The sequence below is a fragment of the Chenopodium album genome, chromosome 10, assembly GCF_948465745.1.
Source record: "Chenopodium album chromosome 10, dcCheAlbu1.1, whole genome shotgun sequence".
Classification (NCBI taxonomy): domain Eukaryota; kingdom Viridiplantae; phylum Streptophyta; class Magnoliopsida; order Caryophyllales; family Amaranthaceae; genus Chenopodium; species Chenopodium album.
The window spans coordinates 15676828-15727570 of NC_137843.1; the positions used below are offsets into that span (position 1 = coordinate 15676828).

At 36.1% G+C, this 50743-nt stretch overlaps 3 protein-coding genes and 1 pseudogene across 3 annotated transcripts; 2 read left to right on the forward strand and 2 right to left on the reverse strand.

Moving 5' to 3' along the window:
- Positions 1–1187: 1187 nt before the first annotated feature.
- Positions 1188–13938, reverse strand: LOC145563686 (aluminum-activated malate transporter 4-like). The gene is made up of 6 exons (XM_081624119.1): positions 13341–13938; positions 9678–9815; positions 9218–9487; positions 8949–9085; positions 8690–8836; positions 1188–2252 (listed from the first exon to the last, which is right to left on the reverse strand). Exons 1-6 carry the CDS (start codon positions 13744–13746, stop codon positions 1557–1559), a joined length of 1794 nt encoding a protein of 597 aa, XP_081480245.1. The 5' UTR covers positions 13747–13938; the 3' UTR covers positions 1188–1556.
- A 7780-nt stretch (positions 13939–21718) lies between these two features.
- On the forward strand, positions 21719–29490 carry LOC145563687 (mannose-P-dolichol utilization defect 1 protein homolog 2-like). The gene is made up of 8 exons (XM_081624121.1): positions 21719–21993; positions 23165–23318; positions 23944–24016; positions 24094–24160; positions 24308–24367; positions 26647–26707; positions 26801–26842; positions 29074–29490. The coding sequence occupies exons 1-8, from the start codon at positions 21847–21849 to the stop codon at positions 29175–29177; spliced, it is 708 nt and encodes a 235-aa protein (XP_081480247.1). The 5' UTR covers positions 21719–21846; the 3' UTR covers positions 29178–29490.
- Positions 29491–29653: 163 nt separating this feature from the next.
- On the reverse strand, positions 29654–48609 carry LOC145563688 (uncharacterized). Its single transcript, XM_081624122.1, has 5 exons — positions 48206–48609; positions 43031–43124; positions 31232–31269; positions 31012–31147; positions 29654–30388 (listed from the first exon to the last, which is right to left on the reverse strand). The coding sequence occupies exons 1-5, from the start codon at positions 48551–48553 to the stop codon at positions 30132–30134; spliced, it is 873 nt and encodes a 290-aa protein (XP_081480248.1). The 5' UTR covers positions 48554–48609; the 3' UTR covers positions 29654–30131.
- On the forward strand, positions 33352–35883 carry LOC145562901 (uncharacterized; annotated as a pseudogene).
- Positions 48610–50743: the final 2134 nt, after the last annotated feature.

Below are 50743 nucleotides of genomic sequence, written 5' to 3' on the forward strand. Positions count from 1 at the left end.
CTCATCACCATTGCTTTCGAAACAATTTTATAAAGCACATTACACAAAAAAATGGGATGAAATTCAGAGAGAGAAGTTGGAGTTTTTACTTTTGGGATGAGAGCGATATTCATCCTGTTGATCAATTTTGGCGAGCAAGATCCACGAAGGATACTACTGACTTGATTAAAAACTGCATCTCCAACTATATGCCAGTGTTTTCCATCCGGCCCGGGGGCCTTACACGGATGCATCTCACAGAGTGCCGCAAATATTTCTGCTTTATCAAATGGCCGTAACAGCATCTCATAGTCATGCTCCGAGATGGTAGGCTGGACAGCAGCTAAAACCTTCTCACATTCTTCAAGTGTCGGGTTAGCAGACTTGAAAAGGGTACCATAAAAATCCTGCGCAATTGAGGGCGGGCTGTTTGTATATGTACTGAGAAGTATAAAACGGATTGTCAGTGTTGTTGCTTGCGCGTGAGACCATAAGGTCCACAATAATTTTATTACGGACCAGGTCCATGCAAGATCTATTCTAAGAATTGTATGTATTTATGGATGTCAAATATAATTCCAGAAATCTGTATTTTTTTATAATTATTATAAGAAGACATTTCAAACGAGTCGGTTGAGTCAAGTATAGATTGATTAATACAAATTTTACAATTTGATTTCATTTGAAGTATTTTCAAATAACAACTCCTACTTGGCTTTGAAGATATACGCACAATTAAATGACAAATGAGGTCAAGTTAGGTTTGCACTTGTACGTCTCACTTTTCAAAATCAAATTGCTTTTCAAAAATATTAAGGCTAACTGGCTTAAGACAAATCTATACAGAATTGTGTTTGATCAGGCTAATTTAAACTCTTTTTAGGCTATTAGTATATAAAATGTTACACAGTTATTGAATTTATTGTAGAAATATGAAATCAACTAATAATCGGTCAATTGAAATAAACAGAATTAGAACAAGAATGACCCAACATAGATTGCAAAAATAGCTACTTATCAACTTATTATTTATACATAGGTATTGAGTCAATGATACAGCATCATGACCATATGTACATTTTACAAATGTCCGAAAGAATCAAGTTGATGTAAATTCCAAAAATAAAGACCCCAAGGCCCAAATTATCTAGCATAATTGTTCTGTTCTAGCTGTTGAATCCATTCTTCTTCAACAAATATAGAGGAGATAACTCGAAGTAAAGCATAAAATATCACTTGTACTATAAAATGCGATTTTTCTTTATTTTTGTACTGCTTACCATTTATATATGCATCTGTAATTCACATGAAGGCCAAACTGAAATACTTACAAAAAATGGCTTGTCATCAGTATGTAAATGAATATTCATTCTGTTGTCATTTTGGTTATTAGCAAAATCTCAACAGCTGCTTCAATAAATCACTAGTAAGTTGACCACTGTTAACTCCATTAACTCAAGCAGACGAGTACCAGAGACCCAGAGTCCTTGAATAATGATAGTGTTGATTTCAACTAGCCAAGCTGCATCAAAAACTCAGTTGACTGGCAGCGAATACTTCACAATCAAACCCAGACCTCAATTTTTGAGCTGAAAGCACATAACCAACTTCTTCCACAAACCAGTGCTCTCGTTATTAGCTGGAAACTCAGTTGGTTCCTTGAAATGCGCACTCTCACTAAGCTCCTCAAATGCATCCACCAAGTATCCAAGCCTTGCAACAAATTCTACCAAAAGAGAAGCAAAAGTTGCTAATGACAAGGAACTAGCACTTTCATAAGTTTGTGCTTCCTTTTCATTGATGGTGAAGTCAGGAAGAATTGAAATACGTGAAGGCCAATGAGTCCTGCCAGCCATGCTGTCAGTGGAGCACATCCCTTGCATTGAAGATCCACCACCAAACATAGAAATCTTTGAATTTGTGATATCAATGTTTGATTGCGTATGCTCAGGTTCCATGCTAAGCACACTGAGGGAATTTATCACAAGCTGACTGCCACCACAATCCTTCATTTGGGCAACATGATCAGGATCTTCAAATTCCTTGGGCCGTTTTCCTTCCTCCCAAGACTCAAAACTAACCAGAAGATAGGACTTTTCATCTATCTTTGTTTGCAGCTGCTCTGCTGCTGCATGAACTTCAGCCAGTATATCATCTTCATTTAGTTTCTCCATTTTCTCAACTTTGCTCCCAAGGTCACGTAATAGTTTAGCCCCAGCAGTACCAACCCTACGAAGTTCATTAACGAAAACCTGTCTTTTTTCTGCTGGTGCCTATGCATATTAACAGACAGATTCAGTCAAATAATTTACTCAACATAAAAAAGAAGGTAGTAGAAGCTAAGCCCAAGAGTGCAAAGAAATAATTTTCTTCAAATTTTTTTTTTTCTTATTGTAACCATAAAACCCCCAAAATTAGGATATTCACATGTCCCTACACTAGATATCTATAGGAAAAGAACCGCATAAACCTTTGCCGGACTAGAAGGCCTCAGCCTTGAGCCCTTGAACAAATAAATCAAACCATAACCATAACTAATCATGACAAACTAATGAATCCACATAACCTTTAATAATTAATAGGGGTTTTGCAATAATCCCTTTTTGGAAAAAAAAAATCTCATTCATGAATCTTTTTTGGGAGTATTTCAAATTTTTCAATAGAATCAAGGACTTTCTAAGATGCCATAGGTGAGATATGGGAGATTTGTGAGGTAGTTTAGCATGACATAAATGAGCAAACTAGATAGTGGTTGAGCATATATTTGATGCTATATTTAGAGACTAATCTTTGGTTGATGTTTAAAATTTTTATACGTGGCTAGCTAAAGTTATTGCTCCAGGAGTCCGGGCACACATTTTTCGGGAGAGCTTTTCCCCATCAGGGCTTCACTCATCTCAAAACCAGATTAGTCAAAGTCTGGTATAAAAAGCTATGGGCAAACAATGAGTAATATTATAGACTTGGCAAAAACTAACCAACTCAAAAACCAACTTGAACCCTACCCGCTAATGGACAAGAGTAAATTGTAATTTTGATAACACTAGGGTGGCTATAAGTAGCCTTATTCAAGATTCTCTTTCAATTTGGTGTCATATTACAACCTTAATTTTAAAAGGTATGATTGTCCAAACACTATTTATAAGAGTTCTCTCTAAATTTTTAAATGGTAGGGAAGAAAAGGCCAAAAAATAAAAAACCAAAAATAGCTACGCAGGTAACAACAAAAGGGAAACAAATGTCACACATGTGATTTGCATGCATAAATGGGGGTATTTATGTAAATAGACATTTTAAGGGATATAGTTGGCATAACATTTCATAAGGTAGGGATGTGAAAGTGGTTATTCATATAATGAACTTCAGACTTGAAAATTGAGACTGAATGAAAATTGAGACTCTGGCCGACACATTGAGGCTTGCTCTTTACTTATTGTGCTGTTTGTTCCATTGTCAATCACGGTCATAAGTGATAGCTTAATTAGACAGAACACCCTACAGGCTACAACTCTATGATAAGGAATATGATGGAATATGATTTACAAATCAAAAAATTATACTCGTATAAGTTAATATATGTAACTTTGATAATTACATAATTAAATTTGTCTTGTTTTCATATATATCTAGTATACAAATTAATAATTAGTGAAATTTATTGTAAAAGCTTTACTGGATTCTGTCTACAAATTGCAAGTATTTTATTAACACACAAACTCTAAAATAAAGAGAAGGTCTCTTAAATTTGTATAAATATCACCTCCTCTATTTTTTAATAAATGCAACTTGTTCTCATCGCCTTTGCACAGATTTTGAGGAAGAGAATAGTTAAGGTAAATGGATAAATTATTTAAAATAACCTAAACACCGGTAAGATGAAAGGGTTGGCTTACCTATATTTAACACTATAACTTATATTACCATAATTGTCAATTTATCTTCTCTAATCTCTTCCCTAAAATGTGTGTCAAAGAAACATGTTACAATTATTAAAAAAACAAAGGAAGTATATTAAAATAGATAAGGAGTATGAAGTTAACTACTTCCTCCGTTCCCCTAATATTGCAACAATTACCATTTAAAAAAGTTTCACAAATATTGCAACATTACCATATATGCACATGCTTTCTCTTCATCACATGAGTCTCTATCTTTATTTCTTTCTATCTCTCTCTCCATCTATCTTCCCCCTTGTTGCAATATTAAGGGAACGGAAGAAGTATAATATTATTACATGATAATCCATGTATAGTTACTGTATATGATATGATGGAGGGATCTAGTTTTGAAATACTTCTCAAAATGTTTCTAGCGATATGATAATTACAAATAAGTGATTAAAAGCTATCATTCAAACATGATTTTTATGCAAAGTGCTACTATATTAGTAATCCAAAACTCTAATAAATACTAAGAAAATATAAGGCGACATCATGAGGAAGTAATGCAGCATTGTTATGTATTTGTTGTTAGATAACACGTAAATTCGTAAATATTTTGAAAGTTAACAATTGTACCACTGGGTTTTAGAATGCACCATTGATAGTGGAATAGTACTATAAGTGGTTATAATGATACTCCTTCATCATAGGTTGTGAAACTACCAGGTAACAACATTTGGTATTTAGTAAGGTTTTCGATCGTAGTAGTCTCATGTTGCTTAATACATTTTTGTATATATATAATTTTCACCCTACATCACTGTGATTCACTGGCATGACCATCATTACTTTTTAGAGAAGGTTGAGCATGTATAAGCTTGTAGGGCCTATGATAACTTCTATGACATCGATAGAGCTATGGATATTCTAATAGACTAAGACATCAAATGCTATTGCTCCCTCTAGTTTTTTTTAACAGTTAGACTTTTGCACTATTCATGTACTGACTTTTGACTTGATTTTTTCACTAATATATAAAAAGCACATGTTATTATATAATATGTTGTTAGGAGTAGTCACATTGTGTACAGTATAAAGTTTTTATAACTTTTACTAATTACTAATATACTTCTTCCGTTTCATATTATGTGCAACAAAATGGGTTGCACATTTCCTAAGAAGAAACTTTTAAGGGAGATTAATTAAAAAAAGAGCAAATAATTAAGCTCATAATAGGACACCAACACCACCACCAGAAACCACCAAAACCCACCTCCATCCACCTTGCTGCCACCATAAACCCCGAAATGCAGCCACCACCAGATCTGCAACCACCCAAAACCGATCAGACCTGCAACCACCCAAAATCGACCAGACCCACAACCACCCAAAATCGACCAGACCCACAACCGCCCAAAGTCGACTAGATCTACAACCGCCCAAAGCCAACCACACAACCACCTAAAACCTGCCGGACCCACAACCACCCAAAACCGACCAGACCCACAACCACCAAACCTAAAACCCACAACCACCAAACCCAAAAACCGCAACCTCGGAAACCCACAACCACCGACCTCCCTCCCCTCTCCCCGAAATCACCACCAACCACCCTAAAAATATGAAGAAAAATAACTTAAATTTGGAAAGTATTACCTCCTCATCGCTAATTTGGGGTTTATTTGGTCAAATTTGACCATAAAAACCTCAACTTTAAGCTTTAATGGAAGGGAAAGTGGCGGCGACGATTTTAATCAAGGAGGAAGTGGCAGCGACGACTTTAATGGAGGAGGAAGTGGCGGCGACCCGATCTTATGGTGGTGTGGTTGTTGTGAGAGAAGAGAGAGAAAATTGGTGGTGAGGGTGGCTTGTTAGAGTTGAGAGAGAAAATAAGGTGGTGGTTGAGTGGTGGTTGTTAGAGAAAAGAGAGTGTAGGTGAGGGTGGCTTAAGAGAGAAGAGAGAGAAAATATGGTGGTATGGGTGGTGGATATGGTTGTGAGGGAGGAGAGAGAATGTGTCTTAGTGTTATTATTGAGGGTTAATTAAGTTGGGTTAATAACTTAATAACATGCAGTTAATGTTTTAATTGGATTGAAGTAAGGGTCTTTTAGTAAATTTACTCAATAAATTTTACTACATAAGGAAACTTTTTTTTGTTGCACATAACTTGTAACCATGGTTCAAAAATGCGGTTTCGGGAACGGTTTCGATCGCGATCGCAATAACGGTAACGTATCGTGGAACGGAATTGATGCGGTTATCGCGGATGTGGTCACTAAATATTAGCTTTATAATTTTATATATTTATTAATATTATTACTCATAAATTTTAAAAATTAAATTTTTATATTATTTTCTTCTATTATTATAATAAGGAAATTTTGTTTTTTACCACCTCACAAAAACACGAAAATCTGTTTTACCACCTCCCAAAAAAAAAGTATTACTTTACCACCTCATAAAAATCACGAATATAGGTTTTACCACCACTTAACTGATTCCGTTTACAAATCCGTTAAGTGGGCCCATAAAGCCACGTGTCATGTTATTATTGGCCAAAAAAAGAAAAAAAAAGAAAAAAAATAAAAAACCCTAAAACTACCCAGCCACCACCACAGCGCCACCACCACGCCACCACCCAACCCACGACTGCCCCCCCCGAACCTACCACCGGCGGCGCGGCTCCTCCCCCTCCCTCTCCCAACCCACCTGAATGCCCCCTTCCCTCTCCCGCAACCGCAATCGACCCAAAAACCACCAACTCACAACCCTCAATGACCACGAATCCCCCCAAAACAGCCACGATTCCGGCCATTAATGGCCGAAATCGGCCGGTTAAGGCCACTCAGCCTTAAAGCCAGCTGATTTCGGCCATTAATGGCCGAAATCGTGACCGTAGTAGGGAAGGAGGGTTTTGGGTTTGGTGTTTTTTGGGGGTGTTACGGTTGCGGGAAAGGGAGGGGGAGGGTTTAGGTGGGTTGGGGCTGGTGGTGCGACGTGGGTGGTGGTTTCGGGGAGTGCCGTGGTGAGTTGGGGGGAAGGCAGCGGTGGCGCGGGGTGGCGCTGTGGTGGTGGCTGGAGTAGTTTTAGGTTTTTTTTTTTTTAAATTTCTCTTTTTTTTTGAACAAATAAAATGCTGACACGTGTTACCGTGGGCCACACTTAACGGAATTTTTGGATGGAAACTGTTAAGTGGTGGTAAAACCTATATTCGTGATTTTTATGAGGTGGTAAAGTAATACTTTTTTTTTGGGAGGTGGTAAAACAGATTTTCGTGTTTTTGTAAGGTGGTAAAAAACAAAATTTCCTTATAATAATTATAGTATTATTGGTACAATTCTTCTAAAATAAATTGTTTACTAAGGTAAATATTGGGTAACAACTTTAACACATAAAAGGGTAAAGACAATTTTGGTTAAAGTTAGTAGTCAAAAGGTCAAAAGGCAAAACAAGTGGTATTGAAAATGACACCTGTCCTATACCCATTTCCCTACTCCCCACCTTTTAGACAGCCCCACTCAAATAATAACACCCATTTCCTCTTCCTGCTCCTCTCTCTCTCCTCCCCCTCTTTCCTTCTTCACTCTCTGGTTTACAATGAAGACATGAAGTTCAAGAAAATTTCAAGTGATCTTTCGGGCGATTCATGAATAAATTGTCGTACGGGCCGATTTGGTCTGAAAATGCGGTGTATTTTAAAAACCCGCATCAAAACGCTAAATCTCGGTTCGGTAAAACAGAAAACCGATACAACTCGCCCGATACGTGATGGTGCGGCCACATTTTTGAACCCTGCTTGTAACATCCCAAAATGGCAAATGTTGCACATAATACGTAACGGAGGAAGTATAATTATAGATATTAAGTTGTGATTTGGTAAATGCGCTGTTGCAATTTTAAGAAAATAAAATAAAATAGGGAGTATATTCAATGATAGGCACAAAGTGCAGGCTTAATTGGTAATGTAAACCTCTATCACCAAATAGGTGGGCTTCTGGCTTCTAGGGTTCATTAAGAACAAACTGTAATTAAAAATTTTTTTTTTTAAAAAAAAAGGGTTAATATTTTGCATTAGAGTAGCTAGTGCAAAATTTTTAAAAGAGTGGGCAGCACGGTTCTCGTTCGCAATGATGATGTGCGGAAAGATTCCGACATACCCAAGGTTATAAAATTTATGAATGACATGTACATAAGCTTTATCAGTCGCTGTAATTACTACTTAGTAACTACTATGATTAATCTAGCAATGTTCACATAAATTGTTTTCTTCTTATGCTCCAGAGGTCCTAATCTCTCAAAATGTTTCTTGATTTTGTAGATAAATCATTGCATGGTATTGTGAGGGCATTCGATGCTTAATATACTTAGTTGCTTATCGATGGTTCTTTGTAGGTTCTTTCTAATATGCTTCATATGTATACATGTCAGACTTATCCCAAAACAATTGCATGTTCCACTTTGTTTCTATATTCTCTCTTAGTCTCTTTACCTTGCAATCTACTGTCAGCTCCCTTAGGAGAGGGAAAAACCGGTTTAACAAAACTTGGTAGTTGAGCATCCTACATGAAGACATAAGACTATTTGATAGCACAAATCAGTTTATAACTGATGAAATTAATAGGACTGTCATTAAATGATCTAATACCACAAGTATTAAATATTTAGCACCCTACCAAAAGCAACAAGGTTTTGTGAAGCTTCATAATCATTATATACTTATAAAAGAGAATTACAAAACGCAGCTGACAGCATAAGCAACTAAAAGCAGTAAAGCACCTAGCTTGGTTATAGAAAGAACAGTTAAAAGGAGAAGCAGTGACACACACACCTGTATTTCTGAAAGAATGCATCCATGCATTGCCATGACCATGAAAGCACAATGTCTCAGAGCACCACTGACTTTAACATAGTTTTCCCATGGATAATTAAATGACTTGTAAGGGCCATGTGGAGGCTCCCATGTCGCAAAACCTAGCTGAAACAGAATGTATTTTTGTGGTTAAAGCAAACCATTCTGACAAATTATAAAATAAAAATAAAAATAAAAATAAAAAAGTAAATAGTGAAAGCACTAAAAATCAAAATACCAAAGATTCCTCTTGGCTTGTAGACTGGAGAGCTGCTCTGTAACCACCATACATAGGATCATCATAAACTTGGTATGTAAGAATTTTTGAAGGGATTTTATCATATGCAACACAGCGCAAGTACCCGTCAACACAGCCTACAAAAGAGTATGATCTTGTTTCAGGAGCAGGTCAAATCACAGGAACTAATCAGGCACTTGTTTTTACTCCACCTGCCCCGCCCCCCCGGGACCCAAAAAAAAAGGAAAGGTAGTGAATTGTGGTCAAACCTTCCAATGAAGTAGCAACACCTTTGAAATTTTTAACAACCAGCTTGTGAAGATCCTCACCCGCCCAGATAGGATAAATACAGATGTTGACGAGAGAAGCCATGCCAGCCCCAATTGCAATAAGTAATAACCGAAAATATGCTGTCCGGAGAAAGTTTGATGTTTTATTTCCAGTCACCAGTACTAAACAAAAAGTCAATAGAAATACCCTGAACCCATACTCGTAAGGTTTCAACTTGGGGTATAATTTAACATAAGTCACACAAAATCCTGAACATCAAAAGATCATAACAGCCAGGTTAGTATGATATTAATCATGAAAAAGACAGGCATTAAATTAGTCATATTACAATCACGAGTGGACGGACACAGATAATAGCAATAAGAAGTAAACAGAATTTCATCTTTCGTAAGCTCTAATTAAATTTACAATAATATGAAGTTAAACTAAAATGCTGACCTCCAACAAATAGAGTAGCTATAATGAATGCTTCTTTGAATTCTCCAACATGAATGGCTACTTCTGCTATCCCTAAAGCAATTGCACCAGCAGACAGAGTTCCAATAGCACGGTTACAACCTTTACTGAGAGATGCTCCTACAGAAGAATAAACAAACTGTCATATAGAGTGAAAGATGAGTACAGCAAAAAAAAAAAAAAAAAAAAAAAAAAAAAAAAAAAAAAAAAAAACATGTAAAGAACCCTGCTTCACACATCAAAGAAACTTAAACCCTAAACTAGAAATCTAAAATCATCGCAAACAACAATCATAGGTCCATAAATTTGATCAATAATAAACCTGAGCTCATTTCACAAAAATATACAAAGAAAGTACAGGCTAAGATCTCTTTGTTGAAAAAGAAATATAACAGTTCATTCCATCACTTTCGTTGTTTTTGTTCAGTTTTACCTATATACAGCCTGAGAATTGAAATGGGCCAAAAAATAATACTAATTTCGACTGAAAAACCAATACTCTCTAGTCTCTCCATTCCACAATAAGCATTTTTTGCGATAGTATGTACAAAACTACAAACCAAGATGGTTAGTATTGCATAGATTTGCATTCTATTTCCGAATTCACCAGTAACATTGCATTAAATTTTAAAACTAACTTTTGATAAGCATTAACATTCAAAATAGACTAGCACAGTTACAGTAAAAATCACCAAATTAAACAGCGCAGTACAACACTAAAATCAAAACATCAACCACAAATGCACACAGCTACACTACATTCAAAACAAACTAGCACAATTAAATAGCCCCAATCAAACAGAACAACATGCCACTGATACGGCTATTGGTAATGACTATTCGTCTGAAAGAGAAGGCGAAGAAAAAAGTTAGACAAGAAGAACCAAGGATAAGATGGTGGACCCTAAGGGATGCAAAAGCTAAGGTTTTTACAGAAAAGGTAATTGAAGAAGCGGATTGGGATGGAGAGGTGGATCCGGACATGACCTGGTTACGAATGAAGAACTGTTTCCTAAGAGTGGCCAAAGAGGTCTTAGGGGAAGTAAGGGGAAGAACTTCGGTACAGAGAGATACTTCGTGGTGGAATGAAGAGGTGAAAGCAGTAATTAAGCAAAAAAGGGAATGCTATCAAGCCTTAGGAAAATGTAGGAGTGATGAAACCTTTGCAGCGTATAAGGAGGCTAAGAGTAAGGCAAAGGCAGCTGTTCGCCAAGCAAAAGAAAAGGCATATCAGGAGGTTTATGAAAAGCTTGATTCCAAGGAGGGAGAAAGGATCATTTATAAGATGGCAAAGAGAAGACAAGAGGCAAGGAAGGATATTGGCATGGTGAAGTGTGTCAAAGATAAGAACCAAATGGTCCTAGTGCAAGAGGAGGGCATCAAGGACAGGTGGAAGGGGTACTTCGATGAATTATTTAATGGAAGTAATGGAGTTGTGATAGGAGATACCTCTATGAGTGATGAAGAAATCAACATGGAGTATGTGCGAAGGATTAGGAGAGTAGAGGTGGAGATTGCACTGAGGAAGATGAAACCTAAGAAGGCGGTTGGCCCTGATGGGGTACCGATAGAGGTGTGGAGGTGTTTGGGTAAGATTGGTATTGATTGGTTAACAAACCTTTTCAACAAGATATGGACGGCTACAAGGATCCCACAAGATTGGAGGAAGAGCACCTTGGTCCCGGTTTATAAAAACAAAGGAGACGCTCAAGATTGTTCTAACTATCGAGGAATTAAGCTTATGAGCCATACTATGAAGTTGTGGGAAAGGGTGATTGAACAAAGGTTGAGGGCATGCACAAGCATTTCAGATAACCAATTTGGTTTTATGCCTGGGAGATCTACTATGGAGGCAATCCATTTGATAAGACAAATGATGGAGTTTTATAGGGTAAAGAAGAAAGATCTTCATATGGTCTTTATTGATTTAGAGAAGGCATATGACAAGGTGCCAAGAGAGATACTTTGGTGGGCAATGTTGAAGAAAGGTATCCCACGAAGGTATGTAGACCTAGTTAAGGATATGTATCGGGATGTGTCAACAAATGTGAGGACATGCGGAGGGTTGACAAAAGATTTCCCTATTACAATCGGATTGCATCAAGGGTCTGCATTAAGCCCTTTTCTTTTTGCAACGGTTCTAGACGAATTAACTAGACCAATTCAAGATGAGGTTCCATGGTGTATGCTGTTCGCAGATGATATCGTTTTGGTGGATGAGACTAAGGATGGGGTTAATGTCAAGTTGGAGCAATGGAGGCAAAGGTTGGAATCTAGAGGGTTTAAGCTAAGTCGGAGTAAGACTGAATATTTGGTATGTCGTTTTGGCACTCAGAGGGGGACAAGCAATGAAGTGGTGAGTTTGGATGGAAAGGATTTGACCATGAGTGAATGTTTTAAGTACCTAGGGTCGATCATCCAGAAGAATGGTGACATTGATCAAGACGTGACCCACAGGATTAAGTCAGGGTGGCTTAAATGGAGAGCGGCCACGGGAGTGCTATGCGACCGCAGCATTCCCTTAAAGTTGAAGGGAAAATTCTACAGGACTGCCATAAGACCAGTGTTGCTCTATGGTACAGAATGTTGGGCTTCTAAGAAAGAGCATATTAAAAAGATGGAGGTTACGGAAATGCGCATGTTAAGGTGGATGTGTGGAAACACTTTAAGAGATAGAATCAGAAATGAGGTTATTCGCAAGAAAGTAGGTGTGGCGGGCATTGTAGATAAATTAAGGGAAAATCGTCTGCGTTGGTTTGGACATGTAAGACGGAGACCCGAGGGTGCACCGGTGCGAAGAGTGGAAGAGTGGGACCATGGAGGGATTAAACGAGGAAGAGGGAGACCAAAGATGACTTGGTTGGAAGGAGTGAGGAAGGATATGAAGTGCATGGATTTACGTGAGGATGAAGTTTGGGATCGTAAGGGATGGAGGAGAAAGATTTATGTTGATGACTACACGGAATAATCAAATTTGGTTCATGTTAGCCGACCCCACTTTTGGGATTAAGGCTTTGATTGATTGATTGATTGATTGATGTCTACATTACATTAGAAACAGACTAGCACAGTTAAAATCGCCAAATCATACAGAACAACATGCCACAAAAATAAACAAATTACTGCATACCTACACTAAGCAGACTCACACAATTAAAATCGCTCACATTAAACAGAACAGCATACCACTGAAATACGACATACCTGCACTATAATCAAAACAGACTAGCACAGTTAAAATCACTCAAATTTAACAAAACAACATACCAGTGAAAGCCGAAAGTAAACAAAAGCCGACATGCCTATACTATATTCGAAACAGACTAGCACAGTTGAAATCGCCCACATACAAAGTATTAAACAAAACAACATACCACTAACAAAACGTAAAAACAACGGCATACTTACTCTACATTTAAAACACAGTTAAAATCATCCTAATCAAACAGAACAACATACAACTGAATTACATAACTAAACAACATACCTACACTATATTCGAAACAGACTAGCTCAGTTAAAATCGCCCATATACGAAGTATTAAACAAAACGTAAAACTTACACTACATTTGAAACACAGTTAAAATCATACTTATCAAACAGAACAAAATACAGCTGAATTACATAAATAAACGCCAACATACCTACACTATATTCGAAACAAACGACAACGGTTAAAATCGCCCAAATTGCATATTGACTAACATCTTTTAGAGGTCCCGTCAAAAAAATGAGCAAAGAAACCAAAACCAAACACAACCCCATTTTCGCCGAGAAGAAGACTTTTCGAGGGTCTGATCTTCCCATTTCATATAAATTAACCCAGAAATCTTTGAACCCATTAACAAAACCCGAAAACCCATCACAAATACACCGATAAAACCCGACTTTGGCCCGATTACAAATTGATCGGAAACACCCAGAATCGTTTAGGTCAGTTTCTGCATCCGAAGTCGAAAACCCGAATTCATTATACCCTTTTCGAGAGAGCAATCTCTCTTTACTTCTCTCCATGAAACTCTGCCTCAATGATCCGAATTTTGCCGCCATTTTAAAGGGTAATTTGTGAAACCTAAATTGTCCTTTGAATAGTCGTGATAATGAAATTGAACAAAAGGAAGATGATTGAGATGATAAATTGGAGATTAAGCATTACCAAGAGACAAATTAATTTGAGTTTAATACAATTTTAATGGGATTAAATTCAAAAAATCGGACTTTGTAAAAAAAAATGAAGGGGTCGTGAAGAAGACGTGCTGAATTTAGGGAGGAGAGAGATGATGAATTGATGATGAAAGAGTTGAGGAAGGAGGGAGTTTCAAAGTTAATTATGCCAGAAATTTATAATTATTGATTGATTATTTGATGTGAGAGAGAAATTTCAATCAGAGATCTCATCAGATTTTACAGCACTTTGATGACTGATTTGTTTGTTTTTGTCTTTTATGTTGATTATTTTTATTTTTATTTTTTTTTAAATAATGGAGAAAAGAGTACGAGTACTAAAAAAGGTTGGAAGTTGGAAGAAGAAGTTAGAATAGGAGGTAAATTAGTTTTGGACTTTTGGCCTATTTGGGGTCGGATTGAAATTTTCAATTTGGATTTGATATGGACAAGGAGTTTTTCCTTTGGACTTGTTACGAAATTACAATGTCGGCTGAATTAAGTTTCGATAAGGTACTTTTGAATTCGGTTTAAGTTTGTTTCAATTGATGCTTTTACTATTTAATTTTGGCAAATTTATAAAGTTTGTTCTAGTGTAATTTAATTAACACAAAGTTTTATATGTGGCTGGCCGCACCGTACGACCAGCCACAATATAATTGTTATTTTTTTTTTTTAATTCTTCTTCTCTTTCTTCTCTTTCTTCTCTATCTCCTCTTTCTCTCTCCTCTTTTAATTTCTTCCTCTCCAATTAGCCACCCATATCACCCCCTTCACCAAGCTATCTCCTCTTTCTCTCTCCTCCTTTCTCCAAAAAAGGGCAGCATACTTGCAAAACAAACCACCTGCAATTACAAAGGAAGAACGCAATTACAAAGGAAGAACGCGACGTACTCCGTGAGCTCCTCGTACTCCGTCGTCGAAAACAACTTAAAGGTTTTTAAGGCCAAATTCGACCATCTAGATCTAGAGTTTTCATGGTCGAATTTGGCCTTTTTAGCCACATTTGAAGTAAAATTCGAAGCCATTGTTAATTTTAAAGGTATTTGTTCGATTTAATTTCTTTTTAACGATTTGGTTGTGGGTTCGGTTGGATCTATGTTTGTTTATGGGTTTGGTGTATGGTGGTGGTGGTGGCATGGCGTATTGGGGATGGGACTAGTGGCGTTTTGGGGGTGGTGGTGGGTCAAGGGTTACTAGGTCGGGAGTTACTTAAGGGGTTACTAGATGGGTAGGTCGGGGGTTACTTAAGGGGTTACTAGATAGGTTACTTAAGTGGGGTTACTTGGGGGGTTACTTAGGAGGTTATTTAAGTGAGGTTACTTGAGGGGTTAATGGAGGGGTTACTTGAGGGGTTAATGGAGGGGTTACTTAAGGGGTTACTAAGTCGGAGGGGTTACTTGGTCCGGTCAGGGGTTACTAAGTCGGAGGGGTTACTTAAGGGGTTACTAGATGGGTTACTTGAAGGGTTACTTGGTCCGATCAGCGGTTACTAAGTCCGGTCAGGGGTTTCTTAGTTGGAGGGGTTACTAGGTTGGTGGGATTACTTTGTCATTTGCTGATTTGGCACCCTGTCGCATGGTGCGGCCAGCCGCATCGAAAACGCACTGTTTAATTAAAAAGATTTGCATGATCTAGTAAAAGTATCAACATAAATAAGGATTCTTATCATCTAAACAAACATTGTTGAACAAATTACATTAATTATACATTGGTTAGAATTATATGACCGTGTATATCTGATATGTCCATTTTATATAGTGATTTACCCCCGTCCCTTGGTCATAATTAGTAGTGTTTTTGGCTCTTTCGAGTCACTTTTATTACTAATTGGTGTTTTCTAGTGTTTTCGTAGTTTTGGTTGAGTTTTGTAGGAAATTGCGTTTTGGAGCATTTTCCCGAATTTTCGAGTAGCGACTACGAGCATTGGAGGTGCACGGCCATTGATTGAAGCCCAAGGCCGGTTAGAAGAAGCGAATCGGTGATTAAGGGCTCGGTGTTGGGAATCCCGAGGCGTTTGGACCGAGTTCAAAGACCCAAGGAGGAAATCCGATTGGGCTTAGGAGTAAAGGCCCAATCAAAGTCCATTATTGGTGCTTAAGAGCTCCGCCCGGGGCCATAAGGCCTCGCCTGAAGGCGCGCCCGGCCGGGCGGGGCGAGCAAAGAAGAGAAGAACATCTCGCCCGGAGCACGCGCCCGACCGGGCGCGAGAGGTGATTTTAGCAACAAAAAGGCGGGCCCGGCCGGGCGGTATGGCGCCCGACCGGGCGCGAGTTTTAGGGGGTTTGTTTAAGCTCCGATTAGTTTCGTTTGGCGTAGAATTTCCTTGCTTAGTATTTGGATGTAATTGATTTAGGTAAGTTTAGGACTTCTTTTACACACACTTACTACTTTTCTCTCTCTACTTAGATTTTCTCTCTCAAAACCTTTACTCTTTCTCTTGTTCTTAAACTCCGTTTGTAATTCCGTCGATTCGGTACGATTTCTGTTTTATTAATTTCAGTATTTTTATTCTTTCAATTCCTTATGACTTGTTTAATTGCTTTGTTTAGTTTATTTCTAATCATGTCTGAGTAGTTTACTTTCTAGGGTTTATGGGGATCTAATAAATAATATGAAGGGGTAAATTATGATTGATGATTGTTAATGCTTAATTAATTTCCTATTGATTGATTTAATGCTATGCAATTAGATTAGGCCTGATTTAATTGTATGAGTTTGGCAATATTGATTCGAGATTCGAGAGATGAGAATTAATGTTTAGGCCTAGTTTCAATAGGCAGACTAATTTATAAATGGTTAAGTTGAGATTCGAGAGATGAGATTTAATACCGGTAAATTAACTCTATGATTGTAATACGTAGCGAAGGCCCTTTATGATCTGATTAATTGATGCGTTAATGGTTGCTTATTATGTTTTACCCTGGAATGTTGTCTATTAGTGAACCTGTGCCCTAGGTCTTTTAATATTTGATTTTCCCTATTTTATTCTCCCTACTCATATTCTTCGTAGTATAGATCTTTAATAACAACAAATTATTACTTAATAATTTAGATTACTTTTAATTAATTAGGAATAAATTGACTTTTTTCCCTGTGGTTCGACCCTTCTTCCCTATCTACTTTTGTTAGAGGATTTAGGTAATATTTTTGATTAGGGGATACGACTTTACCCTGTCAATATCTTATTTGGGTGGGTTACTTATTAATTTCACAATCTACTGACTAATGGTAACTTATATTATTGAAATTTCACACACCTCCGCTAAGTATTACTTGCAACTTAGGAGTATTATTTGTGGTATATAGGATACTCCTCCATCATTTAGTTAAATTCCTATTTCTTTAGGAATCTAATTAAAGGATAGAGGGAGTATTCAAAAATTACAACTAATAATTAATGGAGATAGTATAAAAAAAAAGTCATGTATAGTATATCCCACTTGCTTTTTCCAAACTTTACCTAGGTTTTCGTTCTAATTCATTTGATTGCAAGTAATCAAACTGATGGTAAATAAATAAGCAAGTATATTGTCCCTTTATTCCTATTTAATGTTAGATGATGATTTAATTGTACTATGATTTAATTAATCCGATTATGGGAACAAGCTCAAAAAATACTATATTTCATTCCTAAGTTGGCCCAATTTACTAGACTCTTGATCCACAAACTTTAGTTCGCCTAATTTTCTTGTCCCTTATCCAAAATGTAGCTCGATAAATTCACAAACCTTCCATGAACAACACGATATTTGGGTAGCCCTTTGGAAAAGCTTTCATACGATATATTATAAAATAATTCCAATTTATATTAAAAAAAGATATGGGTTAAAATCGACCTTAAACTGGACACATATGCACTCTTTGGAACATGTCTCAAAATCTACCAATGATATTGACCTAGTTTCAATTGTTTTGAAAAGTATAGTTTTGTAGCTTCCCAACAATATGTTATAAACTCTTATAATCCCAATTTCAAGTTCATAAAATAGGTTGCGCTGACACTAAATAATATAAGAGTTTAAGCATTTGAGGTGAGAGGTTCATTAGAATTGATTAATTGAATTACCCCCTTCCTTATTCCATTATCTTCTTCCATTTTTGCTATAGATACTCCTTTTCACCTTGATTTCTTCATTAGAAAACCCTTCTAATTACAATATTGGCCAAAAATCCTAATTTTATCTCTTTCTTTAACATTCTAAGCTAAACTCCTTCAAAAATACCTCCAAGTTACTACAAGTATTATTTTAAGCAAATTCATGGGTCGTTTAGTGATCACTTTGACCTTAGCAATCTAGTAACTATTTTTGGGGACCTTATTTTTAAAACACATTAATTCTATTATAAAATCTTCCCTCTTCAATAAATCTTTTTAAAAATACTTAACTAATGTTAATAGTTAAATAATTACACACTTAAAAAAAAATTACACACTTAATTATTTATCTTAGTCATTATAATTAACTAATCTAATATGTATATTCATGTCTGATTGATAATCCTCATGTATGATTTGTATTTTATTCTGTATTATGCATATTTGCCTTTTTATTCTTTTTTTCCATGATTAAATTTATAATGGAAAATGGATTCAAGACCTATTATGTGAAACACATCAAATCCCAAGTTAGTTTTGAACTACTAGTTTAGGTAAATAATACTGCCTCCGTTAATTATTATGTGCAACTTTGGAATATTTTATATCTCATAAATAATACCCCAAAGTTGCACATAATAATTAACGAAAGTGGTAATAATAGTAGTAATAGTAACAATAATAATTAGTAGTAGTAGTAATAATAATAATAATAATAATAATAATAATAATAATAATAATAATAAGAAGAAGAATAATAATAATAATAATAATAAACAAAGTGATCAACTTTAGTTACAAATTTTATACTCCAACCAGAAATGATAAGTGTTTGAAATTATACTCAAACCTATAATGATAAGTAAATTAACAATCAATCACGAGGTAACTATTAGTTAAACCAACCTAAAATGATTCTTTTTTTTTTTTTTTTTTTTTTTTTTGACGGGTTTTCTTATTTGCGTTCTTTAGGGTTTATTTTAATCAATTTTATGTATTGTTATGAAATTGCAGTTAATTGATAGACTAGCCTCTCGTGAATTATCCCTCTAGCCTTTCTCAATTTTTATCACGATTGTCTAACGGAAGCCTATGCATGGATTGCATTTCTTCCCAATACCTTTTTTTGTTGCCTCAACATTAGATCTAAATATTTTTACAAATATCCCTTTTATTTTTTTTTTTTTTTTTTTTGTTGCACTATTTCCTACTTGTGCCTTTATAGATAGTTACTTTATGCACCAAACTAGAGCTGTCAATTTGGGTAAACGGGTTGGGTTTGGGTCTAGTAAGTGTGAGTCAGGTCAATTCAAGTCGGGTCAATTCGGGTTAATGTCATAACCTATGCGGGTCGGGTTCGGGTTGGGTCATGCTTAAGTCGGGTCACGTCGGGTCATATATCTTATCGGGTTTAGGTTGGGTTACATTCGGGTTGGGTGAATAATAGGTCGGGTTTAATTCGGGTTTTCACGGGTTAACACAAGTTAGGGTCATTCTCGGTTCGGTTCAAGTCAATAATTTGCGAGTTATAATCAGGTCGAGTCATTCTCGGGTTTAAGTCGGGTTTGGTTCAAGTTTATAATTTGCAGGTTAAATTCAGGTCGGGTCATTTTCAAGTCGGGTCATTCTTGGGTTCAAGTCGGGTTCGGTTCAAGTCAATAATTTGCGAGTTCAGTTCAAGTAAAGACAAAATACTTTTCAATATTAACATAGAGTAGTTTTACCCTTACGAAATTATGACTTTACAAGTAGATTACAATATAAATAACATATATCTTTATTTAGCTAGTCAATATCTACAGTAATAAAATGTATAAAATAATAAGTCGAATTGATTTCGGGTCGGGTCAATAACAAGTCGTGTTGATTTCGGGTCAGGTTTGTAACATATCGAGTTGATAAATTTCAAGTCGGTCAGTAACAAGTCGGGTAAAATTTTGGTCGAGTTGAATCCAGGTCGGGTTAGTAAAAGATCGGGTTAAATTTGGGTTTTGACGGGTTAAAACGGGTTTGGGTCCATTTCGATTCAGGTCGGGTTCGATTCAAGTAAATAATTTACGAGTTACATTCGAGTCGGGTCATCTCTAGTCGGTTCATGTTCGGGTTCGGGTCTCAAATATCCGAGTTAACTCGGGTTTAGGGTTGGTTTCAGGTCGGGTCAGATCGGGTTCAGGTCACCATTTTTTCGAATTTAAACGAGTTGGTTAATAATCGGGTTCGGGTTGATATTTCGGATCGGATCAGCTTTTGACAGCTCTAACTACAATGTAATATCTCAATCATTCTTCAAAAATAATGTAATATCTCAATCATAATAAATGGTCTTGAAGGTTGGCTGTTAAATATCAATTAGCTCATATTGTTGATTGGATTTATACTAGTACTACTTGTACTAGTATTGGCAGATGGGCTGACCCAATTAGGCCCTTATTCCCATTTTCTCACCTCATCCATTGTAAAAAAAAAAAAAAAATCCATATTTTTGTAAGTGCCTCAATTAGCACATATGTCAAATTGCGAACGCAAAATTTGATCAATGATATCTTTTATTATCAATAAAAATATTTGTAGTCTAAAAATTATGTTTGGAAATTAAATAGTGATATACTAGATTAATCCTCTGCGATGCACGATTTTAAAATAAGAATTGAATTATAGACTTTTAACACGTAATGAAAGAAAATAACTTCCTCATTTTTCCTAACTAATTTCTAATTAAATATGTATATACAATTCCCGAAAGTGTATAATTTTCATATTTAATTAAGAAATTTCTATTAATTCTATTGTTAACAACTCGTAAATAACTAAATAGCATAATATGTGTACAAAACTCAAAATTTAAAATTTAAAAATTCAAATGGAATATATTTTCAAAGCTATGTTAAATAGGGTAGTTTAAAAGGAAAAAAAAAAATGACATCATCCTTGCATTTTGGAGGGAAAAAATTAAATAAAAAAGTGACACGTAAACAATGATGACATCAGCGGTAGTTATTTTAGTATATATATAGATAGAAGTATAATAAGTACGTACATGACTATTTTTTTTTAAAATCTTATATACGCAGTATAAATCACAAATAGTTGTTAAAAGTATTTGTGAATATGTAAAATCTGATATCATTTTTGTTTCACAGGTTTGAGAATGAAGTTTGGGAATAGACCTAAAATTAAATGCCCTCTATTTCCAATAAAATAATGCCATTAATGAATAATTAGGCGAAGAAATTTTATTGAGGATATTTATGAGAATTTATACTTCATCGGCCATCTTCTAATCGCAATGATGAATTTCTTCAACTAAGGCCTTGTTCTTTAGAGCTGTTCTACTCTGCTCTGATCTATTAAAATTTGCTCTGCTCTACTCTACTCTGCAGTGTGTGGAAGCCCTACTCTGCTCTGTCTATGTTTGAAATTTGCTCTACTCTGCCCAGAAGCTCAAAAGAACTGGACATAATTCGTCTTAACTTTTAATATATAGTTTCAAAATATTAGGACGTACAATTTTATAAAAATATAATTGAAAATATTAATGGTGTAATGTAAGCGTAAATTGTTCAATAACTAATTTTGACTTCTCATTCCAAATTAACCCCATTTGATAACCCCGACATATCCAAAAGTGACTTGATTCAATTGTTGACTTGCATTGATGCAATACTACCATGTACTCCGTATTATTTAAATTTTTATAATAGCTCAAACTTGAAATAGACCCGACCTAACCCAACCTGTCTTACCGTCCCGAATTGACATCAATCCCAAGGCACGTACCAAGCAAACACCTTGCTAAAGAAAAAACCAGACTGTAAAGGGTAATTGAAGCTGAAGAAGCCTGAAAGTTAAAGCAAAACTTAGTTTGATCTCCAAAGTAATAAAAAAAAATGGAGATATTTGGTATGGACTTTGGGTGTGTAATTGGATCGCTCCGCCATGGTCAAATTCCAGCAAAAGATTGCTTGCTTCCTCTTATTTCTAAGCTACTTGGTTATTGTATCGTTGCCGCTTCCACCACTGTCAAGATCCCTCAGGTTTTCTATTTCATCTTAATTTTAGTTTTTTTTTTTTTTTTTTTGGCAAATTATGACATTAAAAGCCCTAATTTGTTGTCAATTGATATAATTCGTCCAATTCTTTTGTAATTATTATCGAATTATTCAATGAATTCCCTTTTTAAGCGGAATTCTGCATGAATGGTCTTCTTCTCCATGATTATGCGGTTGTTTGTTGGTTGTTTAACCTACAAAAAGTATCAATTGTTGTTGTTGTTGTTTTTTTTTTTCTTTCTAAATTTAAACAATTTAACCAGTAAGAAGCATTATTTTGTGATGAATGTTGGTATAATTGATTTTTTGCACCCCAAGTATTCATTTTTTAAATGTCGTAATCTGTTTTTGGAGTGTTGAAATGAAATTATCTCTCTTTGTGATCGCAATTGCCGGTTTTGGTGTTTATTGGTGGATTCAAATTGAAGAATTTTCCGTTTAAGTTGAGTTTCGGTTTGGAATTTAATTATGGGCATTGTACATTGATGATAGTTTTTGGTACACTTGATAAATAAATAATAGAAATGGTAAGTAATGAACTTGCATATTACCAAGTTAAAGTTTTTTCCTTGTCTATTTTCGTTACTCCGTACCATTTATAACCAGTGGTACTGGTATCATCCAGAGATGTAAATATGAGTGATAGTAAAGTCAAAAAGAAAATTCGTATTTGATGCTTCCTCTATCCGTTAAAGTTTTTCCCTCGTCAATTTTCACTGCATTAAGAATTGTTTGAGTGGCTAGGTAGATTTGTTGTTTAGTACGTGCCGTAGTAAATAAGGTAGAGAAGAATTGTGAAGACCAAGCTAATTAAAATGGGAATGGGGCTATCTATTAGGGATGACCCAATAAGGGAAATGGAGCAATTTTTAAGGATGGAGAGAGTAGTAAAGACAAACTCCCATACACATTCACAGGTTCACAAGTTCCATGTAAATTGAAGAAAAAGTTATTAATCTTGTTATACTTTACTTAGCTTACTTTCTGCTCATAGTTTGTCATTGACTTGCCAATAATTTTTCTTTAAAAATTTTCAAGGCATTTCGAAGTTCTCTGGCAGACATGAACACTCTTATTTTACGACGTAATTCTTTCACACTAATTGTTTCCAAAGCTTTAGATTGCTATAAAATTAATTCTATCTAATATATGGCAGATATTGAAGATCTTGGAACACAAAAGTGTAAGAGGGCTTAGTGTGGCAGCTTTTGAGCTTGAAGTTATTGGTTACACAATTTCTCTAGCATATTGCCTCCATAAAGGCCTCCCCTTTTCAGCCTTTGGGGAATATGCATTTCTATTGGTGCAAGGTACATAATATAACTTCACATAGAATTTTAAAACTCTCCCTTGATCGACTTATCTCCACTTTCTAACCTAAATATAATCATTATTCAGTGAAAGTTGTTTATCCAACTCATGTTCTTACATGTTAAACCCAACCAAAAGATATAATAGTACTAAGATGGGCAATCAACTAGGTAAAATATAATAGTATCAATATATAAATTGTTGATCTTGTTTTTGCCTCCTCGTAATTCGGGGCTTTTATATTTTGGCAGTTGGGGGGGGGGGGGCGTGGGTGGGTGGGAGGCTTTTCATATCAATATATGCATGTTTCATGTTTGTGCCCACTTGTTTTTTCCTTGCATCCATTGTAATTTCAGGAAGAACATTAGTTTTAGAGACTAAAGATGCTTACCCTTTGCTGCTTCGGATGACCTTTTATAAGTTATCATTTGACCCACTCTGTTTATGCTGCATCTATAGAGCTTGGGAGAATGTTGGTGCAATTTTATATTTTTTTTTAATGGTCGTTAGCCAAGTCTGTTTTTTCAGCTTTCATCTATTTCATAACTAGCATGTTACTAGTCTTACTGCATACAGCTCAAAGTCCCCATTAAACTTCTGATTAATATATATATCTTCTTGCAGCTATAATTCTCGTTGGGGTAATATATTACTTTTCACAGCCTGTGGGGACTTCAAGATGGATGAGGGCACTATTGTATCCTTTGCTTTGTGATCTGTAGAACATCTTTATCATCTAAAAAAAATCCCTCTTTCTTAACATTATTAATATAGATATTGTGGCTTGGCACCAACAATTCTGGCTGGTAAAATTGATCCCATGCTTTTTGAAGCTTTATATGTGAGTGAAATATTCTTTAATGATTCCACAATTTGTTTAAGAACTGCTGAATTGGATGTATATTGACAACTATATGGTATTGTTTTGAGCAATATGCCACCTTTTTGATTGTTACATACATACTCATTCTGGATCCATGTATCACAGGCATCACAACATGCAATATTTCTCTGTGCAAGGATTCCTCAAATATGGAAAAATTTCAGTGTAAGTTGAACTCTTGAACGTTGATGACTGTTGGATAATGAGGATGACAATTGACAAGTGTTTCTGTATTATGCATCTTTTATATATAAGAAAATTTGTCAAGAATAAACCAACCTTTGCGTGGTTAACTTAAAATAAGTCAACCTTTCAATTAACTCAAAATAAGTCGACTTTTAAGGGGTTTTTTCTTTTAGTAGGCCAAATGACCTACAACCTACCAAACAGGTCATTTTTTGTATAAAATTACTTTATTAAATCTAATTAAGTGTTTAACTATAATTATATTAAATAAAAAATTATAAACATTAAAAAAAAGAAAAAAAAACAAATCATATCCTTCAAAAAAAAAAAAAAGCCCAGCCATCCTTTTTCCCCCAACCATTGCCAACCCCTGCCAGTGGCCGACGCCGGCGACCACCTCCATCCCTTGTCGCCGGCAACTCCATTCCCCTCCCTTTCCCCCACTCATGACACCCTACTCCGTTAGTTTAACAATTTCCCATCCCCGTTGGCCGCTTCTCGACCCCTACCCTGACACGGCGACACCACCCATTTCCTCCTATCAGAAACTGCCCCCTCTCCCCGTCCCCCACCTTAATCGCCCCACTCCCCCTTCCCCACCTAGAAATGTAACCTCAAAACCCTAAACCCAACCCACGAAACCACCCTAAACGAGTTTGGGTGTCGTTTCAGGTGGTTTTTTGGGCTGGGTTTAGGGTTTTGGGGTTGGGGGCTGTTGAATTGGGGGCTGTTGAAGTGGGGGCTGTTGAATTGGGGGCTGTTGAAGTGGGGGCTGTTGAATCGTAACCAAGCAAAGGTTGGGGGCTGTTGAATTGGGGGAGGGGGGCTGATCAGGTTCTCAGGAAGGGGGAGGGAATGAGGGATGAATGGGAAACTCGGGTTGGGGAAGTGGGAATTGCGAAAGGGGTAGGGAGGGGGAGGAGGTGGGGTCGACGATCCCGTCGCCGGCGACGGGGGAAGGAAGCAGTCACCGGCCGCCGGCTGCTAGTGTGGGGGAGGGCCGGTGTGGGTGAGTGGAGGTGGCTGAGATTTTTTTTTAATTTTATTTATTTAATTGTTAATTATGATTCAAGATTTTTATTTAAAATTGTTAATTGAAAAAAGTTTTTATTTCATTAATTAATTAGAAAATGTATTTAAATTATTTTTTTTCAAAAAAAGGACCAACCGCATAATGACATGTGTCATGCTTTACCTTAACAAGCGGTTAACTTTTAATATAACAGGTATTGACTCATTTTGAGAAAATATATTACAAAAGTCGATTTATTCCGAGTTAATTCAAAAGTTGGCTTATTTTGAGCTAACCAAGCAAAGGTTGACTTATTTTTGACAAATTTTCCTTATATATATATATATATATATATATATATATATATATATATATATATATATATATATATATATATATATATATATATATATATATTATTTTCAGACTTGTCAATTTAAAACATTTTAAGGCATATTGAGGCAATTGGCTCTTGAAGCCTAGAATATTGTAATAGACTTATATTTACCAAAGTTAGCTGCACTAAACATTTGATATATAGAACTGGACTAAAAAAATTGACTCTTAGCTTCATAAAATACTTACAAGTGCAGTAATTTAGTTGGTGTTGGAAGACTCCTGTTTGCATCTCAAGTGCTTCTAATATATAGGGTGCCTTTATGTGAATTTCATTCGGATTTATGAATATTATGCTACATTTTGCCCCTTGTGGATGTGATTCTCCTGTCTCCACCCTATGATCTTCTGAGCCTAATCAAGGGGATCATAACTGGCTACCAGAGCACATCTACTGTGCTTTAATATACACGGTGTTGAACCAAGAATTTGCTACTTCTTTGGTGAAATAATTAGACCGGAATCGAGCAGGAACTGGAATACATGGTCAAATATCAACCCAATTGTTGAATTAATTGTTAAGTCAGAATATTCTGGAGAAATTAATTAATAACCCCGATAATATACCTGCTCATGCATATCTTTTCTATGATTTCATTGTTTCCGAAATTTTTGAATCCTTTTGGTGACAAGCCACTGTAGTACCTTTATTTTCCGAATATTAATTCTTGAATAAATATCTAGGTAAATGTTGTTCTTGACTATACTAGAGACAGGTCTTAATGTGACATTGACTTATGACCTTATGTTACAAAGCAACCTTTTATGCTGTTTGCTCTTGTTAGTAAGAGTCCATATAATGCTTATATATGGGCTTGACATTTTTGACAACTGTCTTCATTACTTGCAGAATAAATCTACGGGGGAACTCAGCTTTCTAACATGTTTTATGAACTTTGGAGGTTCCATGGGTGAGTAAATACATGATCTCATGCATCTCTTTTTATTTCACATTATTTGAGGTTCATTGTTCCATATCCTGATTACTGTTTGCTGTTTTGTAGTGAGAGTTTTTACCAGTAACCAGGAGAAAGCACCTACAAGTGGTATCCTTGCTCATATTATATTGTTGCATTGTTCTACGTATTTTGATAGTTATCAATTATACATACTTTTTGTCATCATCACCATCACCATCATCAACCCATCATTATTATTATTATTATTTTTATTTACTTTGTTAATGTGTTTGATGAAAAAGGCACTTCTTTATGAGTATTTCTTATTCTATCTTTCTCAACTTTGATTTGCATTCTTTTTAAAAAATAATTTTTATACTTCCTCCGTTTTATTAAATTACAACGTGGAGGGGATGCACAATATATAAGGAGAGGAAAGAGATAGAGAGAGATAAAAGGGGGCCCATGTGATGAGGAGAGAAGTAGAGAGAATCGGTCCAAATAAAGTATTGTTGAAATCAATTTGGAACTTTCCAAAAAGGAATAGATTGCAGTTAAAAAGAACGGAGGTAGTATATCACAAGGGTCTTTTGGTTATAACTGTCTTTAGTCTTTTGCAAGTGATTAGGGACAACGCTATAGATGGCTAGACCTAGTCAATCACCGTACCTTAGCTAAGCTTGGTGGATATTGGGCAGTTTGTAATGAGTTACAGAGGACTTCAGTCAAAATTACTGTCAAAACTCAAGACCTTTCACATTGTTTTCCCTGTAAATGTGGACTGCTGGGGAACCTTGGCCTAGGTTTTGACCTTTGACCTTTCAATGATTGATTCTTCATTTTGGATACGAAACATGCAAACTTTCCTTTAATTGCAGAGTTTGACACTATCTGGTGTCTAGCTCTCCATATGGTGGAGAACATTTTCATCCACTCGGAATTTCATGATGCTAGCCATAGCTGTTCGTGCAAGGAACACATCACTGTTTATCATAATACTTGGAAACTTTTGAAGGGCTTTGTATTCCCATTAAAATGCCATGTACGGAATCTGGATGTCTCCTTGAAGAACTGCTCTGTTACATTTTAGAGGGTACTTTCATATTGTTATGGATTTCTTTGGAAGAATTAATTGAACTTTAGTAGAGTTGTTCGGGATTTGGCTTAGTTTGATTAATTCATGTGGAAATGCTATCAAGGATGGCACATATTGGTTTCTATGGTAGTTAAAGTGCCTTTTTTTTTTTTTTTTTTTTTTTCCAATCCACAGTTTGTGATACTCATTTGAAATATCAGCAGGGCAGCGGATTATGTGAAGTCATGGTGTGATGGTTCACAGTGAATTTAAAGTACTTGTAGCTATCCTACAAATTTCTCTAGTGACTGTTATTGGTGACTAATGACTATGCCCTTGAACCCTCACATTTTCTTGGATTTCCATCCTTCTCATGCACCTATATTTTGTGGTTTGACAAGGTGTTACTTTGTGACTAGTTTGTGTTACCCATGATCAATTAACCAGCCTGGTTCGACTTTCATCTAGTTGTAGATATGGGAGTGGCATAATGTGGGCATGAAGTCACCAAGTGATATGGTGGCATTAGATCAAAGTTAAGGGAATAATGTTTGACTTCAAAGAAGGGGAAGAAGGATAATAGACTTATTTGGTCCATTAATTTTTATAGAGGATCTCCTTTAGAAGAAAAGAAATTTGGTGCGGATGTTTGGAAACCTAAACAACAAAGAGAATGAAGCAAGTGTTTGGGTCCTTTAGGTTGTTGGTGACCATGTTTCAAGGAACGTGCAAATCCAAGGTTTGGTTGACATTTTGGTTTCCAAGCACTCTTGGGGATAAAATTGGGAGCTTTCTTTTATGTTAGGACTTTTTGGTTTTTCCTATCCGGATTCCATGCTAAGAGAAGGCAAAACCAACTCAAAATTGCCAAACTTCTATCAGGTGCTTAAAGTGAAGGCTTTTGAAATGTGTGGTGCAAAGATGGTTCACCAATTATTTTGAGGATGGCACATCAAATTTAGTAAGCTTTGAGAGAGGAGAAAGGTTATGAGGAAGGGGGAAGAGGAAAAGCAAAAGAGAGACGGTAGCAGTGTGGTGAGGAAGGGGAGGATGGGTGCTTCCCCTGCTTGTTTGTTGTTGCAGGAGAAATGTAGGAAAGCCTTATGATGCATCAAATATATATAGATGTGAAATCGATTTTACAGATGTAGAATATATCAAGGAAGAATCCAGGGATAGTGTTACGATTGTATAGTTTGTTTTTCCACGGTCTTTGTAAATTTGCAACGTACTAGTATCACTGTAACTATGCTGCCTTTTTCATCTGGAAATTTGTTTAATTAATTCCTTGACTCTGTTTTAGTTGTGATGGGCTCTGTCCTCGGTGCTGTAACGAATGGTACCTTGTTAAGCCAGATAATTATATACAAGAAGTCTGACAAGAAGAAAGATAAGAAGGTTGAGTAAAGAAAGTCTCTGTTTCTGAGACTGCTTCGCCGTGGCTGTAAAATCTCCATGTCACGTTATATATCCTTTTTTGTATAATTTTTTCCATATAGTGTGCAGCAACTAAACGAAAATTATGTTTTGTAAGCAACTCTGGCAGTCTGGAAGTTTCAATCTGTAGATTTTATTACATTTATACAGACAGCATGGAAGGCAATCTGATACTAGTGACAAAAATGTTACTGATTCAAAAGATGAGCAAGATGTACTTTTATTCTGCGATTAACACTGTGTTGATTGTTACTGATGAATGCATGCTTTTTCATTGTCTCTATATCACTGAGAGCGATCTTACAAATCCTATACCTTAAAACTAAATGAATAATGAATTAGTTATCGATCATGAATTCATGATAACTGATTTTCCAGCATTACATATCCGATCATTCAATGATCTTCATACTTCAGTTTCTACTAGACCTTGGTGGTATGCCGGTTTGTCCCACGTGGCATACGTGAGAGGAAAAGGTCAGGGCAAAGCAACTTCACAAATTATATGTAGGAATGCACCAAGATGTCTTCCATCAATCTCTCAATACTGTTTTACAGTCAGTGTGAGGCTACAGAGGAATCAGAGGGAGGTTACAAAAAAAAAAAAAAAAAAAGAGAATTTGAAACATTTTATCAGCAATTCTCAAGGATCATGAATATCATTGATAAATTATTACATCGGAGTTCACTAAAAAATGTATAGAGGAAAACTCAAGGATCTAAACTCTCATCTCAAGTTAATCTCCTAAGCAATCATTCAAGCAGCTCTTCAACTACCTCTTCTTTCAGACAAAGAAGATAAGCAAGCAAGCCAACTACCGGTATGTACCTAGCGTATTTTACAAACGTAAGTCTGTCTTCCGCAACGTTTAGTAGGTTTTCACCGATCAACCAAGGCTGAAAAATCGTATAAAGAACAATATCCTAGCTAAAAGCATAAGCGAGCCTCTCGGATCCCAGATAGCTCAACAAGAAATTCAACCTGTCATTTACACTTCCAAAATCACCATCCATTCTTCCAAATAGAGCCCATGGAATGGATATTGCACACACAGCCCCACCAATCAAACCAACTACTGGTGCACCTTTGATCATCACAGTACCCAGTTGAGAGGGCTTTCTTGGGTAGTCATTTGCATCAGCTCCATTTAGTCTGATAGCCATGTAGGGTATCATGAATGCTATGAACCAAAAGTAACAATGGTACTCAACAACTCTTGCGTAATATATATACTCCGTATATCTATATATAAAAGCATAGCCACAGAAAAGTACGAATCCTATAATATATCACAATTAAAAGATGTATAAACCAGCAAATGAAGATGACTGAATTATACAAGTATAACTTAATGTAAGAAAACTGGAGAAGCAACTTTACAGTAACTTCATCAGGGTGCCTACAGCTATCAGGATATTAAATGTAAGGACAAATTCTAGGGTAAATAACCAAGACACATTCTCCAATTGTTGAAAAGGAAGCAAACTACATGGAACAAAGATGAATTGTGAGGATATAACTAAGAGGAATTATGAGGAACTAAGCCTTCATTATTTATCAACATGAAGCATTTTTTAAATTGTGGGTTGATGTTTACATGTCATACTATGATTAAATTTCCAAGGTAAGCGATTTTGTTATATAGCTCCAGATTTTCTAATGTACTTTTTTAATGAGCTCTTTCAAGGTTTAACTTCTGACTACCATTAAACAAGAAGAATTTTATTCAACTTCATCAGAACAGCAGAGCAGAATCAGGCAAGATTTTCCAGACTAAGCAAAAGAGTTATCAGTAGAACTTACTGTTCGTCAGGAACATCTGAAGGCCCCATAACGCATCCAGGGATCCCTTGTATCTACTGTTCTTAAAATCAGTGTATAGTAGACGAGCAAACATGAAGGTCCATGCCACAACGAAGTTGCAGAGCCCTTCAGACACCTAAATTGAAATCAGAATTTTCAATCAGAGTAGGCAATTAAGATATTGAATGCATTGGTCTTGAACTTCAGTCACACTACTTACTGGGTGAAGAACTGGGGCTTCTATAGCATGAATACCAACTACTCTGTCAGAACACACACAATACTGATTAGTACTAGAGCTCTGGTACCTCACAAGGTTAACAGAAGACAAAGCAGAGTATAGGCCAATTACCCGTCTATGCAAAAAAAGGATAAAGGTGGGCATATATTTAAAAATGCAAAAAAGTTATATGATGACATCACAAATTAACATATTTTATGCTTTCATCATAGTGACAGTCATTTTATGCTTCTGTCATAGACAGCAGAACAATGATTCATGCTATGAAAGTATACAACTTCTAGTATATCATAAATTCAAAATGCCACAGGTGTAAACAACCATATGAAATCAGTAATTGTGTACAGATGGAATGTTAGTGAGAGCTCCATTTTGTTGATGTATACAGTCACAGCCCTAATGATAGCAAATTGGCCTATGAACCTCATTCTGTCGTATGTCATAATGTGTAAGAAGACAATTACATCCTCATTTTCATAATGACTAGCCCTACCTGGCTACTTGGAACCATGCGCTTCATATTCGCTGGAGTTCACTCTCATATAGCTATCCCCTCCTCATGTCAATCCCATGAGTTTATTCTTCATTCTCTCAACAGAAAAGGAGCAAAAATTGACATCAGTTGTGAAACTCCCAGAACAAAAATTACCTAGCCATTTTGCCAATAATATTTGAAATACTGAGTGCAGGTCTGCTTAGTATTCCTGTGCTCCAAAGAAGGATCATAAGGCGAGAACCTCCTCAACTTGATAATTTCTCCATTGTAGGGTTGCACGTGGATGACGTGATGACTTAGGAAATGGTGCTGAATTTAGGTGTCAAATTAAACATGGGCTTACTTATAATAAACCAAACTAGTTGTGTAGGCACACCCCAACAAAATGGAATTGTTGAGTGGAAATAAAGAGGATGTCTTAGAATCTATGATTAGTGTTGTGTAACAAACACAACACCGATATAGTAATATACAGTGTATAAAAAAGCGCAAGGCGCACTAAGGCGATAGGGGTTCTAGAGCCTAGGCGCTAGGCGCAAGCGCAAGCAATGTTTGAAAAAGCGCGCCTAAGGCGCGCCTAGGCGCTAAGGCTCTAGGCGTTTAAGGGTTAGAGCTTAATTGTTGTCAGGCGAAGCGATTTTAATGAAGCGCAATTAGGCTCAATAAAGCGCGTGAGGCGCACTAGGCGCAGAAGCGTGCTTAATTGCGCCTTTTTAAAAAAGTTGCTTTTCTCTTTTTTTTTTACCGTTATATATGACGCTCTCTTTCTTTGTACTGTTATGTGCTAGAAAGTTCTTGCATATATTTTATCTTGTTTTATTATGTGGTCCACAAAATCCTTAACAATAGAAATAAAAAAAAAAATAAAAAAAAAGAAAAAGAAAAAAAAAGAGAAGAGTAGAAGACAGAAGAATTCGTTGTAGCCGGCCCTAGTTTCTTGAAGACTTCTTCAGCAATCTCCAATTCTCCAGGTACATGATACTAATCTTCAAACCAATTTTTTTTTTCTTCCTTTTCATTTTCTTTTTTCCTTTTTTTCTCCTTCTCCTTTTCTTTTTCTTCCATACTTCTTCTGTTTCTTCTGAATTTCTTTCGTATTATTTCTGTATTTTTTTTTTTTGGAATCTCTGTCTGAATTTCTTCATCTCTTGAAAAAGACCCAACCTTTATGTCCTTTGTAGAGATGAGAACCTTTTATAATGCCTCTTATCAGTAAATTTTGCATGCAAATAAAATATATAAAAAGAATAAATGCAAATATCAACATCTGTCACTTTCTACCTAAATAAGAGCCACATGGTGCACACTTTAATGAACTGACATCACCACTAACCATCAACATTTTTTTAATCAACTACTTTTTATTATAATATGTGATTATTTTTGTTGACTAATCTGTTCATCATCCAAGATAATTTAGTTATTATAATCCATTAATAATAATAATAATAAAATAATAATAATGTATACTTTATTATTTTTGCTGACTAATCTGTTCATCATCCAAGATTATTATTATTATTATTATTATTATTATTATTATTATTAAAATAATAATACTGTATACTTTATTATTAAGTGTTGTTCTTATATTTTGACAGATATGGAGGATGATGGCAGCAAACGAACTGATTTAGGCTGGACACATGGATTTTTAGCTAATCCAAATAACAAGAACAATGTCACTTGCAAGTATTGTATGAAAGTGGCCAAAGGAGGAATATACAGACTTAAACAACATTTAGCTGGTGGTTACAGAAACATAACATCTTGTCCAAGGTGTCCTGATCATGTGAGAGAAGAAATAATAGAATACATGGCTAAGAGAAAAAGTAATCGAGAGCAAGTTAATTTGATGCATGAGTTTGATCAGGTGGCTGACCTTGATGATGAAGATGATGAATTGCAAATGTTGGGATCTAACCCCAAAGGAAAAAGGCCAATGAATGTCAGTGGAGCAAGCAATGATAAAAGAGCAAAACAAGTTGGTCCAATGGATGCTTTTTTCAAATCTCGTATACAAACACCGGGTACACAAAAGACCCTTAATGAATCTTACAAGAAAGAGCAAAGGGAGAAGGCATGTGCAGATTTTTCTAAATGGATTTTTGATGCTGGAATTGCATTCAATGCTCTAAATTATCCTAGCTTCAAAATTGCTATTGATTCGATCACTAGAGCCGGAATTGGAATGAAGTCTCCAAGTGCATATGAAGTCAGGGTGCCTTTTCTGAAAAAGGAAGTTCAAAATGTTGATGAGATCATGAAAAGTCACAGAGAAGAATGGGCCAAATCAGGATGTTCTATTATGTCGGATGGGTGGACCGATAAATGTGGAAGGACAATAATCAACTTTTTAGTCAATTGTACTAAAGGAAGTATGTTCCTTGAATCTGTTGATGCCTCAAGCTATTCAAAGACGGGTACCAAGCTATTTAATCTGCTAAGTGCTATTGTTGACAAAGTTGGAGAGAATAATGTTGTACAAGTTATCACAGACAATGGAAGTAATTTTGTTGCTGCTGGTAAGAAAGACTAAAAAACTGTTTTAAATTAACTTTATTATTTTACTAGTTTCTTATATAACTATATTTTGATTAGGTAACCTCTTGATGACACGTTATCCAAACTTGTATTGGACTCCTTGTGCAGCTCACTGCATTGATCTTATACTTGAAGATATTGGACGACTTCCTATCATTGAAAGAGTCCTAAAGAGGGCAATTCAAATGAATAGCTTCATTTATCAACGCCCTGGTCTTCTAAATTTGATGAGACAATTCACTAACCAGAAGAACTTGTGAGGCCAACAAAGACAAGATTTGCTACTGCATTTATTACACTATCATCAATTCACAAGCAGCAGCATAATCTAAGAAAAATGTTTACTTCTCAAGAGTGGAGAAGTAGCAAATGGGCCAAGGAATCAGGAGGCAAAAAAGCAGCTGAAACTATTATGATGCCCTCCTTTTGGAATGGTACAGTGTATGCGTTAAAGTTAACAGGCCCATTAGTTCGTGCACTAAGGTTGGTAGATGGTGAAAAAAAACCTCCCATGGGCTACATATATGAGGCAATGGATCGTGCCAAAGAAGCAATTTCAGCATCATTCAATCAAAATGAGTCCAAATACAAAGAAGTTTTCGAGATGATTGATAAGAGATGGCAATGTCAACTACACCGTCCTTTACATGCTGCTGGACACTTTCTAAACCCTGAGTACTATTATGACAATCCCCAAATTGAGCAATGTGAAGAGGTAGTAAATGGATTATATGAGTGCATACAAAGGTTGGTCCCACAACTTGACAAGCAAGACAAGATTATGACTGAGCTCACTTCTTACAAGCAAGCAAATGGTCTCTTTGGAAATCAAATGGCTATAAGGCATAGGAAAACTAAAGCTCCAGGTAATCAACTTATATCAATTCAATTAATTGTAACTATTCACCTAATTACACACTAATCTGTACACTGTAAATTTTAATTTTGTAGCTGAGTGGTGGTCTTGTTATGGTTCTTCTACACCTACTTTACAACAATTTTCCATAAAGATTTTAAGTCTTACATGTAGTGCATCAGGCTGTGAGAGAAATTGGAGTACCTTTGAACATGTAAGTGGTGTTTCCTACTGATTCTTTATTAAACTAATGTCAATTTCTTGGTGGTTATAACTAAATATTTTCTGTTTTGATAGATTCATTCTAAGAAGAGGAATCGACTCACACAATCTCGTTTAAATGACTTGGTGTATGTTAAGTACAATCGGGCATTGATTCAAAATTACAAGTTGCGTGATAAGATTGATCCCATAGCTTTGAAAGATATTGATGATAGTAATGAGTGGTTAACAGGAAGGATAAAAGAAGATGCTGAAAATGATCATGTGTTTGATGATGATGATGATCTTACATGGGGCCAAGTTGCTAGTGCGGCCGGAGTTTATGAAGAAAGATTCAACTTGAGATCAAGAGGTAGACTTGGAGAAAATATTGGTAGTTCAAGCAAAGGAACCACACAAAGTCAGCCATTAGGACAAGCAAATGATGAAGAAGAAGAAGATGATGATGAAGGCTACTTGTCACTTGAAGATGATATGGGAGATGTTGATGCTTTTTCTGAGGAAGATGATTAAACAGAACACTAGGAGCATAGGAGGACAGATTTACATATTCTTTTTGAAACTACTATATTTGGTTTCCTTTTGGCTAGTAGCCTATTGCTGATATACATTATTTTGTATGCTATGTTTTTGGAGAAGCATGTGGAATGGGAAATCAGTTTTTACTTATATATTTATGTGTTTTAATATTATGTTTCAATCACATATATATATGTATAAGTGAAAAAACCTTTAAATGTAGGAAAGTGCGCCTTACTTCGATTTTAAATGTAGGAAAGTGCGCCTTACTTCGAGAAAAATCTGCACATGCCTTCTCCCTTTGCTCTTTCTTGTAAGATTCATTAAGGGTCTTTTGTGTACCCGGTGTTTGTGTACGAGATTTGAAAAAAGCATCCATTGGACCAACTTGTTTTGCTCTTTTATCATTGCTTGCTCCACTGACATTCATTGGCCTTTTTCCTTTGGGGTTAGATCCCAACATTTGCAATTCATCATCTTCATCATCAAGGTCAGCCACCTGATCAAACTCATGCATCAAATTAACTTGCTCTCGATTACTTTTTCTCTTAGCCATGTATTCTATTATTTCTTCTCCCACATGATCAGGACACCTTGGACAAGATGTTATGTTTCTGTAACCACCAGCTAAATGTTGTTTAAGTCTGTATATTCCTCCTTTGGCCACTTTCATACAATACTTGCAAGTGACATTGTTCTTGTTATTTGGATTAGCTAAAAATCCATGTGTCCAGCCTAAATCAGTTCGTTTGCTGCCATCATCCTCCATATATGTCATTATATAAGAACAACACTTAATAATAAAGTATACAGTATTATTATTTTAATAATAATAATAATAATAATAATAATAATCATCTTGGATGATGAACAGATTAGTCAGCAAAAATAATAAAGTATACATTATTATTATTTTATTATTATTATTAATGGATTATAATAACTAAATTATCTTGGATGATGAACAGATTAGTCAACAAAAATAATCACATATTATAATAAAAAAGTAGTTGATTAAAAAAATGTTGATGGTTAGTGGTGATGTCAGTTCATTAAAGTGTACACCATGTGGCTCTTATTTAGGTAGAAAGTGACAGATGTTGATATTTGCATTTATTCTTTTTATATATTTTATTTGCATGCAAAATTTACTGATAAGAGGCATTATAAAAGGTTCTCATCTCTACAAAGGACATAAAGGTTGGGTCTTTTTCAAGAGATGAAGAAATTCAGATAAAGAGATTCCAAAAAAAAATAAAATACAGAAATAATACGAAAGAAATTCAGAAGAAACAGAAGAAGTATGGAAGAAAAAGAAAAGGAGAAGGAGAAAAAAAGGAAAAAAGAAAATGAAAAGGAAGAAAAAAAAAATTGGTTTGAAGATTAGTATCATGTACCTGGAGAATTGGAGATTGCTGAAGAAGTCTTCAAGAAACTAGGGCCGGCTACAGCGAATTCTTCTGTCTTCTACTTTTCTCTTTTTTTTTTCTTTTTCTTTTTTTTTCTTTTTCTTTTTTTTTTTTTTTTTATTTTTTTATTTCTATTGTTAAGGATTTTGTGGACCACATAATAAAACAAGATAAAATATATGCAATAACTTTCTAGCACATAACAGTACAAAGAAAGAGAGCGTCATATATAACGGTAAAAAAAGAGAAAAGCAACTTTTTTAAAAAGGCGCAATTAAGCACGCTTCTGCGCCTAGTGCGCCTCACGCGCTTTATTGAGCCTAATTGCGCTTCATTAAAATCGCTTCGCCTGACAACAATTAAGCTCTAACCCTTAAACGCCTAGAGCCTTAGCGCCTAGGCGCGCCTTAGGCGCGCTTTTTCAAACATTGGTAATATAGTACAATCGTATAATCTTAAGTAAAAAACAACCTATGTTACTTGTTGATGTTATGGTAAGTAGTGAATTTGAGTATAATAAAATGATAACCCAATGAAGATGAAGGATTCCCGACACCTTAAAGACTCCGGGAAGCTAAGTTGGTGATATAAACAAATAATAATCTCTTGCAGCTCTTCACTAGCAATGCGACAACATAATTCTGAAGTAGCAATGTAGCTAAACCAAACACATTTTTAGGACTTTTATGCACTTATTGGTAGGCTTGTTATGGTTCCAAACCAACTCATATGACCTCGGGAAACACCCAACCCATTCACTTCAATTTTGGAAAAAATTTCCAAAATTGGCTCGAAAGGAAACATGCCAGGGTGCTCATATTGGACAATTTTTGTCTGACCCAAAAAGGAAACATGCCAGGGTGCTCATATTGGCCCCACAACACCCTGGGAGCCCATTTGGGTGGTTGGAACCATTTGTTTACAACTTACAATTCCCTTCATTAATTCAAGGCCACCACTAGACTTTATATGAGACTGCGTAGTAATCATATACGGTTCCAACAAACATCATATGACCCTGGGATGCATATCCCCTACATTATATGACCCCAACCAACACATTATTGTTATCGTATTTTTCCTCTCTCGCCCTGTAACCAACCAGCTCTCCCTCTCTTTGAATCTAAGAGCCAATTAGTCATGCACAAGCTACACATCCTGCTTGGCTTGAAGTTAGTCATAACTAATATCTTGTTCTTATATAAGGTAAAAAAAAAAAAAAAAAAATTGATCAGTCTTGTCTTACAAGACTGGTAAAATAGCTTAAGATGCAGCCAATCATATTATTATGGTAGTATATTTACACTTACCAAGAATATAAGACCATCAAAGTAATACTTGCCAGCATTTGTTATCGGCAAGATAAAGAAGAAATTCAAAAAAAGGACCAAAAGATCATTGATAGTGTCAGAACTGATAGCCCATACAGGATCACCCTGTCATATATGCAAGTTAAAGTTTATAGTTAAAAGGAGAGGTCAAACTTGCATAGCACAATGCTAGTAATTGCAGATAATCATATTCTATTTGAGACAATAGAAACAATAAAGTTCAATATATAAGATCACAAGGCAATAGAACGTATAAGAACATGAAAATATCAAACATAGAGCAGGAAATTCTCCATCTCCTTTCCTCGCAGGATGGGTTGAGGGGTGGGGTGAGGAAGGAGGTGTCACAGAGAGAGAGAGTTTGTGGCATGATCAACTTTCTATGGACATTTAATTGAATGCATCCCCTCCCCCCACCCCAATCCTCTAATTCAGTCCATTCATATGTTAAAGAAGATGAAGATAACATGAATGACCTTTCCTTATCAGGAGACTACATTGCTACAGACCTACAGTTCCAAAGCAGATGAAAGCAACTGTGTAGGTTTTCAGTTTGCAGAGATCATATTTTTGTGAGAATCTATAGACTTTGAAGACAGGAAGGTGTCATGTCTTGCAGGTATCTTGTGTTTTTTCTTATGAGATACAAAAGAGTAAAATACCAGATTGACTGTACATAATGATACAATGATTTTTCATTGGAAAAAAGCCTTTTCGTATGGTTGAGATAGCTAGGAGCCTTATTTACTTCTTTGGTCATCTATAGAGAACAATATATGAGGTATAGGAGAAGCAAGAGGTACAAATTGTAGCAAGCTGTGATTTTTGCTGTTTTGTGGATGCTTTGGTTGAAGAGGAATGATAAAATTGAATTTACATGATCCTGTCTTCTTCGGCAATGATGTCCTTATGGGATCTCGTGGTATTCAGCTTCTTTTTCAGCTTATGCTCGAGGTGCATGTCCCTTTCAGATGTACTACGTGATTGGTGCTCATTTATACTTTTGCTCGAGTTTTGTAGATTTTCAGTCCCCCTCTTTTCGAAACTTCTTTAATTGTTTCAATGAATTTTCTTTTCTTATCTTAAGGCCCTGTTTACTCCACCTTAAAAATAAAAAAATAAAAAAAATTCAATTCAGTAAAAATAAGTTCAATTGAGAAAAAAAAAAAAAAAAAAAAAAAGTTGAGTTCAGTAAAAACCAGTAACTTCAAAGATGGAATATAATAGAAAATTAGTTAAAATAATTTTAGTACAGTAACAGTAAATTTGGTTCAGTAAAAATAATTTCAATTTAGCAAATATAAGATGAAGTGAACTGAGTATCAAGGAGAAAGTCACTGGAGCATAAGGAAATTTCCACGAAATGAGATTGGACTGATCTCCACAATATTAGATCAAGTGTATGTAAGTGGAAACCTAATGGTTATCAGGTAACACGAATGAGTCCTCCATTAGGCTCGTGCATGTGTACATGAACAGAAACTACACAATTTAAATTCTATTTTCTCATAGCATGGGGAGGTATAAATATAAGTATTCTCACTCCTAAATTCCTAATTAACCCTTATTAACCAAACAACACAGAAATAAGGTATACAATAAGGTCCAAAAAAAAAACAGAAATAATAGCAACTAAAAGAATTCTCTCGATTATTATCCTCTTTGAAACTAATTCAGTCATATGACGTCTTGCCACAAAAGTAACTCAAGAAACTCTTAAATAAGTAATAGAGTTCAAATTATGTCATACACTCATGTCTCAACTTCAAAAGTCAAATGATAAATATCTCCAAAAATGACGTCCATTCCGCCGCAATAACCACAGTATCAGCCTATCAGGGGTGTAAAAGATGAGCATTTTACTCTAAACTATCCACTAATACTCCACCTTCAACATCACAAAGATACCATAATTCATTGAAATTTGGAGAATGGACTAATATCTGTGTAATGCACTTGATATTGATGATAACTTTACTCAATAACTTTAAAATGAAAATATTGATGCAAGATTTCCAATTGATCAGTTCTCTTTTAGTTTCTGATAAAGCAAAACACATAAACCTACTACAGCTCCCATTTCAATCATCACCTTTTGAAACTAGTGATGAAATATGTACATCAAGGGGACAATTTCTCTACGAGGACCATGACCCCCAGAAATTGCTAGCTTCTATCCCGAGTACGTTCATATCCAAAGGACGACATCTTTCTGATATTAATTCAATTGTATCCTAAATACACAATGCAATTAATTTCTTCTTGATAAGACCAATAGGAACCAAAAATCACACTAGGGAGTTCAAGAGAAAAATACGTAATATTGAAGAACATTATTACTAGAAATAAGGAGGGATATATTGCCAATAACTCCATGTTGCTTAAATTGCAAGAGATGTATACAATTTCTCATAACTTCAGAACTTCTATACCTACTATAAATGCATAATAGTCCAAACTATAAGGATCATATAAAACGTCAGTAGTTCTCCATAAAATAAATTCTATTGAAATCTCTATTTATTCGAAAATTATTAGGTTTGACAAATTCACATAAATTCCAAATACTATGCAAACAACAGCATCACAACAACATAATTCCAATGAATTCAGTCATTTCACACCTTATGCTACATTTCATAAATAAAAAAAAAAATAATAATAATATTAAAAAAAAAAAAAGAGAGAAAATTAGGGGGAAAAGGAAGAGAGCACACTAACAGGAGCAAAAGGAAGCAAAAAGAGCCAAACAATGTAGACCCCTTCCATAACCCACAAAACTGCTTGAGTTAATTCACAACAAAAGGAAGAAAATTAGGGTTGCACGTGAAAGACGTGATAATTTAGGAAATGGTGCTGAATTTAGGTGTCAAATTAAACATGGGCTTCCTTATAATAAACCAAACTAGGTGCATGTACATCACACCTCCTACGGTCGTTACACCACAACAAAATGGGAATGTTGAGTGGAAATAAAGAGGATATCTTGGAATCTATGATTGGTGTTGAGTAACAAACAACATCGATATAGTAATATAATATTGAAGTTAAAAACAACCTATTTTATTTATTGACGTTATGGTAAGTAGGGAATTTGAGTATAATTAATTGATAACCCAAGGAAGATGAAGGATTCCTGAAAAACTTCGGGATGCCAAGTTGGTGATATAAACAAACAATCATCTCTTGCAGCTCTTCACTAGCAGTGTGACATAATTCTGAAGTAGCCACATAGCTAAATCAAGCTCATTTTCAAGACTTTTATACACTTATTGGTAGGCTTGTTATGGTTCCAATCCAACTCACGTGATCCCAGGGAACACCCAACCCATTCACTTCAATTTTGGGAAGAATTCCTGAAACTGCCAGAAAACGTGGATTATAGCCTTTAGCTTTGGACAATTTTTTACTTGTCTAGACTCTTAAAGGAAACATGCCACGTGCTCACATTGACCCCACAACACCCTGGGAGCCCATTTGGGGGTGGTTGGAACCGTTCGTTTACAATTAATGATTCCCTTCATTAACTCAAGGCCATCATGGGACTTTATATTGGAGCGACTAGTGATCATATATGGTTCCAAACAAAATCATATGACCCTAGGATCCATTCCCTACATTATATGACCTCAACCAACACATTATTGCTATTGTTATTTTTTCTCTCTTTTCACCCAGCAACTATGTTACATGGATTCGGGCACCCATGTCCGACACGGGTATGTGTCCAAGTGTTCGACTCGCCTATTTTGTGGGAAAAAAATCCATGGTTTTGAACAAAAAGTGAAGTATCCAAGTGTCATACCCATGTCAAAGGGCGTGTTCGGCAAAATATAGCTGTGAAGGTAGTTGTCAGTTGTGAAGGTAGCTATCAGTTGTGTAGGTAGCTTTTAGCCGTCAAGAACCTGTTAGCTGTGAACATAGATAATTTAGGTATGAGTATTGGATAAAGTAGCGGTTGGCTAACTGTTACATTTAAAAATTAATATTTTATATTTAATACTATAGATTAAATTTTTAACAGCTACCTCTAATTTCAAAAGTTAATATTTCTAACTTTTCATAAAACCTACCTTCACCACTAAAAGCTACCCTAACCACTACTTTGCCAAACACTTACATTCTTTGTTAAGTAGTGGTTTTGACCAAGTCAAACCACTAAAAGCTACTTAAAAGCTACTCAAACGCTAAGTGTCGAGGGTCCGACATGGGTGCTTAAGGTGAAATAAAGAGTCAATGTAACATAGCCCAGCAATCAACCTACTCTCCCTTTCTCTGAATCTAAGAGCCAAGTAGTCATGCACAAGCTACACATCCTGCTTGGCTTGAAGTTGGTCATAACTCATAAGCACATATTATTTACACTTACCAAGAATATAAGACCATCAAAGTGATACTTACCAGCATTTGTTATCGGCAAGATAAAGAAGAAATTCAAAGAAAGCCCCACAAGATCATTGATAGTGTCTGAACTGATAGCCCATACAGGATCACCCTGTCATATGTATTAGATTATTATTATATTATGTATATAATTAGGACATTTATTGTAAACCTAGTTTAGCATTTTGTATTCTCTGTATATATACTCTTTGAGGCTAATGAGAATACCAAGGGATTATTTCCTATATGGTATCAGGCTAGGTTTTTTCCGCCACTCTCTTTCTTGTCTTCTAGCTGCTTCCAATCATGGGTGAATCTCCTAAAAATCCCCTTTTTCATCCTGCTCTTGCTGTCCCACCAATCAAGAGTCTTATCCCTGTAACCTTGGAGATGAAAAGCTCCCAATACACTTTCGTGTTAATGCCAGAGCTTATCAAGTCATTCACCACATTCTCCCTCCCTCTGAAACAGACCCTGCCTCTTCATCTTCTCTAAAAACCACCGACCCTGCTCTATGGGCTCATCTCGATGCAATCGTGCTTCAATGGATATACGGGACTATATCCAACGATCTCCTCAACACCATCATCGAACCCGATATCACCGCCGAAGCCGCGTGGGGGAGATTGAAAGACATCTTTCAAGACAATCGCACAAATCGAGCCGTGCAACTTGAATCCGAATTCTCTCAGGTTGATTTAAACAATTTTGCCAATGTTTCTGATTATTGTCAGCATATCAAAATGCTTGCCGACCAATTAGCTAATGTCGGAGCCCAAGTCAGCGATCACCGTCTTGTTATCACCCTTGTCCGTGGCCTATCTAAGGCCTATGATAATGTCGCTGCTATTCTTCAGCAAACTGACCCACCTGTCTCCTTTCACAAAGCCCGCTCAATGCTCCTTCTTGAGGAATCGCGTCAAGCTAATGAAGCCGCGAATGAGGCCAATGCTGCTGGTACTGCTTTGATGGCTACGGAAAACTCCAATTCTGCTCACAACGATCACTCTTCCTCTGTTTCTCACGGACACCGCAACCACCAGAAAAATCACAGCCGTGGCGATGGTCGTGGTGGTCACGGCAGAGGGCGCGGCGGTGGTGGCCGCAACAACAACAGAGGTTGCGGTGGCCGCGGTAATGGGCAGCATCAACAACAACTTCCTCCTTCTCCTTGGCAGTGGAACACTTCTTCGGGGTGGCAGTACCCTCCATGGGCCGCTTGGGCCTCTCCTCCTTGGGCCGCACCCCCCTGTCCGTACCCAACCTCTTGGCCTCGTCCTCCTGCTGGGCCGCGGTCTTCTCAAGGAGGCATTCTAGGCCCTGTACCTCAACAACAACAGCATGCTTTCACTTCTCAAGCTCCTTCCTCCGTTGGCTATGCTCCCACCGACGTCGAAGCTGCCTTGCACACTCTCTCCTTGCACCAACCCGATGACAATTGGTACATGGACACCGGAGCTTCCTCTCACATGACCTCACATCAAGGTACTCTCTCATCTTATTTTAATTTGAGCACTCCTCACAATATTATTGTTGGAAATGGTAGTGGCATTCCGATTTGTGGTCATGGTCATGCTTCCCTCCCTCCCTTCACTTTGAATAATGTTCTTCATGCCCCTAATCTCATAAAAAATCTGAATTCTGTCCGAAAATTTACTAGTGATAATTTGGTTTCCATAGAGTTTGATCCGTTTGGTTTTTCTGTGAAGGACCTACGGACGGGGACTATTTGTATGAGATGTGATAGCTCGGGGGAGCTTTACCCATTCACTTCCACCGCCACATCACCTTCTCCACCCACCGCCCTTGCTGCCCTCTCCTCTACTTTGTGGCATGATCGCCTAGGCCATCCCGGATCTTCCATTTTGAGCTCTCTCAAGAAGAACAATTTTATCCAATGTAATAGGATTTTGAATTCTACTATTTGTTCTTCTTGTATTTTTGGGAAACATGTGAAACTTCCTTTCTATTCATCTACTACTTGTACTACTTTGCCATTTGACATTTTTCATAGTGACATTTGGACCTCTCCTAAATTAAGTAGTGCCGGTCATCATTATTATGTGTTATTTTTGGATGATTACACAAATTTTCTTTGGACTTTTCCTATTGCTCGAAAATCTCATGTGTATCCTCTATTTTTACAATTGAATGCTCTTGCTCGTACTCAATTTGATCGTAATGTGAAATGTTTTCAATGTGATAATGGGGGTGAATATGACAATGATTCTTTTCGCAATTTTTGTGTGTCTAATGGAATGGTCTTCCGCTTCTCTTGCCCCCACACCTCTTCCCAAAATGGAAAAGCCGAAAGAAAAATCCGTACTATCAATAATATGATACGTACCCTTCTTGCTCATGCCTCTATGCCCCCCTCGTTTTGGCACCATGCCCTTCACATGGCTACTTATCTCCACAATATTCTACCTACCAAACTTCTTGCTTATGAATCACCCACTAAAATTCTTTACCAAAAAGACCTGTCTTACTCTCACTTACGTGTGTTCGGGTGCCTTTGCTATCCCCTTCTTCCCTCCACCTCAATCAACAAACTCCAATCTCGCTCCACACCATGTGTGTTCTTGGGATATCCACCTAACCATCATGGGTACAAGTGCTATGACATTTCCACCCAAAAAAATAATCTCGCGTCATGTAGTGTTTGATGAAACTCAATTTCCCTTTGCAAAAATAAACACTCCCAAACCTGCTGATTACGATTTTTTGGATGAAGGCTTACCTCCTGCCTTATTTCACCATCTCCATAATGCGCCCAGCCCACCTCCAGAGGCCCATACGCCATCTACTACTCTCTCCCCTACGGCCCAGCCTTTTCAGGCCCACACTCCAACTCCTACTCCCCTTATTTCACCGGATCTCACTTCCCCCCCCTCCTTCTTTGGGCCGCTCATCTACAGGGCCCAATCTTCCTCAATCTCCATCAATTTCTCCTATCTCACGGTCCCACACTGAAGCCCAAACTCACTCTCCTATACATACTCCTCCTATTTTGGGCCAGCCCACTCGCAGACAACCCCCACCTCCCTTGTCTATTGCCACTAGGAGCTCCCATGGGATTTTTAAGCCCAAACAAATTTTTGATCTAAACTGTCAAATTTCCCCATCTCCTCTACCCCGTAATCGAAAGGCTGCTCTTTCCGACCCGAATTGGAATAATGCCATGATGGAGGAGTTTAATGCTCTTATTAAAAATAAGACGTGGGAGTTAGTTCCTCGTCCCCCTAATGTCAATGTTATTCCTTGCGTTTGGCTTTATAAACATAAAAAGAATGCTAATGGTGTCTTTGAGAGACACAAAGCTCGTCTTGTGGTTAATGGCAGGAATCAACAGGTTGGCATTGATTGTGATGAGACATTTAGTCCGGTGGTCAAACCGGCAACTATTCGGACCGTTCTTAGCATTGCTCTCTCCAAATCTTGGGGCATTCATCAAAGGGATGTCAAAAACGCATTCTTGAATGGAGACATTGCCGAAACCGTCTATATGCATCAACCACCCGGTCTTCGTGACATGGACAACCCGGGTCATGTTTGCCTTCTCAAAAAGGCCCTCTACGGCCTCAAGCAAGCCCCTCGGGCGTGGTATCATCGGTTTGCATCTTTTGTATCTACTATTGGTTTCACTCATAGCAAATCGGATAACTCATTGTTTGTCTACTCTAATGGGAAAGATTTAGCCTATATGTACTTCGATCCAATCAATCGATCGATCAAGAGACTAATCTCTTTTGTTTAGGCCAGCAGCTATTCTTCTTTATGTCGACGACATCGTCCTCACCTCTTCATCTAATGATTTTCGGTTATCTATCATGGCTCGGCTAAGTGCCGAATTTGCAATGACTGATCTCGGCCCACTCAGCTCCTTTCTTGGCATCTCTGTCACTCGACATTCGGGGGGTATGTTCCTTTCTCAAAAATCATATGCGGCCGATATCATTGCTCGTGCTAATATGTCATCTTGTAAACCTTCGGCCACCCCTGTCGATACCAAGGCTAAATTGAGCTCTTCTTCCGGCCCTCCCGTGGATGATCCCACTCTTTACTGTAGCTTAGCCGGGGCTCTTCAATACTTGACTTTTACTCGGCCGGATATTTCGTACGCCGTGCAACAAGTGTGCTTGTATTTGCACGATGCTGGCCAAGAGCACATGGCTGCCATCCGTCGAATTTTGAGGTATCTCCAGGGCACTCTTTCTCTCGGCCTTCATCTTTATCCCTCCTCAACCTCGGGCCTCATTGCTTACTCAGAAGCGGATTGGGGGGCTGCCCCGACACGCGTCGTTCCACCTCAGGGTACTGCGTCTTTCTCGGTGACAACCTGATTTCATGGTCTGCCAAACGGCAGCCTACCCTCTCCAAGAGCAGCGCCGAGGCTGAATATCGGGGAGTGGCTAATGTTGTTGCGGAGTCGTGTTGGTTGCGCAACTTACTTCTTGAGCTTCATTGCCCCATCAAGAAAGCCACCGTCGTTTATTGTGACAATGTTAGTGCCGTTTATCTCTCCGGCAACCCGGTTCAACATCAACGAACCAAGCATATCGAAATGGATATTCACTTTGTGCGCAAGAAAGTTGCTCTTGGTCAAGTACGTGTACTCCATGTCCCTTCTCGCTACCAAATCGCTGATATATTCACTAAAGGTCTTCCTCAACTTCTCTTTGATGACTTTCGTAACAGTCTTAGCTTTCACAAACCTCTCGCTTCGACTGCGGGGGTGTATTAGATTATTATTATATTATGTATATAATTAGGACATTTATTGTAAACCTAGTTTAGCATTTTGTATTCTCTGTATATATACTCTTTGAGGCTAATGAGAATACCAAGGGATTATTTCCTATAATATGTGCAAGTTCATTTTTTTATAGTTAGAAAAAGAGGTCAAACTTGCATAGCACATTGCTAGTAATTGTCAATAATTTGAGACAATTGAAACAATTAAGTACATTATATGAATTGTCAATTTCTATTGAAAATTGTTAGGTTTGACAAATCATTCACATATAAACAATGAAAATCCAAATACAATGCAATCAACTGCATCACAATTCACGACAACATTATTCCAATCAATCTATACCTTATCCTACATTCTATCAAACCAAAAAAATCAAATATGGTAGAAAATTAGGGCAAAATTGAAGAGCATAAAAAGGAAGAGAGCATACTAACAGGAGCAAAAGGAAGCAAAAAGAGCCAAACAATGTAGACCCCTTCCATAACCCACAAAACTGCTTGAGTTAATTTTCTACGAAAAGATTCAGATTCATCTTCAACTTCAACACCAACTAACCCAGAATTCTTTCTATTCGACGAACTTCGAGTTGCAGAACAAGGAATTGTGAGTTGACAATGGCGATTTGGCGGGAAATTAAGGGTAGTTTTTGGGGGGAATTTGAGTGGAAGATGATGATGAGAGAGAGAAAAGCGTCGAGAAATGGAAGGTTTAGGAGGTGGTTGGGAGGTGTGGAGTAAGAGAGTTCGAAGTGGAATGACTGTTGACGACGCCATTGTTGTCATCTTCAAGGTACTGCTGAAAGTTGTGATGAAGAAGAGAGAGAATGGTTATTGGTTTGGTTCTGTGTTTCATGGCAACGTGGCGCCAAATATTAATTTTTATTATAAAAAATCAATTATTATTATTATTACTATTATTATTATTATTATTATAATTAATATTATTAATAATAAGTATAATTATTAATATTATTATTACTATTATTATTACTATTATTAAATATTAATTATTGTTATTATTAATATTATAATTATTAAGTAATAATTATTATTAATATTATCATTATTAAATATTAATTATTTTTTTTTATTATTATTATTATTCAATATTAATTATTATTATAATTATTAAATGTTATTATTTATTATTATTAAAAATTAATTTTTGATAATATTATTATTATTAAATATCAATTATTTATTATTATTATTAAATATTAATTTTTAATTATAATATTATTATTAAATATTAATTTTTAATTATAATATTATTATTTAATATTATTATTATTAAAATTCAATAATATTATTATTATTAAATATAAATTTTTATTATTTTTATTATTAAATATTAATTTTTAATAATAATATTATTATTAAATATTATTTATTTATTATTATTATTATTATTATTAAATATTAATTTTTAATATTAAATATTAAATATTTATTATTATTATTAAATATTAATTATTAATATAATAATTCAATATTAAGTAATTTTTTTATGTAGAGTAGAGTAGAGTAGGGCAGAGCAGAACAGAGCAGATTTCAGCAGAGCAGAGCAGCTCTAAAGAACGGGGCCTAAGCCAAAGTTCAGGGAATGGGAGTGCTGACTAAGCAAAGTTTAGGGACTAAGATTGATGACTAATAAGCAAAAGTTTAGGGCCTTTGTAATTAATGTTGAAGGATTTTAGTACAACCAAAGTAAAATTAAGTTGTTACTCTTTGTGCTCTTTGGCTGGATAATTGATTAGCATTATCTAATTAAATAATAACAATATTAACATAGCTGACAATAAAAAGAATGAGCAATATTAGAATATAAATAATTATATCAGTTGCAAATAAACAGATAATTAAATATATCATATACGAAGGATAAGTTAAAAATGATATAAAAATATAATTCGATTTACATAAACAAATTGATATATTCACACATAAAAATTCTTCTTAATAAAAGCATCTAATAAATTGACACACTTCTTACAAGTGCGCTCGATGCTCAATTGGGTCTCCCAATCAATCTTTGAGAAGTCGTGCATAACAAGAACATCTTGACAAGAGAACAATGGGTTAGCTAATTATTAAAAAAAAAAAGGCGCAAATCTTTCAAAAAGAAAAATGTCTTTGCCTAATTATTAATCCTTAGGGCCGGTTCACATTTACTGAACTGAGCTGAATTGAAATGATTGAAGCTGAACTGAACTGAATAGAGCTGAAATGAATTTTTTATGAGAGAAGGAAATTAGGACCTGAACTGAACTGAAATGATTGGAGTTGAACTGAACTGAACTGAAATTAAGCTGAAGTGAACAGACCATTAATATCAACATAGTCCAAGCATCATGGAATTCATTAAAATATGGACAAGTCCCTAAAATTTCCCTTACAATCATGAGCTCTGCCACATAAGCGTACTTGGTCCTTAAACTTTCGATAGTGTAATAACTTATGCCTAGTCATCTTGTTAGTCCCTAAACTTTCATTGTTTAGTAAAGTAAATGACAACTCAACATCAGAACGTCCCTAAACTTTCATTAAAATATTATTTTATTTTTTGCCCCATGGGCACTTTGGTCCCTAAACTTTAGCGACTCATCTTTTTTCCACCGGAAAAGTTAGTTATGGGTGGTTGAGGGATCAATTTGCTTCATTTGAAAGATGAGGGACAAAAATGCTATAAATACTAAATTTGAGGGACCGTATTTTAGTTTAACACGTAAACTAAGATTAGAGAATTAGCCAAAATAATACCCTTTAAGGTATTCACTTTTCCAAGATGTGTCAACCCATTTTTAAAATTCCCTTAAGGTATTCACTTTTCCAAGTCGTATCCACCCATTTTCAAAATTCCACACTGTAACCCCAAAGTACTTTAGTGTATACGATGTAACCCTGCCCTAATCCCTCCGTTAACTTAAGTTAACTTTTTGTTAACTTCAACATAAATAAATTTAAAAAAAAAAC

Bases quoted from the DNA above. Each gene is read 5' to 3' on its own strand.
- LOC145563686 (XM_081624119.1), bottom strand. From the start codon at position 13,746: ATGGCGGCAAAATTCGGATCATTGAGGCAGAGTTTCATGGAGAGAAGT. The intron at 9,816-13,340 runs GTATGTTGGCGT...ATTCTTCTGTAG, and splicing joins TTGTTTCGAATATAGTGTAG to GAGCATCTCTCAGTAAAGGT. The intron at 9,086-9,217 runs GTTTGACCACAA...ACTCTTTTGTAG, and splicing joins TGTTGCTACTTCATTGGAAG to GCTGTGTTGACGGGTACTTG.
- LOC145563687 (XM_081624121.1), top strand. From the start codon at position 21,847: ATGGAGATATTTGGTATGGACTTTGGGTGTGTAATTGGATCGCTCCGC. The intron at 21,994-23,164 runs GTTTTCTATTTC...AATATATGGCAG, and splicing joins CCACTGTCAAGATCCCTCAG to ATATTGAAGATCTTGGAACA. The intron at 26,843-29,073 runs GTATCCTTGCTC...ACTCTGTTTTAG, and splicing joins GGAGAAAGCACCTACAAGTG to TTGTGATGGGCTCTGTCCTC.
- LOC145563688 (XM_081624122.1), bottom strand. From the start codon at position 48,553: ATGACAACAATGGCGTCGTCAACAGTCATTCCACTTCGAACTCTCTTA. The intron at 31,270-43,030 runs GTAAGTATCACT...CTGACAGAGTAG, and splicing joins CTTGCCGATAACAAATGCTG to TTGGTATTCATGCTATAGAA. The intron at 30,389-31,011 runs GTAAGTTCTACT...TTTGGTTCATAG, and splicing joins TCAGATGTTCCTGACGAACA to CATTCATGATACCCTACATG.